Source organism: Salvia splendens, chromosome 12, assembly GCF_004379255.2.
Source record: "Salvia splendens isolate huo1 chromosome 12, SspV2, whole genome shotgun sequence".
Lineage (NCBI taxonomy): Eukaryota > Viridiplantae > Streptophyta > Magnoliopsida > Lamiales > Lamiaceae > Salvia > Salvia splendens.
The window spans coordinates 7552148-7613095 of record NC_056043.1 but is presented as its reverse complement, the minus strand read 5'-3'; the positions used below and the strand labels follow the sequence as shown (position 1 = coordinate 7613095).

Here is a 60948-nt window from a genome sequence, read left to right as displayed (position 1 = left end):
TCAAACTATCCAATATATCTAAACAAACATGTCCATTTAAGCAATCAAATATTCATATCATATTGGACCATTAAAATCAAACAATTCATAATCATATCAATTTCACACCATATAATCCAATAATTCACTCTCATTCAACATATAACAATCAATCACATAACACATGTAAAACTAAAAGTGTGATTTATACACACCTGATTATGACATCATAGTCTAACCGAGCCTCATATTCTGTCTCCTAATTCACAACCCTCGGTCCTAATAACTACATGAGCTCCCACTATGTATTTTTTTCTAGATCATATACTCTCCCGACTCCTTCTCCTTCCTTATTTTTTTTTCCTATTTCTTCAACTATACTCTCTAGTATAGGAGGTGTCCTCAAAAAGCTTAGTCACTAGGTTTAAATTAGTCCAGCTAATAAAAAAAATAATGCATGCATAGTTCTCCAACTCCCACGTATTATCCCATTTTATACACATATATTTATTAATATACTATGGCGGCCAATGTTTTATCACTAACAATTTTCTTAAATTGGCGTACCTCATATGCACGTAAAATATATATAGTAAAAAAAGAAATTATCTATATAATATTAAAGAAGATCACTAAGGTTGCACTAACACATACACACGCATACTTATATATGTGCATGCACACTTATATTACTTTTACATAATTTACTAAATGCAATATTATATAGCAACCTACTCAATCTCTATAATTATAATAAAAATATATGTCATGTAATTATAATAAAATATAAAATTATGCAATATGATGTATGATTTGGGTCACGGGTGTCACAATTCTTCCCCTCTTTAAGAATTTTGTCCGCAAAATTCATTTCTTTCTAACATTTGTATAATTCTCTCTGACTTACCATCTTTCTGTTGGTGAAAAATATTACTAAAATATAATCATGTCTCCATAGATAGTAAATTGCAGACCTCTGCTAGACATAAAAGATAGAATACCATATAATCGTGTTGCATCTTTCGCGTACTTTTCAGCTAAGTTATATAACAAAGAACGCCATCTTATAGGTAAGAAATGTGCTATCGGTGACTGTAGGCACACACTGTTCTGCTTTAACCTGTTGACATGTCAAACACCTTGAAACAAACTCTACGACTTTCTTCTTCATCTTCGACCACCAATAATACTTTAATAATGATGTTATTTGCATATGTGTAATCACTCTGCTTGACTTGTAACTCAAAGTATCTGTAACAACATTCACCTTCTTAAGATGGTATTCGATGGTGCAATCATATTCTGTAAGAAACTCCATCCAATGTCTTAGTCTGATATTCAACTCCTTCTTACTCTTCAAATATTTCAAACTCTCGTGATCAAGCAGTATGATGCCAAATCTTCGAAGAAAAACAACACTGCTAAATCCAGATCAGAAATAGAATAAGAAGCTTCATGTACTCGTGATTGTCCTTTATGCATAAGCAATAAACTTTCCATTTTTTTTAATAGAAGAAAACCAAATCCATGTTGCAGTGCATTACTGTAAATAACATAATATCATGTACCTGTGGAAATAACCAATATAGACGACATAGTCAATCAATGCTTCAACTCATCAAAATTGTTTTGACATGATTCACTCCATATAAGATGAGAACTCTTCCGTAATAACTTCTTCATCAATTCAACCATAATCGAGAATCATTTTCAGTTGACAAATACTTCAATATTCTGTATATCCATTTCTATTCTTCAACCTGATACCATGTGTCCCAATAATACCATATGATCTAGCTAGACTTACACTTACCCAACCTTGCAATAAGATGCTTATCTCGCAAAACTTGTAATGCTTACTGCAAGTGATTAACATGCCCATCTGTACTTCGTGAAATATAATAGTAAGTCAATAAAAATAATCACTAAGTGATATAGGAATGGTTGAGAGACTTCGTTCACCAATGCCATAAATAATTGTAGGTGCAATAGTTAATTTGAAAGACATAACCAAAACTCATAATAGTCGTACTGAGTTTAAAATTGTGTCTCTGCAAGATTCTCTTTAGCTGTCTTCAACTGATGGTATCATGATCGAAAACCAATACTCGAAAACAGTTGCATACCTTGAAATTGATCAAATAAGTCTTCTATTCTTGGTAATAGATATTTATTCTTCACAGTCACTTGATTCGACTTCCAATAGTGTATATAATGTCGCAGTGTGTCGTCTTTCTTCTTCAAAAATAATATTGGTGCTCTCCAAAGTAAAACATTGAGTCATACATATCTCTTGTCTGACAACTCTTGTAACTATTTATTTAACTCGTGAAACTCTAATCAAGACATTTGATAAGGATGAATAGAAATAGATGCAGTACCTGGTAGTAACTCAATAGTGAAGTTTGTCTCTTGATCAGGTGATACTCCAGAGAGATTTCCATTTCGAATAAATTGAAAAGTCGATGTAGCTAATATAAGACAAGTTGCAATTGGTCGATACCATTAAATATCACTCGATCTCGTCTCGATGATTATATTACCATTTATTTAATATGACAAGCTGCCTTAGTTCGATGAAGTGACAGCCAATCTATACCCATGATAATATCAAATGTGTGCATGAATAAGAGAATCAATATTCGCTGGCAGCTCAACTGAATTAACTCACACCACATAGTCTAGATAAACCGTGTATACTGAAACAATGTCAGCTCGTAATCAACAACAAATATAGTTCCTTGTAAAGACAAAAACTCTCTTTACTTCATCGTCACAATACATTTCTTGCATATATTTATCATTAAATTCTCTAGGAAAATCGTCTGAACTTAGTACCAAAGATTGTATAATAGCTTGTGGGACTGTTTCTGCCCAATAGTAAATATTGCTTCAAAGAAGAGACACAATACAATCAAAACGTTCTTCAGACATATAACCCATCTGATTGAACACATGATCTCTATCCTTTTCAACCATATCTCAGTCATGACTGGATCAGTAGTCTCATAAAGTCAACAATTTCATTTTTCGGTGCTATTTAATGTTTCTACCTCTTTGACTCATCATTGGTCCATGTATTTACTGGAAATCACCATATGATGCAATATGTATATGAGATGTTTCTATAATTAATTGATGATGCAGGGTGGCTGACCCTTCTCTCCTCAGTGACCCATGTTTGTGATAATTGAAATGCAAATGAAACTTCTAACCAAAAAATATCTTATGATATACATGAATACTATGTCCCAGCGGGATTCTATCCCCGCTCTGATACCACCTTAAACTGTGGCACCTCAACCCCTCTGACGTATAATCTTATAATAAATAAATCCCTTATCATAAAAGCAATCAATACACGTGTCTAATTCATAGAACATTCATATTATATAAGTTCAAACCAACACTTATCCGATACATATTTCAAAACATTCTACACAGTAGTGGAACCCTCTCATCACTCTATATACTATACATTTATCTACATGCAAAATGATGAGGAGGAGAAGGTTGCCAATATGCGTCAGCCGCCGAACCTGATAACACGTGGAGTTCCTATGACCCATGTCAGTCAAAACTTACTGCTATCTTATTCCTGAAAAATTTAGTGGTTTAAATGAGCCACAACTCAGTGTATATAAATTTCCACCTTTAATCTCACATGATACAAACATCAAACATATTCTTTTATCAATACATATAATCAGAAACAATATATATAACATAATTTAAAAACAAACCATTTCATATTCATATGCATATGCCACTCTATTCAGTTTATTATTCTGTAACAGTCAAGCCCGGTATCTGCCCGGGATTCCTCTATGACCCGAAGGTCCCTCTGTAATTGGACTCATAGGTCCCTCTATATTTGACCCGAAGGTCCCAATATGTTTGACCCGAAGGTCCCAATATATCCACTGTGATTTCAGATCCAGGGCAAAACCGTCACAGATCCTCTTTAATCCAATGATTCACATAATCGGTATCATAAACATATCCTTTGCACCAATAACATATCCATATCATATTCCATCAAACTATCCAATATATCTAAACAAACATGTCCATTTAAGCAATCAAATATTCATATCATATTGGACCATTAAAATCAAACAATTCATAATCATATCAATTTCACACCATATAATCCAATAATTCACTCTCATTCAACATATAACAATCAATCACATAACACATGTAAAACTAAAAGTGTGATTTATACACACCTGATTATGACATCATAGTCTAACCGAGCCTCATATTCTGTCTCCTAATTCACAACCCTCGGTCCTAATAACTACATGAGCTCCCACTATGTATTTTTTTCTAGATCATATACTCTCCCGACTCCTTCTCCTTCCTTATTTTTTTTTCCTATTTCTTCAACTATACTCTCTAGTATAGGAGGTGTCCTCAAAAAGCTTAGTCACTAGGTTTAAATTAGTCCAGCTAATAAAAAAAATAATGCATGCATAGTTCTCCAACTCCCACGTATTATCCCATTTTATACACATATATTTATTAATATACTATGGCGGCCAATGTTTTATCACTAACAATTTTCTTAAATTGGCGTACCTCATATGCACGTAAAATATATATAGTAAAAAAAGAAATTATCTATATAATATTAAAGAAGATCACTAAGGTTGCACTAACACATACACACGCATACTTATATATGTGCATGCACACTTATATTACTTTTACATAATTTACTAAATGCAATATTATATAGCAACCTACTCAATCTCTATAATTATAATAAAAATATATGTCATGTAATTATAATAAAATATAAAATTATGCAATATGATGTATGATTTGGGTCACGGGTGTCACAGATAATGTTTCTCATTTTGGAAATGATGGACTCATGTTTCAAATTAATACAAGAAGAAAATGAATTGGGCCGTGCATCGCACGGGTCTGACACTAGTTGTAATAAAAGGAAGGATGTGAATGAAAATAAAAAGGCTCGGTTGAAAAAATTGCTGAAAGAGATTTATGGATGAAGCAATTACTCCCTCCGTCTCTTAAATATTGTCACAGTTTGACCGGGCACGGATTTTAAGAAATGTAATGGAAAGTGAGTTGAAAAAATTGGTAGGACGTGAGTCCTACTTTTAAAGTATTACTTTTATAATAAAATGTGAGTGAGAATAAGTTAGTGAAATGTGGGATCCACTACTAAAAATGGTAAAAAGTGAAATGTGACAAATTTTGTGGAACAGAGGAAATGGAAAATGTGACAAAATTTCATAAACATGACGAGTATTAATTAATGTAAAGCCTTAGTCCACCATAAAGTACAATTATCACAATGATAACTGAAATAAAACACGAATAAACAAATACTCCCTCCGTTTCACCATAGTTGAGGCGAAACTTTTCGGCACAGAGTTTAAGAAAGAGATGTTGAGTGTGTTGAATAAATAGATAAAATAAGTAAGAGAGGGAAAAAGGTGGAGAGAATAAAGTAGAAAGTGAATAAAGTAGAGAGAAAAAAGTAAGAGAGACTAAAGTAAGAAAGAGAAAATAATTACTATATATGGAAATAACTCAACTATGAAGAAACTTTCCGAAATAAATAAAATTACTCAACTATGAAGAAACGGAGGGAGTACTCAACATAAAATAACAAATAACTCAATTACTTTCAAAACATAATATCAATCGAAATTAGTTCCGCATAGGCAAGGATACTAAAAAACAAAATTATATACAAGGATATATTGAATTGATAACTTATTGGTAATTGCTAAGATCACTCACAATGTAAGGGCCCTTCCATAAGCCATCCCATTCCACATTAGGGCCAATCTCCCTGTAACGGAAGGACCCTCCCATTCTATTTCATTTTCACATCATCACTATTTTGTTTTAATTTTTTAGCACTTCTATATTTAAGGGCATCAGCAGTGGGGCGCCCTATGGCGCGCCACGTCATCAGTTTTATCCTCCTTCCCCCCACCTGCAGTGGGGCGCCCTAAGGCGCGCCACATCATCATTTTATTGTTTTGTTTAATTAATTTAAATTTTTTCAAATAACAAGTAACAAGTAAATAAAAAACGTCTAAATAACAAATGGCGACGCATTAATAAAAAAAGTTACACCATTCAACTTACAAAAAAAAAACAACTAAGTCGGTGCAATTCCCAACTTCCGACGCAGCTCATCGATTAACGCCCGGAGATATTCGGCTTCGTCGGGGTCGGTACACTTCTTGAGGGCCTTGTGCGTCTGCAATAACGTCCTCGCCATCGACGCTGTTGCCAACGACTCAAACGCGGTGGCCGTCTGGGTCGGGAGCGTTTCCGGGAACGGAGATGGGTTTGCAGCGGTCGAGGATGAGGTCGCGACCGCCTTCCCCTTGGCCTTCGCAGCCTTGACGCCGGGAGGACGCCGGGAGGACACCGGTGTGCCGGAACTCCCTTCATCCACGTACGTCCGGTTGAGGTCAACCGGGTGATTGCCGCTGCCGCTGCTCGTGTAATCACCAGCTTCGGTGGTCTTCGTCCTCTTCGGCGCACCAGTGTGCAGAATTCCACCTTGGAACTTATGATTGTCCCTCAAGAGCGCCCAGATGGCCTCGTGCTTGTTGTCGCGTACATCGACCGGTGCGACAACAGCGCTTTAGCGCGCACGTCGCTCAAGCTTTCACCGCTCCCCTGTGCCCGCGTGAACTTCTCGAACTCCGCCGCGTACAAGTTCACTTGCTTCTTCACTTGATCCCAGTGCTTGCGGAGTTGCTCTCGTTTGCGCTTGTACGCGGTCGGCGGCTTAGCCTCATTGTAGAGGCCGGCGATGCGCTCCCAGTACGCGACCTGCCTCTGGTTGTTTGTGAAAATCGGGTCTTCCGATATATCTACCCAACACCGGGCCAAAATGAGGGTTTCGTCGTCGGTGTAGTTCGTACGGCCGGGGGCGTACTCATCGCAATTTCCGGGAGGCGGCAACTTCTGCGCCCGCTGCCGGTTCCGCTTCTTTTTTACTGGGGCGGAAGCGGTCGCGGCGGGTTCGGGATCGGCCGCTGAGGCGTCACGGCGGGAGGGAGCGCTTGGTCGGTTTGGAGACGACTCCATGTCAGACAACCCGTACGATTCCGTACTGAAATCGGGATCGTACTGGGTGTCGGCGTTGAACGAACGATATTCGTCGGGTTCTGTACCCGGCCAACGCGCCTCTCCGCTAAACATAGGACTATTGGGACTTGAATCCATTTCGTAGTAATTATGTAAGTGTAATAAGTTTCGAAAGTGAAATCGTGAAATGAAATTACAAATGAACTCTATTTATAAAAAAATGAAACCGCGTGCCATCATCCGCGTCGATCGTCCGCGTTGCCCACAGTGGGCCGGACGATGGCCGCGGACGATGACGATGGCCAATCGTCTGCGGCCATCGTCCGCGTAGGCCGCAATGGGACGGATGATGGCGCGGACGATGGGCATCGTCCGCGCTATACTCCGCGCCCTTAGTATAGGGCGCGACGATCGTCCGCGGCCTATGTCACGCATCCGCAATGGGGCGGACGATGGCGGGCGCGGACGATGCGCGCCATCGGGCGTGCCATCGTCCGCCCCATTGCGGATGGCCTAATATGTTATCAAATTAAATAAATTTAAATGCAAAAATATTATTACGCAGAAATATTCGTTGTATTACAATATTGAAAAGAAAATACAACGAGATGCAAATTTAAATAAAAGTAGAGAGAGAAAAATTATTAGAAAAATGAGAGAAGAAAAAGATGATGGTGTGGGAAATAGAATAAAGGGGATGAGGTATTTATATTAGAAAATATGGAATAAATAAATAAAAAAGAAAAGAAAATGGGATCTCATTTCATCGGCCATGGCCGATGTATCGGCCCATTGGAGGGGGCGGTTGATCGGCCCTCTTCCTGTTATGGTGGGGCAATGGAGGCCGGTGGGGAAGACCCTCCATTACTAATGCCCTAAGAGCATTCACAATGGAAGGGCCATCCCATAGGGCTCTCCCATTCCACATCAGCATTTGGCCAAAGGGCCTATCTCCATGCAATTGAAGGGCTCTACCATAGGGCCCTCTCATTCCATTTCATTTCCACGTCATCACTATTTTATTTTAATTTTTTAGCTCATCTATATTTAATATGTTATCAAATTAAATAGATTTAAATGCACAAAATATTAATACGCAAATCTTCGTTTTATTACAACATTGGAAAAAAGAATACAACGAGATGCAATTTTACATAAAACTAAAAATAAAGCATCAGTGCCTATGTATAGTGTGGGAAATGTAAAGAATGAGACGTGGTATTAATAGTGGAAAAAATGGACTAAAAAAAAAGGAGAAGGCCGATGATCGGCCCATCCTCCACAATGGATGACCGATCAGCGCCTCATTTCATCGGCCTTGGCCGATGACGATGTGTTGGTCCATTGGAGGGGGCGGTTGATCGGCCCTCTTCCTGCTATGGTGGGGCGATGGAGGCCGATGGGGAATGCCCTCCCATCGGCCCTCTATTGCTAATGCTCTAACTATAACCAAATATATGAATCACCTATTTTTAGGATAGGTTGTCCATATTTTGTCATGGAAATTTAAAAATATTTTTTCATGTAAAGGAAAGCGAACGACTCTTTAGAAGCCTGTGAAATCTGCTGTTGGAGACTAGTACATACCCACAAAATTAAATTCAACAACTAATTTACTTAAAAAATTAAATTTTGCAAATTATAAAATCATGGGTCATTTCAGAGTTTGGAGTCATTTAATTTTTAAAAAACATACTCGGGTCCAAAAAAAATTGAAAAGTTTTACTATTTTGGGCCGTCCATCCAAATTAGACCAATTTCTAATATAAAAAATTTTAAAAATTTAAATACTACTATTAATGTGGAACCCACATGTATGTTCAATCATTGGTGTCTTTAAAATTTTCAATTACTTGTTGTCCGGGTGATTAGGGGAAGTTCATATTCTGATAGGTAAAAAAAATAGTGCATATTCTTGTGGGATTAACGTAGTATGTTTTATTGCGTGAGATTTTATGAACAATTGATATATGACCCAATAGCTATAATAAAGAGAAAAAGGTCCATGAAATATAAGCCCAAATAAGACCACCAATTTATTTATAGCACAACAAAAATGCTCTATGACCCAATACTATATTATCTCATTTAACATTATTCTTCTACCATTTGTTTTAGTAATTTTTTTACAGCACAACCATTTTCTTTATTTACAACCTACATTCTATTTTCGTTATGGGTGAGACATTATAATTCCCACCCACGTAAAATTTCAAAACTACTCAAATTATCTGAACTACCCTAGTACTATAATTGCCATGACAATCATTTTACAGTAAAAAATCATGAATTTCGATCAAAATATGATTTTAAGGTGAATTGTACTCCATATTTGACAGGAGAGACAGCAACGGTCTGCTGCATAAAATTGTGACAGTCAATTTAACTTAAGTGACTAATTTCCCAGTGAAATTATTTGGTCACTGCAATTTGCAAATTGAAAACCCTCTTTGCAAAGGAAAATACTTGGTACTTATCTAAATTTTACCTTCAAATTAAATACGTGTGCATGTTTTTCAGTTGTAACTCAAATTGCATAATTTTGAGTTTCCATTCCACTTTTGTGGAAACATAATTTGTACTCCCCTCCAGTTTAATACTCCCATCGTTCCTTCGTAGTTGGGGCAAAATTTTTTGGCACGGAGTTTAAGCAATGAATATTGAGTGTGCTAAATAAATAGATAAAAAGTAAAAACAGAGAATAAAGTAAAAAGTAGAGCTGGATAAATATGCCGAAATATCTCACTTACCGTATCGAAAAAATACCGAAAAGACCGAATTTACGGTATACCGCAAGTTGCGGTACGGTATGATACCTTGCCGATAGATTTAGGTACAGTAAAGATATATATTTTCCTATACCGCGGTATTTGTAAAAAAATTGATATATATATTATATTTATAATTTATATAAAAATAGTTAAAATGCTAAAATCCCTAACCCTACTTTCACATTTTAGTTCCGCCGCCCCCAACCCAAAGCACACTCAAGCAGAGATGTAAATCAAGTCCACTGTATAGATTTGATCGTGGTGTAATTTTAATCTTTTGGACATTATTTAAATAGGTGAAATTTTATTTTAAATATTTCGCTATAAAATAGGATTTTTTTGTATGAAACACAGGTATAACGGTATACCATACCTTATTTTGGTATACCGAGTACGGTATACCATACCTTATTTCGGTCTACCGTAAAAGTTGTATACCGAAATACGATATGCGGTATGACATTTTCTCATACCGCAATTTGCGGTACGGTATGCGGTATGACATTCTCGGTGCGGTATATCGTAGTAAAAAGTGAATAAAGTAGAGAGAATAAAGTAAGACAATAACGTAAAAAAAAGTGAAAAAAATGACTCAACTATGAGGGTACGGATGAAGTAAATTTCATTAGTCTCTCTAACATTTTGATTTCGATTGTTTTTTTTTGGAAATCTGATTTCGAGTGTTAGAACTACAATTTCTACTTTCAGTTATGCAAAATGCATTATACTTATACTGTTATACATACACGATGCATCGATTTTATTCACAAAATTACAAAAAGAAATTAATCTATTCCCAGCCTACTTTTCAATTTGAAAATACTCAGATTCTCTCAAGTCATAACTCATTCCTTATTATATGCGCCTCAATTTTGCAATTTATGAGAAAATTTTGAAAACATAAAAATTATTTATTTACACACCAATTTTATGATTATAAAAAATTGAAACTGACTAATAAATCAACGATATATTAATAGCTGAGCGTATTTTGATACGAGTAAAATAATTAAATATTTACAGTGTCCAACTCCTTGATCGGGGCGGGGCCCACTTGTGCGTATTCAAATTTGCAATCGGCTTCTCGGAAAATCCTTCCCCAAAAAGAAAAATCAAAAGAAAAGAAATTGAGGGGAATACAAGTTTCACCGTAATTTGTAAATCCAAACATCAATTATTATCAGAAAGAAAGAAAATTGTTGAGTTGAGCTGAATTGGAAGAAATTGGGAGAGGGATATGGCGAATTTGTACGTTCGGGCGGCGCCGACGACGGATCTGAACCGGAACACGGAATGGTTTACCTACCCCGGCGTCTGGAGCACCTACATCCTTATACTCTTCTTCTCATGGCTGATGGTCCTCTCTGTCTTCGCTTGCTCTCCCGGCATGGCGTGGACCGTCGTTCATCTCTCTCATTTCCTCGTATGCCTCCTTCCTCCTCATGCATATCTCGTGATTCCGTTTTTTTACTAGATTTATTTGCTGGGATTTTCTGATCATCGATTCTGAGTGTTACCGCTTCCTCATGGAATTTGAATTTTGTTTCTGTTTAATATTTTCTAGGAAATTTCTGTTGAATAAGCTTAGATACTGATTCCGAATTTTGATTTATTACACGGATTAAGCTACGCAATTAGATTTTCTCTCTTTTATGATAAATTCGAGAATTCTGAGATCCTGAAAGCATTGCATTGATTTGATTTTTGCCGCGGATCCAATATTTATCTTCACACAGGATAATGTGGAGTTCTGTTTTTGATTGACTTCTTGATAATCTTTGTCATGTTAAAACAAGGAGGATTTGATAGTCTTTGGAAAGCCATTGGAAGAGTACATTATGAGGAATTCCTTATCTTGAGTATGGGGGAATTGATATTCTGATAGTTCATATGCCTATGTAATTATAATTACATGTCGTTTTAATAGAAAATACTATGTTGAAATAATCACCAACCCTTGGAAGCTCTCTCAGTATTAATGCCAAGTTTAGTTGTTCTCCTGATATGAAGCGAAAGGGTGACAACCAGGGAAAGCCCTTGATAGTGTATCAAAGGAGGAAGAAGCGTGAGGATCGGGATTGAGTCTACATTCGTGGGCTGTGTAATTAGTATAAATATTGTAAATAGTGTGTATTTTGTAAATAGGAGTGTGTATCTTGTAAATAGAATAAGGGGCGGTTATGATGCGCCTGTTGGGGGGGAAAGTCGGTTATTATGATTATTTCCCTATTAATAGTTTAGGAGATTATGATTGAAAAGGATATATATTGTATCAAGGAAAAGCCTGGGGCTTGGGCGGCACTGCCGATTGAATAAAGAATTTCTACAATTGTTTTCCTTTCAATTCTGTTCTTAACAATTGGTCCGACCTGCCGGATCCCGTCCTCACTTGAAAATGACGAGATCGCAAACGGAAAGGATGGAAGCGTTGGAAAAAGAGCAGCAAGGGATTCGAGAAGATCAGAGAGCGATGAAAGAAAGTCTGGAGATAATTACTGCTACCCTCACCGAATTATCGGTCGCCGTCAAAACTAAGTCGGAATCTCACTCCGGCGGAGGAGGGTCCAACAACGACGATGGTAACAAATCAGAGGAAGGTAGCGACACGGGCGAGAAACCCGACCAGGGGAAGAACAAAGGGGGTTTGCAATTGCCGTCGTTCGACGGAATGGACCCCATCGGTTGGCTAGCCCGTGCCAACCAACAGTTCGAGATAACCGGAACTGCGACGGAATTCCGAGTTGCAGCGGCGGTGGTGGCAATGGAGGGACCGGCTTTGTATTGGATGACTTGGCTGCGTTCTCGTAAGCCCTCCCTCACATGGAAGGAATTTTCGGAAGCATTGGTTTCTCGGTTCGATACTCGTTTCCAAGGGGACGCATTTGAGAGATTGGCTGATATTAAACAAATTAAGGGAGTCGAGGATTACGTCAATTTGTTTGTTCAACTCTCAAGTCAAGTACCGGGCTTAACCGACGCTCATTATCTCGGCTACTTCATGAAGGGTCTTAAGGATCCAATACGAGGATTCCTACGCCTATTCAGGCCGACTGAACTGGAATCGGCAATGGAATTAGCACGTGATGTAGAAGATAATTTGGCAATCCAGGGGGGAGGACGTACAAGTTTGAATTGGAATAATTCGACGCCAAGGAGAAGCGGCTGGAGTCGAAGCGGTTCAATGGCTTGGACTGACTCGATAGGAAGGCCAAGTCAGAATTTCACTAGTAGTAACTCACGTCCGGGTGAGAAATCTTCTATGTCAAGGGCCAGTGAAGCGATGCAGCATCCACAACGACCTCGTTTTACGAGGATCTCTTCGCAAGAATTGGCGGAATTAAAGGCTAAAGGGCTGTGCTTCCGGTGTCGAAAACCTTATTCTCCGGGGCATGAGTGTAGCCTCAAACAGTTGCGAGTAATGATCACCGAAGGAGAGAAGATAGACCTGCAGCAGTATGAATTTTATCAGCCAACGGGACTTGAGGAGATGAACGAGGAGCATGAAGAGTCTGGCGAAGGAGACGTTGAGTTGCCATTATATTCAATGGCGGGCATTGATACCGCTCGGACTATGCGCCTGCATGCAAAGTTGGGAGAACACACTATCATAGTTCTTATAGATAGCGGAGCAAGCCACAATTTTATATCAAGGGCACTCGTGGACCGGCTGCAACTACAGCCCGATCGAGAGGAGCGATTCGGCGTTCTCTTGGGAAACGGTTTACGCCAAGAAGCGGATGGGGCATGCCGGAAAATTGAGGTAACATTGGCGGGATGTCAGTTCCTATTAGATTGTTTTGTGTTTCCGCTAGGTGGTGTAGATATGATCTTGGGTATGACATGGCTTTCGACCTTGGGAGAGGTGAAGCACTACTACGACAAAATGATAATGAAGTTCGAAAAGGAAGGTCGCTGCATCAAGCTGCGGGGCGATCCTCAATTGTGCCGGGGACCTATCGGACTAAAATCATTAATCAACTCTCGCGATGCACAAGTATGGGCGATAGTACTAGAAGAAAAGGGGGACGCTGAAATACACGAGCAAGAAGGGGTACAAGAAGTGCTGCAACAATTTCACGAAGTATTTGGGGATCCGAAATCCTTACCACCTGAGCGAGTGACAGACCATCGCATTACCTTGGAAGATGGTACTCGGCCAGTTTCTGTGCGACCGTATCGTTATGGGCATCACCAGAAGGACGAGATTGAACGATTGGTGAAGGACATGTTATTGGCAGGGATTATAAGACCGAGTTCGAGCGCCTTCTCAAGCCCAGTATTGTTGGTTAAAAAGAAAGACGGGAGTTGGCGATTTTGTGTCGATTATCGAGAATTAAATAAGGTGACGGTACCGGATAAATACCCCATTCCGGTGATTCAAGAGATGCTTGACGAGCTGGCTGGGGCGGTCGTTTTCTCCAAAATTGATCTTCGATCCGGATATCACCAAATCCGAGTTGCATCCGAGGACGTACCCAAAACCGCATTCCGAACTCACAGTGGTCACTATGAATTCTTGGTCATGCCCTTCGGCCTCACGAATGCACCGGCGACTTTCCAATCCACTATGAATGACATGTTCAGGCCCTATTTGCGTAAGTTTGTGTTAGTTTTCTTCGACGACATACTCATCTACAGCCGTTCGTGGGAGCAGCATCGAGTGCACTTGGAAACTGTGCTTTGGATTTTACAAGAAAATCAGTTTTTGGCAAATCACAAGAAGTGTACATTTGGTTGTCGGCAAGTCGAATACTTGGGTCACATAATTTCGAAGGATGGAGTAGCAATGGATCCGGATAAAATTAAGGCTGTGCTAGAGTGGCCGAGACCTTCGAGTATACGCGAGGTACGAGGATTCTTGGGTTTGACTGGGTACTACCGCCGTTTTGTCAGGGAGTATGGCTTAATTGCGAGGCCATTAACGATGTTATTAAAGAAAGACGCTCCCAAAGGCTTTGAGTGGACTGTTAAAGCGGAAGAGGGCTTCTGTCGCTTAAAGAGGGCTCTTACGGAGGCACCGGTGTTGGCATTGCCCCAATTTGATCGCCCCTTTGTTATCGAATGCGATGCTTCCGGAACGGGCATAGGGGCGGTACTAATGCAGGAGCGTCGACCGATTGCCTATTTCAGCAAATCTTTGGCTGATCGTACCTTGACAAAATCGGCGTATGAACGGGAAATGATGGGCCTCGCTTTAGCCGTTCAGCATTGGCGACCTTATCTACTGGGAAGGAAGTTTGTGGTGCGAACCGATCACCGGAGCTTGAAGCATTTGCTATATCAGAAGATTGTTACTCCCGCGCAGCAAGTTTGGATTGCTAAGTTGATGGGATATGACTTTGATATTGAGTATAAAACTGGAATTTCTAATGCTGCGGCGGACGCTCTATCACGACGGGACGGTGATGCCGAGTTGTCAGCATTAAGTAAGGCGGAGTGGCTGGGCTTCGAGGGGATCGAGAGCGAGCAACGGAGTGACGAGTATCTCAAGGCCATCATCGAATCAATTCAGCGGCAGCCGGACAGTAGACCGGGTTTTCGGTTGGTGGGAACGAAATTATTCTTTCACGATCGCATCACGCTACCGGCAGCATCGCAATGGATTCCCGAACTTCTTCATGAGTTCCATGATACCCCGTCTGGGGGACACGCAGGAGTATTGCGAACATATCGACGGATCGCAACCAACGTTTATTGGAAAGGTATGTTCCGTACTGTTAAAGAATATGTTGCTAAATGTTTGATTTGTCAAAAGATGAAATACGAGGCAATGTCGCCAGCCGGGTTGCTACAGCCGTTGCCTATTCCGCAACAAATTTGGGAAGATATTTCTATGGATTTCATCACATGCTTGCCTAAGTCGAAAGGATTTTCTGTGATATTGGTGGTGGTTGATAGGTTATCTAAGTATGCTCATTTCTTACCATTAAAGCCTCCGATCACTGCTCGCTCGGTGGCGGAAATCTTCATGAAAGAAGTGGTCCGCTTGCATGGAATTCCCAACTCCATTGTTAGCGATCGTGATTCCATGTTCATAAGTGTTTTTTGGAAAGAATTATTCGCGCAGTCCGGTACTCGCCTCAAGTTCTCTACAGCCTACCATCCTGAAACGGATGGTCAAACGGAGGTGACGAATCGGGTGTTGGAGACATACCTCCGTTGTTTCACTAGCGAGCAGCCCAAGCAATGGGTGAGATGGTTGGCATGGGCAGAATTTTGGTACAATACTTCATACCAAACCGCGGCGCGAATGACTCCCTTCGAGGTGGTATATGGTCGGCCGGCTCCAACTCTTCGCCGTTTTCTGCCCGGGGAGTGTAAAATGCCGGCAGTGGTTGAAACTTTGGCCAGCCGAGATGAAGTTTTGCAGCGACTTCGGGGAAATCTAATGCAAGCACAGCAGGAGATGAGCATTCAGGCCAACAAGCACCGTCGAGACGTAGAGTTTATGATTGGTGATAAGGTGTTTCTGAAGGTCCGACCGTTTCGGCGAGCCTCGTTGCGGGATGGTAAGGATCATAAGCTGTCGGCTAAGTGTTATGGGCCTTTCGAAATTCTTGCTCGGGTTGGGAGCAGAGCATACAAGCTGCGCCTTCCGGAAGGCAGCAAGGTACATCCGGTGTTTCATATCTCTCAACTAAAGAAGGTGGTGGGAAATCATGAAGTTACAACTGAATTTCCGGAATCTATAGAACTGCCGGTCTTGCCAATGCTCGAGCCAGAACAAATCTTGGCATTGCGGGTGATTCCAATGGGGGAACGTGAAGTTGAGCAACTATTGGTGAAATGGAAAGGTGAGGGTGAAGATGGGGCTACTTGGATCGACTTGCAACATTTTATGGGGCAATTTCCAGATTTTGACCTTGAGGACAAGGTCGATTCTAAGGGGGATGGAATTGATATGAAGCGAAAGGGTGACAACCAGGGAAAGCCCTTGATAGTGTATCAAAGGAGGAAGAAGCGTGAGGATCGGGATTGAGTCTACATTCGTGGGCTGTGTAATTAGTATAAATATTGTAAATAGTGTGTATTTTGTAAATAGGAGTGTGTATCTTGTAAATAGAATAAGGGGCGGTTATGATGCGCCTGTTGGGGGGGAAAGTCGGTTATTATGATTATTTCCCTATTAATAGTTTAGGAGATTATGATTGAAAAGGATATATATTGTATCAAGGAAAAGCCTGGGGCTTGGGCGGCACTGCCGATTGAATAAAGAATTTCTACAATTGTTTTCCTTTCAATTCTGTTCTTAACATCTCCACTAAAGTTTTCCAACTTGAGTAATACTTCTTATATACATACTCAACTTCCCCGTTCATTTTTGTGTGGAAACCAAATCAAAACTTTAGATTTGGTACTGAAATCTCATTTGCATTAGTTTAAGAGTACAATAATCAACATATACCTATCTAAATTCTTCTAGGCGCCGAGGCGCTCACGTAGTTTCATCTTTAATTGTACTGTTATAACTTCCAGTGATATTTTTTATTGTTTGTATGCTAAAACTTAAATAAAGTCAATCCAATGTTGTTTCCGACTGTAAAAGAGCTTTGTAGTGATGTCCATTTTCTGTTAAAGGAAGATGTGCTTATTGTATGCATGAAGTATCTGGATCGCTTATTGGTAGAGTATTCCATCTTTCCACCATTGTGCCTTGCTGATGCCGTTTGTTTAGCTGCAACAGCGTTACCATGGAAAGGATATTTGCAATTATTTGATGTCACAAATTTTCATATTCTTATCTGATCTGATCTTTTTCAGGTCACATATCACTTTTTTCACTGGAAGAAGGGGACTCCATTTGCAGAAGATCAGGGTATCTACAATAGGTTGACTTGGTGGGAGCAAATAGACAGTGGCAAACAACTTACTCGTAATAGGAAGTTCTTGACAGTCGTTCCTGTAGTTATGTAAGCCTTCATATCATTTTTTCTTTTCTTCCCCTTACATTTTTGTCTTTTGTTACTTGCTATAGTTCATACGGCATTTTTTCTTATATAGGATTTATTTTAACTTTTTGCTTTGTATTGATTAATTTGAGTCCCTTATACCTAAATATTAATGATAATATGTGAATCCTCTCCCTTATACTTAAATAATAATGTGAATCCTCTAAGCACATCTTCTCTCGTTAAGCAACAATACTGTATGTTGGTGTCCTTTAAGCTAAACCCTTTCTGTCACCTGAGGGATAGAATTGATGTTTGAGAATACTAGGTGGTTAATAATTGGCAGGTGATCTGAATGCTGAACCCTGCTAAAGCACAATATCCTTTATCTTCTGATACAGTGCAAGAAGGGTTATGAGAGTAATTTACCTTGATAACTTTTATTTTTGAAATATGATTGCTATGTTTTCCTTTTTCTAAATAACATTTTGATAACACCTCATTCTTAGAAAGGTTGTTCGATTCTCCTTTTCTCTACATTAGCCATAAAAGAGATGTTCAGTTGTATGTCTCCCCTGGGAAGGATTAAATCCATCCACCTGCCTCTTTATTTGTGAAGCCAATATACACGTAAAGCATCTATTCCCTGAGAGTTTCCAAATGTATTGTATGTCATGCAGTCAAAGTGATTTCGTTAGCCATGTGATGTTAATTTTAAGATTTTCTTTGCAGTGGCCTTTAAGGCCCTTTGCTTAGTTGAGTCGCTGAGAATTGTGTTTTAAAGAAGGATGAGTCGCTGAGAGTTAAAGTATACATTATTAGATAGTATTTGTTTATGACAATTATTGTATGAATGGAGTGGCCAATCATTAATTAATCTCATTGTAAATCTATAATTCAAATATCATATTTTTCGTTGCTGTTTGCATAACAAATTTCTCCTTTTCAAGATGAATATATATAAGCAGACAGCCCATGATAATATTATAATGAATTTGAGTGAAAAGGGGGAAATGGGGTTGCCCAGATTTTTTTTCCCCATCCTAGCTGTGGAAAATTATCTAACCTACAGAACATGTGGAAAGAGTGTTTTCCATCCTTTTTGCTAAGATTAACATGGAACAATAATAAGTAGTATGCAGCTGCATTATTTTAGCTTTTTATTCATTTTCTTTGCATTATTTTTAAGCACGTTTAGTAATAAAAGTCCTCACAGCAGTTTAGTACTTTCAAACCAATATTCAGTGCACAATCAGATAACTAACCAGTGAACTTAATCCATATAGCCTCCAATGCCTGGAAGCTTTCTGAAGTTAAAACTGTAAAAGCGAGTTATACTTAAAGATGAGCTATATGCACTTTCCCATGATATGGTAAAATACAGTTTATCTGTGATTCTGTTGGAAGATTGGCTTGTGATTGTTGGAAAAGTATCACATTTAACTTGGCAACGTACCTGGTACACATTTCCAATTCCGTAATAGGAATATTGAAAGCATGCAAAATTTATGCTTTGAATTTCTGCTGAAGTCAGGAGATGCTACAAACATTCTTATGTATGTATATGATTTTCATTTTCTTTTTGGCATCTTGCATTAGGCATTTTAGGTCCTACATTGGATCCGACCCCTTTGCGTGAAATTTTCGTCTTATCTTCATGGCGGTACTTTATGTTTTAGGATTTGTTTGACTTGGAAGAGTGCATTTTCTTTTTTCTGTTATTGTGTCTTTACTTATCCTCGTCTTCAAGAATGCTCCGGTTCTCTATATATACTTTCTTCAGGGGATTCTATACTTGTGCGCATGATGAGACGTAAAATGGGAAAACTTATTACATGAATGATTCCCTTTTTAGCTAGACAAAGAACCATCATGTAGTATATTATGGTGCATTTTTCGGTTGACTCGAAGTCCAAACATATGTCTACATATATCGTGTATTTGATGGATGCATCCTTTCTTTTATCAGGTACTTGATAGCCTCCCATACAACTGACTATCAACATCCTATGCTCTTCTTCAACACTCTAGCTGTTTTTGTTCTGGTTGTTGCCAAGTTCCCACACATGCATAAAGTTCGCATCTTTGGAATAAACGCTGATCAATGAACTTGTGTCCGTTAAGCATCCATGTGAAGGTTCAGCTTCAAGTCCTACATCTTTATTATTCGGGTTTAGAGATTGCTGAAGTTGTGCAGCTTGGGAACTAAAAAGATGTCAGTTGATTAGCTATTGGTAAACCCCTCAGAAGCTGGTTACTCTCTATATGGAACTCTTTTATTAAGTACTGAAGTTTGCATTTTTGTCACACATTTTTTTTTTAACTTTTATATCATAGATGCAGATGCTTAAGTACTATGTTCTGTGGAGACAATAGGATGACTAGTGCGTTGTTGAGTTGATTGATGTTTCCATTAATTTATGGGTTGGTATTTAGTCGTAGGGGACAAATAGTATGTAGTAATTGTGGTTGTGGAGACTTTGGTTTCCACTTGAGTTTTATGGGGTCCTACTTGTCTCATACAACATTAGTCGTTTTGAAATTGGGCTCTGTATTGGAGGCATGATATACATATATATGTTTAGAATAATAATATGGATTATTGAGTAGGGAAAGACAATACTTAGCACATAATTATGTGTTTTTTTGTTGAACCAGGATTTGGTGGATGCTACTGGTTGATCGTGGACATGTGTAGGTACGTCCCTCAACCAGTAGCATCTCTTTGTTTTCCTTTCTTTCTACATGATTGTCCTGCCGTAGTGACTGGTCTTATGACTGAGATATGTTTCGTATGCGTTTTCCTTCAGTTCCGTATCTGCCATGTTGTACTGAAAATGGGGTTGAAGTTTTCCAATGCACGTTATTATGTGATGTGCTGGTTGAGTAGAATATTATGATTTCTTCAGTTGATAATGTGATTGGACCCAAAAGAATGATAGGTTTTTGGATGGAGTGTGGAGAAGAGAGAGTAAGTTGAAAGTGAAGACAAGAATTTGATTCGAAAAATGGTTTGATTAAAAATAGGATGTTATGTGTTGATTGAGGAAATTTATGGAAGGAGGCATATGTTGTGTTAGTGACAGCGATGATAGTGCACATGGAGGGTAGTTGCATTGTTGTGATATGTCTAGTAGTGGCCGTTATATAGCAGAAACAAGGAACGTGCATTCCAACTCGCTAAACGATAAAATAGTACGGACGCTGCTCTCTCTCTCTCTCTCTCTCTCTCTCTGATTACTAAATTTTACTCCTACAAAAGAGTTTTTATATCCATTTCTTGGCATTATAAATAAACTTTTTATTCACGGAAATTAAGCACGAAATAATGCTAAATTATTTCTATGGTTATGTATTTTTGTGTTTATACGAAAATAAAGGCAAAAGACAACTAGATATTTTTTCATTCATTAGATCCTTATACCAAATACATTTTGTTTCATTAGGTCCTTCTACATGCTTTTTTTTCATTAGATCCTTAGAGCATCCACAACGGTGGCAACATGCCGTCCGTCTGTCATTGCCGCCGGCAAGGATACGCTTGTCTGCTGCTACACTCTTGCCGCTGGCACGGACGTGCTCTTAGCTAAGAGCATGTCCGTGCCAGCGAGCAGGGCGGCGTGCCGTGTTTCTATTGGCCGTTGGCAATTTTTTTTCTTTTTTTTAAAAATCGAAAATAATATCAAAAATTTTAAAAAAAATTCGGATTCCCAAAAATATACAGATTATATTACCATTTTTTTGAAATTTTTATTTTGGGATTAAATTTTTTTTAAAAAATTTAATCCCAAAATCATCTATAAATACACACATTCATAATTTATTTAGGCGAAATTCGGCCACGAGTAGTGAGCTTTTTTAATTTTAGGAGTTTAATTATGTAATTTTTAATTTTTAGGATTTTAATTATGTAATTTTTATTTTTTAGGATTTTAATTATGTAATTTTTAATTTTTAATGTATTTTGTAATATTATTCCGAGTATTTTTAATGTATTTTAATTTTGTGGAAATGTTTTTATTTAAATTGAATAATGGAATGGTGAGACCCTTGTGCTCGTCCTTGCGGAAGAGCACGGATGTGGGTGTTGTGCTCTTGCCTAAGAGCAGGCAGAAAAAGTGGGGCCGGGCCCACAACCGTGCTCGTTGGCAAGAGCACGGTTGTGGATGCTCTTATACTAATGATTTTACACTTATATTATTAATTTGGTTAGTTCTTTATTTAACATACTTCAAAATTTTAATTAACTTTTCTTATGTTAGTTGATTTTTTTCCAAATTATTTATTTTGGATCAGCTGCAATATCAATTCAAGAAGCATTGGGAAAATAAACGTTTTTTGATATTTCATGTCATCAAGTTATAAATTTATCATTTAAAATAATAATAGTCAATATTGCAACTGAATTAACTTCAAAATAATAAAAGAAAAAAAAGAAAAATAAGTTAATGTAATTAACACAAGAAAGATTTAATTAAATTATGAAGTCCGTTAAGTAAAGATCAACCAAAAACCCTCGTAAATCAAAATGCATTAATATAAGGTCCGAATGAAACAAAAAAAAAATTGTAAAATGATGTAATGAAACAAAATGCATTGGTACTAGGATCTTTAAATGTGTTTTACCCGAAAATAAATGACAATAGTTTAGAAGTGAACTTGAGTTGAGTCTTCCATCTAATAGAATGGGGTTCAAATCATCATGGATGTTGATGTTAAAGGAGAATCATTATTGATCACCTTTTAAAAGAAAAGAAAAATGGAAACGATGCAAAAAAAAAAACTCCTTCATGAGTTGTGGTGCTACAGATTTTGGGGTCGTGATTATGCCCACACCACACATAGTGCATTACAACAAATAACAATATATGAATATATCCATACACAAAGTGGTATATAATAGTATATGGTAGTGATAAATGTAAACGACATTTCTTCTATAAGCTCTAAACTATGATTTAGACCATTAGATTTTAAGATTTAATGTCAACAGATGACAAATAACGTTAGCACGTGGTAATCGGTTGACAATGTCAATCGGGTATTGTAGAATAGATCTAAGTGGGAGAGAGGAGATTATTCCTCAGCAGCACAATTGTCTAGGGGAATGTTTGTGGGTCCCATTGAATAACAAAAGTGAGTAGGGTTTTTCAGATCTTTCAACAAGTGATAGGAAAGGTGAACATGGCATGGGGAACTCTTTAAAAGTAACTTGGGAAATTTATATCTATTTATATGTGTGAATGAATTGAATGAGTCTGTATCACTGTTGATGCCTGTTTGGATACCAATACCATTATTAGGTAAATCTGCTTTCCTCTTTTCTCTGAAGATGCAGCAGGTGTGTACAAACTATCTCCTCTAATTAGCTAGACCTAACCACAATAATCAAATCTTCATGAAAAAAGTGCCCACATATTTGTAAATATTTCTTAATTCCAAAACAATAGCATGCATGATATACCAAAAACAGAGAATTGAAGAAATTAACAAAAAGTATGTGTTTCCAAACAAAGATATAGCAAATCCATTACAAAGCTGAATAATTAAAAAGTTGAGTTATAATTAAGTTACTCCTATTACACAATTATATAGGCAAAGAAAATGAGACTTAATTCTAATTCCAAAGTAGCTCTCTCCTTGTGTTGATAGAAGAATAAACTAGTAGTGCAGCTGGTTAATTCCATTCAAAAATCAAGGCCAATTGCAATCTCTTCTTCTATCACTATAAACCATCTCCCTCACTTGCTACTGCAACCTGAAGCCATATCTAAAAACAAGCTTCTAACACCAACATCCTTAATAATAATAATAATTATTATTATTATTATATAACAACCAAAGATACTACTCCACATAGATATAATTACCTAAAACTGGAACACAATATTAATAGGTCAGTTTTTTTCCCAAGCTATCTCCCATCAGTAATTATAAAAAATAGATAATTAATGGATAAATTTACCATGATCCACCACCATTCCAATATCCATGATCTCCTCCATTTTGATGTGGAGCATTGTTGGGAAACAGAAGCTTCCCACTCGTTTCCGGAAGCCCCTGGAAGCTTCCATAGCCGCTCACAAGCCCTTCCAGCGAGAAGTTGAGCGAGGACGAGTACGGATCCGCCAGCAACGAGAGATGCTGCTGCGGCGGTGAAGATGAGATGATCTCGCTTAGGGCTTTGAAATCGTGGATTTTAGGGTTTTGTGGCGGAGGCACCAAATTAGTTGAAATAGAAGGCTTGTTCTTGCGGGAACCACCGCCGACAGGGATGTTGCGGAGGGAGCCGCCTTCTGTCCAGTAGCGGCGGCATGTTTTGCAGAAGTATCTGGGCTGAGAGAGGCTGTAGTTGTTGTAGTAGCAGAATTTGGTGTTGGTGGAGTTGCAGCGAGGGCTCTTTCTGTGGCCTCATTTTCCTCTCATTTGATCCTGACCACCTCACCTTCTCATTCACCTATCATATTAATCTTTTATCAAAACATGAATTTCAAAAAACTAAAGCTGACAAGTTTGTGTATATATATATGTATTTATTGTACCTGTGGAGGAGGCCATTGAGCAGCGGTTGAATCCATGGAGAGGGGAAGGCCAGAGGGAGGGAGAGAGAGAGAGGTGTTTGAAGAAGTAAAAAAGCAGTTGCTTTCTTGAAAGTGTGTTTAAAAGCAGGAAAAGGAAGGTTTTAAAATGGTTTGAGAAGGGCCTACAAGCTCCCAACTGTGTATCTATAATGTATGCATTCATTATGATATAAGCTTCCTACAATTTTGGTTTGGGGAACAAGTGAATTGTCATTTCTTACGTCACTGCTTTGTTTAGTGGTGTTGTGTGTAGCTTCATAATTAAGTAATTATACCAATTGAAACTCATAATTGATCATCTAGTAAAACAATTAACAGTTTCTTATGACGTATGTCCATTCATTAATGTTGCATATTGTCATACATTGGCTTCTTTTTTTATGAAAAAAATGTCGTGTGATGGAAAAGATTCGACTCGTTATAAGTATAAGGGTTCGCTTGATACCCATCATATCCCCAGAAAATGCGTTGTTTCTGGTCAAACTCATATGTTTGATACCCTTATTAATATTCTCGCTGACCCGTGTAAATAATCGTGGCCTGCTGAGGCCCATGAATGTAAACTGGCATACGCTTGTTAACTTATCGGGACTATTGCCCCCGATAGTTATCTCCTTCTCCAAAAATAAAATTTCCTTCCCATCACTGCCCTCATTCCTTTACACACTGACTTTAAAACTCCACCAAATGAGTTCATACCAATTTTTTTGAACTTCCGTCATCGGTGTTGTTCGCGAGAAGGTGGTGCAGCGTTTGAACGAGACAAAATCCGAGTTCAGTTCACTGTAATTTACAATTCGATAATAATTGATGTATCAATTTTTTATCTGCTACATAGATAGCAGATCTGGAAATTGAAGGACGCAAATCTGAGTTCAGTGACGAGCACTCAACCCCAATTTTTGAACAGTAAATCGAATTCTGAAAAGGTTTTGTTTCACATCTTGTCGTAATTTTCACATCTTGTTTGCTCTTAAATTTTGTGCAATTGATAATATAGGTTGAGGAATAATGTTATGTGACTTTAATTCTCGCTTGTTGTTACTTGAACCCAAGAAGATTAGAATTCAATTTAATTTGATGCAAGAATTTTATTCAATTTGAATTGCATCAAATTGATTTGTGCGCTTAGAGTGTTTCCAAACTTTTTTTTATAGAAACTGATTAGTGCAATTTGAATGCTTGCATTAAATTGATTATTGAATTGCATCAGTTTGAATTGCATTATTTCTTTGTCTAAAATCAATTGACAGACTAAATTTTGTGTGTTAGTTTTTCCAAATACAACAAAGATGCCTACTAGTGGTTTAAACATAGAGTCTTTGGTTGTGATTATTTTGGATATAATTCGTTTGCATCACCTACGGATTATATGTTGTTTGGATGAGAAAGGGCTTCTCGTAAATGGGGACGCAGCTGAAGACACAAGGAGGATACGTCGTAAATTTAGCCGACTGCAAAGGATCCCCACTCAAGTTCATCGATTCACAAGGTTGGCAAAAGTAAGTGACCGGGAATGTGTAGATAACCTTCGAATGGATCGAAATTGTTTTGGCAGATTATGTATCCTACTTCGCGAGATGGGAGGTTTGGAAGATGTCAAATATGTTTTTGTTGAAGAACAAGTAGCAATGTTATTATATGTTCTCTCACACCATAAAAAAATCGGATTGCTGGCTTTGAATTTTGGAGATCTGGTCAAACAGTGTCACAATATGTTCACGTTGTCCTCAAAGCCGTTATCATGCTTCATGAACTATTCCTTGCTAAACCTGTTCCTGTGGATACTCAATGTCAGGATTCCAGGTGGAAATGGTTCCCGGTACAATCTCATATTTCGACTCATGTGGATGCTCAAAGCCAGGCATGTAGGTCAAATTGAGGACTAAATGGGAAAATGTGATTTTTTATAAGGGTAGAAAGGTCAATATGCAGCTAAATCTGCATGTAAAATTAAGAGATACTACCTCTTTTTATTAATAGTACTACTTAGTATTACACTAAGAGATACTACCTCTTTTTATTAACTTAAGAGTTATTTCGTTTTAAATGACAGTGAGATACATGAAACACTCTTTAGGAACACATAGCTTAGTTCCCTCGTTGATGGCTTGATGCCTTGGGGGTTTGATGGTGCTTTTACATGCTAGGATGAAATCATTTTATTTTTAGAGACAATACGTTAACACTATATTATTAGTTGAAACTTTATTTAAATTGTAGAAGGAGTGTTTTTCGCTTCAATATGTAATTAGTTGTTTAATTATTTTTTGCTGTAATTTTTTTACGTTCCGTTCTGTTTAGTTCAATTCTTCAAATAATAGATACATCATCCGTTCACGAATATGAGTCTCGTTTTTCCATTTTAGTCCGTCCGCGAATAGGAGTCTCGTTCACTTTTACCATAAATGGTAATAGGGTTTCACCTTCCACTATCTCATCCCGCTCATCTTTCATTTAAAACTAATATATACAAGTGGGACTCCGATAAACTCGTAGTTTATCAAGTATTTTGGATGTTTAACGTGAATATTTCAGTGTTTTATAGCTTATTACTTGAGTTTGCATCCATTATCCACTATTTAGGTGTTTTGATGAGTTTGTTGAGTGTTTGTAGTTAAAACAGGTGAAAAGGAGTTCGGGGCTGGAGTACAGAGAATTCGCCCGACCGGGCGCATTCTCTAGGAAGAATCGCCCGACCGGGCGTTTTTTAAGGAGTCCGGAATCCAGAGAGTTCACCTGACCGGGCGTTATGGCAACTTAAAATTGCCCGACCGGGCGATGCGTGCGGGATGTATATTTCCACCCCGGGTATAAAAGAGACCTAGGTTTTCGACACCAAGAGAGGAGAGACGCCCAGAAGCAGTTTTGAGAGGGTTTGAGAGCGGATTTGAGAGACAAGGAGTCCCAATCCTCAACAAGGTTGAAGAAGAAGACGAATTGTCGTTCAATCCATCCTTGGGAGTATTTTCATTGGTTTTCTTGTTCAATTCAATGTTTATGGATTATTCTTGTGTTTTTGAGTTGAATATGAGTGGGTAAATCTTTTGTAGAGTTTTGGTGAAGACTACAATGAACACTTGTGAATAATTCAATAGCTTTTGATTACCTTTGCTCTTGTGATTATTTTGTTTCATTCTTATGCCTTTTCAATTCAATTGCTTAGCTACCAATTGGACATGTTGACCTAGATTTGTGTAATTGAGAGATACCGGTTTAGGATTGATAAAAGAATGAACAACGCCTAGATAATTTGCATTCAGGAAAAGGAATTTTCTAGAGTGAGGGCTTGGGTCTTTTGTTTAAAGGTGTTAATTGTGAAGTATTAGAAGGAGACTTCAATATTAATAGTTAATCAACGGGTTGAGTGCACTCGAGAGGGGGCTTAGCCTAGACTAGCGACTTTCCTACTAATCCTAGAGACTTCAATGGGTAATCGAAGTTGCTGAGTTGCTTACATTGTGGTTGTTGTAGTCGGATCCATGGCTCTACCTCGATATCCTATTTGAAACTTGCTCTTTTGTCTCTTGTTTTACTTTGTTTATGTTTAATAGTTACATACCAAAACCAAACCTTTGATTTGTCTAGATAGTACTCCCTCCGTCCCGGACTACTCGCACATTTCCTTTTCGGCATGGAGATTAAGGAATGAGTGTATAACAAAGTCAACAATTGCGGCTGTAGGTGATAATTTTTACTAAAAATGGAAAGAGTGCAAATAACTTGGGACGCCAAGAAAGGAAATAAGTGCAAGTAGTCCGGGACGGAGGGAGTAGTTAACATCAGTCCGTAGTACTTGAGTTTATACATTTTGTCTCTGTGGGATACGATACTCTTGCTTGCTTTGTGCTACACTAGCCCCGTACACTTGCGGGAATTTCTTGTGTTAAAATAAGTGGAGTCAGACTCATATCCCACTAACTTTTTTCCACCCTCTTTTCTTCACATTTCTTAAAACCCGCCCGCCAAGAAATGAGACTCCAAATGACGGACGGATGGAGTAGTTTATATACAATTTAAAGTTTTACCATATTAATTTAAGGGCAAATTGCCTGTAAAGTCTTAAACTTTCAACATTGTTTAATTTTTCTCGTAAACTTTAAATGTTGTATAAAAAGTCATGAACTTTACCAAACTGAGTAAATTTACCATCTGACCCGACCCGATAGATTTCTGACACAAACTTATCTTACTTTAGGGTTCAATTCGAATTGTGGAATTAATGCTACTTTTATGCTGAATTTGATTTGTGGAATTCGATATGTATGTTTGTGTCGATTTGTATGCTGAATTCGATTTGTATATTTTCATTTGTTCTATTTGTATGTCTATGATAGTCCAAGGTCAAAGATTGCAAAGATAGAAGAGAAATAATGTAAATTAGTAGAGTTTTTCCAAGTCACATCTTCGGTACTCCACAGATGATAAGTAATTGTGTAAGAAATCTATCGGGTCGGGTTGGATGGAAATTTACACAGTTTGGTAAAGTTCATGACTTTTCATGCAACATTTAAAGTTCACGGGAAAAATCAAACTATGTTGAAAGTTCATGACTTTATTGGCAATTTGCCCTTAATTTAAAAATGTCCCTGAATTCATTTTTTTATTGTAGGGATCAGATCATTGGGAATTCACTAATTAAGGAGACCTCTTTATGTATTTTAGTTCGAGAGATAGTCAATCTCTCAAACACAGACCAGTTACACAAGCTAATCACGAGTATAATGCAAGATATCTAAAGAATCCTAGCACTACTTGAATCTCCACCGATTCAAGCCTTAGCCTTCACTGAATATCACAAGCACACTCAATAGCACCGTTAGTAACACCAGACATTAGATCCTTACGGATCTAAGAATAAGTAGTAAAAAAATATAGTAACTAATAAGAAATCAGAGGATTACAGCAACTATACCGATCAAGGATCTCATCTTTCTCAATCAACAATCACAATATGAGCACTATAGGACAACCTGAACTAAAAATCCTAGGGTTTCACCGATTACCACGCACCATAGCTTACTCTACACGAAGAACACACCAGACTCATATGCTTCACTCTAACAATACCAGAACGCTTATAAACTCTCCAGAAACCATCAAATCTCCTTAGACTTAGGAGACCAAACAGAAACCGGTTTAGTGTTGGACTTCGCAAGGAAATCCAAGAGGATAACTCTGCTAGAAGTGTCATCGATCTAACTCACTAAAAGAAGAGAGTAGATGACTAGAGAAGACGATCGGAGAAGAGAAAAGGTGAAAACATAGAGAGAAAATCCTAGTCTCCCGAAGAAAGAGACAGAGAGAGAGTCAAAGAAGAGTTTCGGACCTAATGGATAGAGCCCAAGAGTCAATGAGACTAAATGTCTCACAAAACAAACAAACCTCAAAACGAACTGCTTACAGCCATGATCCTCGTGGAGTACTACGTGGAGGCCATCGGTGTGCCTAGGGTAAGTAACGGGCTGACAAGCAGTTGGGCCGCCATCACACACATTAATTAGGGCCAGGTGCTTAATACAATTAAGCTGAGCCCATATCAAAATAGAGATAGGTCCACCAACATATCCCATATTTATTACGGAAGGAAAGATTAGCACAAAAATAATGAGAAATGAGTTAGCATTAAAACAACACCACTGTAATGTACAAGGGAAAAATAATGATAATTCCGAAGAACCATTGAGTGTATTTTAGAGTATATAATCCGGTTCACACAATATATCAAGTTTAATTAATTAACTCTAATAATACTATGATACTACAAGAATACAGTGTCGTAAGTAGTACTTCAAGTGTCAATCCACAGGGAGGTAGAAGATTGTTTAAAACTTAAAAACTTAAAAAGATGTAGCATAAAGATTTGATTTTGAAAGATTGGGACAAACGAAAATTAAATATTAGCAATTGAAAGACTTTTGAAATGGGAAAATATGTCACTCCAAGTTCCATACTAGACTTGTATTATTCTACACCTTCAACAATGAAACATATGAAGGGATTAAAACATCAACCTAATCACATGCACTGAACATGTACAAGATGAATAGTTCACCATTAGCTGAAAACATAACCTACAACTCATACCATTGTCATTGATTCGTCAAGCAATACTTATCATATAGACCCGCGGATTTCAAATCAAACTTCTTTAACTCTACCAATCCATTTACAAAACACCCATAATGCATCAACTATAAAGTCCAAGGTCTTTATTCAAAGGTTGTAATGGGGTTAGGGATAAGGTTGGATAAATATGGATATGAAACGTGGTCTGTCGTGTGAGTGTACGTATAATAAATTCCTAGATTGAGCTACCAAGTCCACTGAATCCACTAAACACTAGGTCTAGAAACTCAAGGCGACACGGAAGACTCTGGCTATGGACACACAAACTCTCGCGTTTCAAAGATCCCTCAACCCGTTATACTATAGACTAGTATAGAGAAGCAAGGGGTCGATCCCACGAAGATGGACGCGCAAGAAAGCATCTAGAGATTTTTGGTTAGAAAACGGCTGCTGCCACGCAAACTTTGGTTGAGGTATTCTACTTCTAGACCTAGGCACAAAATTAGACACTAGACCTAGTAAACTGTAAACAACATGCAGTGCTTTAACATCCTTAGAACTACGGACTTTTAAACTTACATCCAAGATAGAGCAAACGATTACCAACTATAGCTAAACAGAACACAACTAAAAATTGGGGACCAACTCCTAGAAATATCAAATACGGAATTAAAGCTGCAACTAACTAACAAAGCATCTAACTAACAACGACATGCATCACATCAACTAAATCAAACACGAAGATGGAGAAAATAGAGCACATACCGAGATTCAAACAAAATGTAAATATTCGGGCGTCGGAAACTTGCAAACAACCGGAAATAAAACAGATCTACGTATACTAGGCGGAATGAAATGAAAACACGAAAGCTAGGCATAAATCTCAATCACTCTTCAAATCCAACGTCGGAAGCTCAATCCACTCCGGATCCAAGCAGTCTGAACCCAACAGCAACCAAAATCAACTCCATAGTTCCCGATTCACCCAGATCTACTTCGATCAACACCAGATTCCAGCAATTTCACCAAATTCATCAACGAACACAAAACTCAAACATCCAACTCAGCAACTACAACAAACGCAAAATAATGAACACCCATAATCGAAATCAACAGAAACTCGTTAATGGCGAAAAACAGAAATTTCATAAACTAAAGCAATTCGACAGAAAACAGGGCAGAGCTCCGAACGGCGAAGCTCGGTGAAATTCACGACAGAAAACTAAAATGAAAGCGATTTAAATTGTTTCTTCGCCCTCCACGAGGACGGTGTTACACCGACGACTAACTAGCAACCAGTAACCCAGAACTACCCTACAATTTCCCCATGAAAACCTAAAAGTGTGTAGAAGTGAAGTGAGCTGCAAACCCAAATAGTAGTAAGGTTTATTGATGAGGCTAAAATGAGGCTTATTTTAGTAGCTAAGTGATTGGCTAAGTATTTGTACACAACAAAAGGGATTAAGCTCGAAGTGGCTTCTAGGGGATCATTTGTTGGACTAGGCATGTCAATATTTGGCGATGGAGTTCATCCTAGTGCCTTATCATCCCTTATCATTAACACAAATGAATGCAAGCACTCAACTCAATAAAGCAAATAGATCCAAGATAATTTCCACAAGACATATGACTTTCACACTACTTAACTCAAGAAATCGGTTGTAGTCACAAAATGTTCTTTCAAACAAATCAATGCACAAATTCCATTAGTCCTAAGCTTCAAATATCAAGTAAAATCAAGCAAGATTTCCCAACAGAAGTCAGAAGATAAAGCATGCATCCGTCAATTACATTGATTCAAAACACCTTTAGCATACAATACACCCATGAAAACGTGCATCATGCATAAAATTCATCCAAACTCAAACAACCCCCCCCTCCAAAAAAAAACTTGAATGCTTCATTGTCATCAATGCAAGCAAAGAAGAACATAAAAAGTAAAATGATAGAAGACTCCCCCAAACTTGGCATGAAATCCATAGCATATGAGTGGGACAGTGGGTGTATCTTCAATTGTAGGTGTGCTCCCTCATAAGCTCCAATGTGCTCCTACAACAAACAAACAAAACAAAACAAAATAAAACAAAACAAAACATAAAGAAACATTCAATTCAAAATAAATGCTTGAGGAAAGAATTGAGCTAACAAAACCTCCAACATATGGAAATAAAAAATAAAGAAAAACAAATAAAAACTTGGGTTGCCCCCCAATCATCGCCTTTGTTTATAGTCGTTGGCTCGACCTTCTTCACTCTCGACTTCTATCCATGCTTCTCCGCCTTCTCTTACTCGATAACCACTTTCTCGCCATCAACGAAACATGACCATATTAGTCTTGGTTTCAATCACAACATCACCGGTTTCTAAAAATGGCCTTCCAAAGAAGATAGGCATGTCCTTGTCCTCTTCTATCTCAAGGACAATGAAGTCAACCGGCAACACTAACTTATCCACCTTGACTAAAACATCCTCGATAATACCTCTTGACTTGATGATTGAGTGGTCAGCAAGCTGGAGATCAATATTAATTGGTTCAACTCTTTCCTCAAGACCAATTGATCTCGCAGTCTTCAAAGCCATCAATGATATTCCCGAACCTTGTCAAGTAGGCATCTCGGGAACTTCTTCTCTCCTATCTCGCAAGGGATCACACAACAACCGGGTTCTCTTCTTTTAGCCGGGATTTTTCCCGTCACCAACTGTGAGCAAAATGCGCTCAACACTACTACACCATCTTCTTGAATGTTCTCCACCAAGGATACATCTACATTAACTTTCCTAATGATATTCATCTACATTAACTTTCCTAATGATATTCATCTACATTAACTTTCCTAATGATATTCATCATCCAATCGAGTCCCTTCTCTTGAATTATTTTCTTTCTCTTCTTCTTCTTCTTCTCGATTGGGAAATGAGGCGGCTGGATAAAATCTGAAAAATTATATGGACTCTTCGGATCCATTGCCGGATTTAATTGATTCTTCTTGCAGATATCACTCATAGTTGACTCTTGTTTTCCTTGTAGACTTTCTCTAGCTTCTGTAGTGGCCCACTCACTCCCCTCATCCGCCCCTGCGTGCGAGGTTTGTGAGCCAAACAACTCGTCCGCCCCTGCGTGCAAGATGTTTGGGCCACTTTGTGCATCTAGCACGATTGGAAACTTAAGCTCATGTCCACTTCTTAACTTAATTACCTTGCAATGCTCCTTTCCTCTAGGGTTAGGAACAGTGTCGCTAGGAACGGTACCAGAAATTCTTGTGTGAGATGTTGTAGCAAGCTGCCCAATTTGAGTCTCAAGGGTTCTCAATGTTGCCTCGACTTGTCCAAACTTCTCCACAATCTTATCTTTGAAATTCTCATTCTCCTTTTAGCTCTTAGTCATGAAAGAGATTATATGCCCCATTTGATCTTCATAAGGCAGTTTTTTCATAAAACCTGGAGGTTGAGTGTTGTTCCTCCATCGGTTTCCAGAAGTGTTACTAGGACTAGCCTGATTCTAATTCCCTTGTTGCGGCCTCCAATTTTGTTGATTGCTATATTGAGGTCCTTGGTTGAAGCTTTGATGATTGTTACAAATGTAGTTCACATCCTTCATTGGCGGTCCTTGAAGACTTGGACATTGATCTGTATAATATCCTCCTTGGCATACCCCACACTTCAACGCAACTACAGCTTAGGGCTGATGAGTCAATTGCAAGGCTTTGACAGATTTTGTTATTGAAGATATTTGAGTATTAAAATAAGCCATTTGAGCCTCTATAGCTGATACTCACTCTGGCTCCTTAGTAGCACCAAATGTATCTCCTGCACCCACCTTTCTTGGATTATGCAAGTTCCTTTGATTGTTCGTCAATCTCTGAAATAGTGCCCTCACTTCATCATGGGTCAAATCATCCAAGTTCCCACTTGACCATGCAGTCACCAACCTCGTGCCTTCATGATTAAGTCCCTTGTAGAATTTCAAGAGATCATGCCCTGGAGCTAGTCAATGACTTGGGCATTTCTTTAACAAGTCTGTAAATCTCTTCCAAGCTTCGGCAAATGACTCATCAACTTCTCAATCTTCATTGAGGAATTGTACTCCAAAAGAAACTTCGACTTCAACTCTTCAAATGTTTCAATATTGTAGCACGGTAATGAGTCATACCATTCCCTTGCTTTCTCTCTCAATGAGAAAGTGAATAAAGCTCTCTTGATCCGATGATGCTCCACATTTGGCGGTCTGTGAGAATTTGTCAACTCATAGAAGACATTTATATGGCTCATTGGGTCTTCACCATCACGTCCATGGAAAAGATTTCCTTCATTCACCAAATTGATATAATGAAGTGGAATGTTGACATTGTCATTTGGGTAGGTAAACTCCCTCGGGTGTTCAACTCCCGATCTAAGGATATCTCCAAACCTTCCCACAGGTGGTGGGGCTTCATTGTACTCATTCCCAGCCATCGATTTTGCTTCTGATTCTGTCCAACTATTACTTTCTGAACTTGAGCTGAATACGAGATTCTCTCCAACTGGACTTTGATAACCCGGATAGTTCTCTACTTCTAGACCTCTCGGTAGTCTTCTATGATATGTGAGCTGATAAATGGCGGAGTACCCCTTGATCTAGTGTGCATTCACTATTCTTTTTTTTATGACACCTACACAACAGAAAAGAAACCAAGCACAAACACAAAATATATTACAATACTACCGAAAGCGAGACCTCTCGACAACTCCGGGATAAGTCCTATAAAACGTGTGTGCTTGAGTGTAAAAATCAAGAAAAATATCACCTAAAATATACACTCCTTCGTCTTGAAGTCCGGACGTGGTAGAGGGCTATCACCCCCAACAACACAAGTTATGTAGCTAAACAAAATAAAAAAGAAAGATCACACAAAATAAAACAAAAATAAAACTACTAAGTATTAAACAACCTATTGCCTCCCCGGCAACGGCGCCAAAACTTGATGCATATTTTAGAGTATATAATCCGGCTCACACAATATATCAAGTTTAATTAATTAACTCTAATAATACTACGATACTGCAAGAATACAATATCGTAAGTAGTACTTCAAGTGTCGATCCACAGGGAGGTAGAAGATTGTTTAAAACTTAAAAATTTAAAAAGATGTAGCATAAAGATTTGATTTTGATTTTGAAAGATTGGGACAAACGAAAATAAAATATTAACAATTGAGAGACTTTTGAAACGGGAAAATATGTCACTCCAAGTATTTTTTTCCCTCTTATATATATAGTCAGTTTTTTCCACTTGATAGTACGGAGGATCTCGACTTGTGGAACCTCTACTTGGCTTCTTCATGTTCTTGTTTAGATCCTAGTCACTTTTGGGCTAAGATCATGTTGTTAGAACATTTTATCTTGATATTATTTACGGGTTGGAGGTCTGCCTAAACCTCAAGCCCACAAATAGCGTTCTTGAAAAAAAAAAAGTAGAAGGTTTGATGGAAGTTTTAGAAATTTTCATGAATAAACATGTAAACTGTAAACCATTCCTGGGGGAAGAAAAAGTTGGTTGTGAAAAAGATAACTGGCTTTGAGGTTGCTACATTTGATACTATTCTGTTTTCTTTATTTGTTAGAAGCTAATTTATGTATTTTGAAAGCAAATGCGTTGCACACACATATATGTTGGGCTTTGTATAATTGAAAGTGGAGTGAGGGGCCGGTGGGGATTTTTATTTTATTGTGGGTGGGCTTGGTCAGTTGGGTTACGGATTTATTTTATTATAAAGGGTGGGCTTTGTGATTTAGTTAGGGATGTGCGTGTGTTATAATGTTAACTTTTTCTTAAATTGCTAATATGTTATATTGCTAACTTTTTTTAATTTGCTAACCTACTAATTCAACTCATCAATGCAGTGTATTAAAAATTTCAATGCGGTCACATTAAAATGTCAACACAATGTATTAAAATATCAATAGTTTATTTTGACATTTCAATGTATCGTGTTGACATTTTTAATACACTGCATTGATGAGTTAGCAAATTAATAATTTAAGAAAGTTAGTAACGGATCACACATCTGTCATACATTTATATATATATGCATCTGATGTAATTCAAACATCTAACATATAATCTCATATACTATACTACAACAAAAAAATGGCTAGGGGTGCTAATTTGTGCGTCTAACTATACCACCAACGCTTTATAAAGTATCCTTTTTGTTAGTGTTCCAACTAAATTTAGAGGACACAAATAGAAGCGTCCTTAAAAAGTAAAAGATTATAATAGTTTGTCATCAATTTAGGGACGCCTTCTTTTGCATCTTTAAATATGGTTATTTTTAAAAAATTTCAAACACTTGTAATAGCGCGCGTCTCAATTTTTATGTACTGAAAAGATAAGTTTTATGTAGTGCTATAACACTGGTTGTAATTCGAACCTCTAACTTATTAATTAGAGTGGAATATACCAATATAATGGTAGGTTCTTCTAGCTAGACCCCTCAAAAGCAAAGCCTATTTAGGACTTTCACCAACTAATTAGTTGAATCGTAGTCTAACAAGAATTCATTCAAACTTAGTGAAGCCCTTCTAGAGCAAAATTCATTAGTTAACATGGTCGTCAATTTACTTCAAACTTTTCTATGAAAATAATGGATTCCAAACGAAATGTCGTATTTTCATTGAATTCTACACACACAGAGCTTATTTAGGCTCAAAGAAACTCATTACATTAAATTGTTGGTAAATAGAATTTAAGCTCGAGTTTGAATATATTTGGTTCAACTCGTTACAGTGACTGAGTAACACAAACATAAAATCTTTTTAAAAGCAAATTAAGTTTAAGTAATTCGTGCAACTGGGATTTTTGTTTACCAATTTATAAATTTGATGATGTAAAAGGTTCCAATTTGGACCAAAACTTGCGAATTAGGTTAATTTTAGTTATTACTATGTATTTAATTTTATTTTCCAACACTCTCTATGATCTGTGTTAATAGAGTCGTTTTTTCATTTCGAAAAGTTTTAAGTTAATAGAGTCAAATAACTTTATCTACTCCATTAACAAACTCACTTAACTCACAAAACATCTCTTTCTTAATCTCTATGTCGAAGAGAAGCGTATTAATTAACGCAAAATAGATGGAGTACTATAATATAACGATTTGAAATTCATTGAAGCAACAACATGATCTAGAAACAAGATAATAGTGTTCCATATTTCCATATGACCAATATCAAAGTTGGGAATAATGTCATACACATTAATTTAAGTATTCCATATGTTTAAGGCTAATGGAGCATTTTATTTTATTTTTATTTTTATTTTTATTTTTTTGTAAATCGCATGAAATATTCATTTCTATGAATATAAGATATTTAGAAATATAGATTATTTTATGTGTCATGCATCTTTCAACTTTTCAGTGGTCCATTTGGGGCCCATTGACACTGGAGTGATAAGCGATATTGTTCCATCTTTCAATTTTCTGATCTATTGTATTTTATTAGCTATAAATATCATTATTAAAAATCACGTTTTTCTTTTCTTTTTTGTATCTTTGTTTTTATTTCTATTTGCTTTTCGATAGCCTTCCCTTTTTTAGGTTTTATTAAAAAAATTGACTAAAGCACTAACTAGAGATATAGTATATGGAGAAACTTTGAAGCTGCAGCATTTGTCGGATGTCTATCAACCAAATTAGGAGTTAGGATTAAGTCGTTAAAGATTATCTAAACAAGGATCTAGGATTCTTTCCTAGTTCCGAAATTATTGTGTTCTTTTTTAAAATTTTGTAATTTAATTTTCCACCTCGATGATCATATTGAAAAATATCATCAAATCATCTATTTGGACCCCGACTGAACTCAATTTTTTTGGTTTCTTGAATGTGAGCCAAAATTGAGTGCGAGTCTTAAAATTATGCCATCTCAATGATTTCAAAAATTTTATTATCAATCAAGAAAGAAGATATTATATTATTATTGATCAAATTCAAACAAAAATAGAATGCGTGTCATATTATTTTTTATCGGTAAATACTAAATAGGCATAAATTTAAAAACTGCATTATAATGAACTCGAACCCAAGGTAAATTGAATTGAATTGATATGTTCTGGTTAATGTCATCCACATTTCTACTGATTAAGGCAATTTGAGCATTTACTTTATTTTCTGAAAATAGCATGAAATTAATGTATAAAATTTAATTGAACTGTATCTTTCTAATTTTCAGTGGGTGGGGCATTGTACTTCCATTAAGGCCGGATTTTCAGTTTTGTGATGCTATTTTATTTTGGGGCCCAAATATTATTTTCTCATACCACAAATTTCTTTCTGTTTTTTTCTTATATACATATGGCTCTCCTTTTTTTATGTTTTATTAATGAATTTGGACTAAAGCTCTAATTAGAGATGTGTTTGGAGATACTTTGACGATGTCTATCACCTTAAAACAAGGATATAGGATTCTTTTCTAATTCCGAAATTATTGTGTTCTTAAAAATACTGTAAATTGATTTTCCACGTAGAAAGGTAATATTGAAAAATATTATATCATATATTTGTTCGCTTGTTCCTCTAATTTGGAGCCTAGACTGAACTCATCCTTTTTTTTTGCTTCTTGAATGTGAACCAAAATCGAGTGCGAATTCCTAAAATTATGCTATCTATGAATGATTTCAAAAAAACAAAAAAAAAACTATCATATGCGTTTTTATAAAATAAAATTGGAGCCTTGAACTTTTAAATTTTAGCCAAGATTAAGTTAAACTTAAAATAACCAAGGTTTGAGTAAATTTCAAAATTCAACAAATATTGCAATAAGTGCTATTCGTATGTTTATAATTGTTTGTAACTTTTTGAAGAATTCTGATATTTATAAATGTTCGTAAATTAGTATCTGACGAAAATAAAGATGTGTCATTTAGTGATATTTCAGGATGTATCTAATATTGTGATGTGTGAAAATCCTTTTATATTTTTGACATGACAAAATATAATCATATTTATATCTATAATTAGTTATTGGTAAAATTAATTTATTAATAAAAAAATAATAGTATAATAAATTTCTGTGTATGGAGAGAGATATTGCGCTACCTATATAGTATATCACAAAAATATTATGACATGAAGATATTGTCACGAGATTTGGCGAACCACTCGCTACACTCAGAAATGGTGCAGGTGGCATGCTAAGGCATGAGTCGACAATTGATCAAGAATTTTTTTTGTCTTTTATTACTGCTACCCTTGTTCCTTCACTGTTTCTTTACACTCTGTTTTGAAAAAAGGATAAAATAATAATAATAATAATATAAAAATATTTATCTACATTTTTTTCTCATTTTCTTTACTTTTCTCTACATTAACTATTTAGTGTGATTTTCCTAAAATGAGTGTAAAAAGATGTAAGTTAGCTATAAGGGAATATAAGTAGTGCTACTAATAAAAGGAAGAAAAAAGCTTGATCAATGGTTGGTTTCAAATGAGGTTGATTTAGATGATCCTTATTCATGTATCGTGAATCAAAGCGCTTTAAATTTTTGTAATTTGTTAATAATTATTTCAAGTTTAATACTCTCCCCGTTCTATCGAAGATGACTCACTTTCCTTTTAGTTTGTCTCATCTAAGATGACCCATTACTTAAAATGGAAATCCCTTTATCTCTATTTTATTCTCTCTCTTACTTTATTCTCTCCACTAAACATACAAAATAAAACTACATAAAATCTCGTGCCGCTCAAGGAAGAAGTCATCTTTCTTGGAACAGAAGTAGTATGTTTTAATTGTATAATTTATAGTTCGTATATACATTTTTTTGTTTAAAATTTTTGTATAGTTATATTATACATAATATCTACGAACTATTCATATTCTTGTGGGACGGACTAAAAATAAAATAGTGCATATTCTTGTGGGACAGAAGGAGTATATGGTAATGATATGATCTTTATCTGTTTTTATATAAAATATTAATTTTTATCTACACTAATTATATATTTATTAAATAAAATTAATTATATTTTATCATTCACTATATTTCATATTTTTATAGTATTTAATAATTTCACATATATAACTAATTATAGTTAAGATTTAATTTTATTTAATGTATTTGTAATTATATTTTATCATTGCAAAATTTAATATAGTTTATATAGTATATGATGATTCCGCGAATTGTTGATGTTAGTAAATGCAGGAAAATACAGATCACGACACAGAGAATTTTACGTGGTTCGATTTACTGAGGTAAATCTACGTCCACGGGGAGAAATGGGGGCAGGTTTGTATTGCTTGATCTGGAATTACAGCTTACAACACAGACTTGCTATATGGTATTTTTCTCTAGAGAGCTTCCAACCCCTTTCTATCAGATCTAAGTTCTATTTATACATTGAACTAAGATCGTGGCTTACATCATCACTCTAGGTCGTGGAGGTCGTGTAGGTCATGGCCTAAGATCGTGGCCTGAGTTGACGCCACGTGGTAGTGGGTATGTTGGAAGTCGTGGAAATCCTGCATGGGTCCACTAACTCCTTGTTCGGTCGAAAACTGAGACCGAACTGCTTTGGTTGCCGATCTGAGAGTAGAGCTTGATGCCGACCTAAGAGCAGAGCTTGATTGGTTGGCTTTTGCCGAGCTGTAGGCTGAGGCCGAACTCTTACTGAGACCGAACTGCTTTGGTTGCCGATCTGAGAGCTTGGTGCCGACTTGAGAGCAGAGCTTGATTGGTTGGCTTTTACCGAGCTGTAGGCTGAGGCCGAACTCTTTGGTAATGCCGAACTCATACTCTTCCTTGGGCTTTGGGCTGATGGGCCGTCACTGCTGTTGGGCTTGTTTAGTCCGTACCCCATCACTACCCCCCCCGAAAGACGAAGTGAATCACTTCGGCGAAGCGAGTCACTTCGGCATTCTGGATAAAGGTACGGGGGAGGCTGACGTCAGGGGACGTGCCGTGCACGTGACTGCATTAAATGCGACAGTAAAATCCGGCCGTTGAATCCTGAAAAGGTGGGATTCGAAACGGTGTGACGATTTTGAAATCTTCGCCGAATCTGATAAATACCTCCCTTCTTCATCGTTTGAACACCTTTGCTATTGGCTTCTTCTGCACTCTCTATCTTTTGCGTGAAAGATTTTCTTCCGCTTTCAAAAATTTCCTCAGATTTTGCAAAGAGTAAGGACCATGTCTGCTTCTTCTTCGTCTGAGTCTGGTAGCGGTGGTGAAGGGGGTAAGGGGTCTTCTAGCCGGAAAGAATCCGGGGAGAAGACCGTAGAGTATTTTCACAGTATCTTGAGTAAGGATACTGTGATATCCCTTCACGAAAAATACTCTTTTCCTGGGGGGAAGGTTGCGATTCCTGACGACCTTTATAGGGCGGACTCGCCGCCGGAAGGTTACGCCACCGTCTACGAAGCCAGCTTAGAATGCGGGCTTCGTTTCCCCCTTCCCCTTGCCTTTGTAGAGTTGCTAGATTTTTTTCAACTCCCTTTAGGTCAGGTGACTCCGAACTCTTGGAGGCACTTATCGGCTTTTGCTGCCGAACTGCGTAGGCTAGATAAGGATCTGTCTCTGAGGGCAATCCTTAATTTTTTCCAGTTTAAAAGGAAGGGATCTTGGTTTTACTTGGTCCCTTTACAGCCTTTTAGGGCCTTTTGTAAAACCAAATGGCCGAAATGGCAAAATCGCTTCTTTTTTTATAATAGGACTGCGGCTCCTAGTTTTCCCTGGAGAGGGCCGAAGTCCGTTATCCGTCATCCTCGGCCTGAACCGTTGGACGAGCTCGATGGCGAGCTCAACAAGATTCCCATAGTTAGGAAACAATACACGGAGTCTGAGCTCGTCAAGGGCGACGTCGTGTTCGACATCTCGTCTTCGGACGAAGAGGCCGAGGGTGAGGATTTCTCTTTATCTTTATGCTCTACTGCTTTAACGAAGAAAACTAACCTTGCTTTCTTGCTTTTTGGCAGTGTACATGCTGAACAAGGCTACCCGAAAATCTTCGGAGTCCAAGGAGCCGGAGAGAGAGAAGGCTACCAGCTCGGCGCCTGATGCCGAGAACAATCCGAAGAGGCAAAAGACTTCTTCGGGTCCAAAGAAGCCGGAGTCGACTTCGGCAAGTAGGAAGGGGAAGACCCAGAAGCCCCCGAGAGCGCCAGAGAAAGACGTGGTCTTGGCGCCTCCTTCGGAGCATATCTGTGAGCCATTTTTATGGCCCACGGACTTCGCCGAGGTGAATTGTCTTCTTGATTCTTTGGCTTGGCTTCTGTCCTGTATTTTTGGTGCCCTCTGTTGACTTTTTTCCTTATCCATTTTCAGAGGAACGATATGCTCTCCAAGCTCGTCGCCGTCGAGCTCTCCAAAGCGTCCAACGACTATGCTGAGATGCAGAGGAAGTTGGCGGCTGCTTGTCACCGGGCCGAGCAGGCTGAGGCAAACTTTGAGAAAGCCAGAGCTGCTAGGATTTCGGCCCAGGATGAAGCTCAGTTTGCCAAAAACCAGCTCGTCATCCAGCGAGAGCAGACGAAACGGAGTGATGCTGCCGCCGTGGTTGCCCAAGGAGAGGGTCTCCGTGTTTACACGGAGAAACTCTTTTTGAGCAGCCAGTTCTCGGCCTTTGTCGGTAGTCTGGTAAGGCTAATTGCCGATAAGGGCGAGCAGGGGGCCGACGTCGTGCTGCCTCTGTACAGCCGAGAGATAGCAGCTCGGCTTCAGAATCTGCCGCTCCTTGAGGAGCTCGCTTCATCCTCGGTCCTGCTTTCTGCAGACCGAGTCCGGAGTTGTCGAGCTGATCGGGACGAGAACCTGGAGGCTATCTTTGCCTCTGTGGGATCCGTTTCACCCGCTTCGACTTACAACGGAGAGGGTGAGGCCGAGCCGCTGGAGCTGGAGGCCGAAGTCGAGCGGGCCGGGCATCCGGAGAAGGAGGCCGATCAGGAGGCGGAGGCGAGGCCGGCAGGAGGCGAGGCCGAGGCTGAGGTAGCCCAGGAGAAAGAAGCTGTACCAGACCGAGGAGCCGGAGACGAAGCTGGCGGAGTATGATTTCGTCTCCCTTCTCTTAGTCTAGTTTCTTCCTTGTAAAATGGCCTTGAAGCCCTAGTGTAAAAAATTTTCCTTGTGAATGAAAAATTCTCTACACTTGTCTTCGTATAGCTTTTCGTACTCGCCTTTATTCCTGTTGTATTTTACTATCTGCTCGGTACAGCTGCCGAACTAATATAGCTGCTTTGTACCCAAGGAGATGGAGATACTTCACTGGAAACGGCTGTACTCTTCGGCTTTGGACGAAACTGAGAGAAGAGCTATAGCCGATCAGACGAAGAATGACGAGCTTCTGGCTCGTTTAGTGAAGCTGGATGCCGATAATAAGGACTTAGAGTCCGATAAGAATGATCTGGAGGCCGAGCTGAATACGACCATTGCTGAGAGGACTGCGTACGAGGATTACATCCGTGTGCGCGGGGGAATGACCATATCAGATGTTCAGAGTCGAGTTGACGAACTGTGGGAGGAATATAATGTACTCCGGAGGAACAATGCGCTGGAGAGCTCGGCTTGCCAACAAGTCGTGACATCATTGCGGCGCTGGGCCTCTCGGTACGACATAGTTCTTGCCCGGCGTCCCTCAATTGAGAGATTCCTCCGGCATTTCCCGCCAACAGATGCTAGTACTCCAGCTCAAACCTCTGATTCACTTGCTCAAAACCCTACTCCAAGTCAGCAACGAACTCAGGGACAACCGGAGACGTCAAGTCAAGGACGGGCTGAAGTTCGCAGAAGAGCTGTGGTTATGAGTGAGCAAGATCGGCAAATGCTTCGTGAAGAGACTCTTCGCCGCCGAGGTGCTAGGGCTTCCCGGGCTCAGAGAAGAGGTGGCAGGTCGATTAGAGCATCTCGTCGACCTGCTTATTCTGCGGCTGCCTGGAACGCCCGAACTCAGCTTCACGAGGATTTTGTGAATAGATGGCTCAACTTTAGCAACCCTGGACAGTAGAATAGTCCTTTGTAATAGCGTAACGCCATCTCGTAGGGTAGCGGAGTTGTGTGCCGAACAAGATTTGAAAAATGAAATTTTGTTTTCGCTTCTAACACTGTATTTACAGCTTAGCGAAAAATTTCATCGTACTTGTCCTCGGTCTTATGAAGTAAACTTCTTTGACCGGACTTGGTCCTTGGTCTGATGAAATAAACATCTTTGACCGGACTCGTCTTTGGTCTGATGAAATAAACATCTTTGACCGGACTCGTCTTGGGTCTGATGAAATAAACATCTTTGACCGGACTCGTCTTTGGTCTGATGAAATAAACATCTTTGACCGGACTCGTCTTTGGTCTGATGAAATAAACATCTTTGACCGGACTCGTCTTTGGTCTGATGAAATAAACATCTTTGACCGGACTCGTCTTTGGTCTGATGACATAGACATCTTTGACCGGACTCGTCTTTGATCTGATGAAATAAACATCTTTGACCGGACTCGTCTTTGGTCTGATGAAATAAACATCTTTGACCGGACTCGTCTTTGGTCTGATGAAATAAACATCTTTGACCGGACTCGTCTTTGGTCTGATGACATAGACATCTTTGACCGGACTCGTCTTTGATCTGATGAAATAAACATCTTTGACCGGACTCGTCTTTGGTCTGATGAAATAAACATCTTTGACCGGACTCGTCTTTGGTCTGATGAAATAAACATCTTTGACCGGACTCGTCTTTGGTCTGATGAAATAAACATCTTTGACTGGACTCGTCTTTGGTCTGATGACATAAACATCTTTGACCGGACTTGGTTTGTGTTCTAATTTGGCGATTTTTGTCGCCGGGATCGAACTTTCCCTTGTCCTAATTCGGCGAGTTTTATCGCGTGGATCGGACTTTCCCAGTTAACCGAAGTGGTCTTATGCAGTAAACCTCTTTGACTAGACATGGTCGTCCTCGGTCTTATGAGGTAAACTTCTTTGACCGAACTTGGTCGTCCTAATTCGGCGAGGTTTATCGCGTGGATCGGACTTTCCCTTGTCCTAATTCAGGCAAGTTTTATCGCGAGAATCGGACTTTCGTTGCAGTTCGTTTCAGACGAAGTGCTTGATTTTTAAGCCGAATTGTGGTCTTGTATCCTCTTTAGAAGCTTGGACTTCACAATCGTTGGCTTATTGCAGCTCGTTTCAGACGAACTGCTTGTTTAAGCTGAATTGTGGTCTTGTATCCTCTTTAGAAGCTTGGACTTCACAATCGTTGGCTTATTGCAGCTCGTTTCAGACGAACTGCTTGTTTAAGCTGAATTGTGGTCTTGTATCTTCTGTAGAAGCTTTGACTCACAATCGTTGGCTTGTTGCAGCTCGTTTCAGACGAAGTGCTTGTTTAAGCTGAATTGTGGTCTTGTATCTTCTGTAGAAGCTTTGACTCACAATCGTTGGCTTATATATATGTTCTAAGAAGGGGATCAGCCTTCGAAGAACAAGATACCTCAGTAACATTTGTAAGAGACGACACGCACCGAAACAGACAAAACACACAGACAAAACGCACAGAGACAAAACGCACAGAGACAAATAAAGACCAAGCAAACCAAAGAAAGCACATTGACCGGACTGTCTCTTACAAATGGAACTTTTTGAGGTTGGAAACGTACCATGTTCGGGGTACTTGTGCTCTTGACACGTGAGTCAATTTGTAAGACCCTTTGCCGAGGACTTCTGACACCCGATATGGACCTTCCCATGTGGGTTCGAGTTCGCCCAGCTTTTCTGCTCGGCTTACTTCGTTGTTTCTCAAGACGAGATCTCCCACTTGAAATTGCAGCTTCTTCACCCTTTGGTTGTAATACCGGGCTACTTGCTCCTTGTACTTGGCTGCTTTTATGCAGGCCAATTCTCTTCTTTCTTCGGCAAGATCTAGTTCGGCTCTCAGTCCGTCACCATTCATTTCTGAGGAGAAATTGAGTTCGGGGACTGGGTATGCCAATCTAAACCGGAATCACAGCTTCAGTGCCGTACACCATTGAGTTCGGCTCCGGTGTGACCTCGGTCATTTCGCCTGCCTCTGACTCCGGCTGCTGTGATTGCTATGCTTGATGGTGCCGAACTGATTGCTCGGCACTTTTAAGCGCAATCTGCGAACACACTTGCTCTTTTTCGATCACCTCGGATGACCGCTATCCCTCCTTTGGTGGGGAAGGTGTTCGGCGAGGAAGCCTCTGATCGCTATGATCGGGCGTCTTTTCGTCTCCTCTAGATGAGCTGTCTAAAGACCGTTTTCGACGGTCTGCCTCATCGGCTCGGGAGAACTGGTCCGCAATGTCCCACATCTCTTGAGCTGTTTGCGGACTGCATTCCACGAGCTTTCTGTAGAGAGCTCCGGGCAGGATTCCATTTTGGAATGCCGAAATGACAAGTAGATCATTGAGATTATCTACCTGTAGGCATTCCTTGTGGAATCTCGTCAGGAAGTCGCTGATCTTTTCGTCGCGACCTTGACGTATAGAAAGCAGCTGAGCCGAAGTATTTCGGGCTTCCGCTTTCTGAAAGAACCTCCTGTGGAAAGCATCCATCAGATCTCGGTAGGATCTAATGCTGCCTTGAGGAAGGCTGTCGAACCACCTTCTGGCGTTCCCGATGAGCAGCTCGGGGAACAGCTTGCACATATGGACCTCATTGAGACCTTGGTTCGCCATATTATACTGATAGCGTCCCAGGAAGTCATGAGGATCCACGAGTCCGTCATAGGTTATCGACGGAGTTCGGTAGTTCTGTGGAAGGGGAGTTCGGGTGATATCATCCGAGAACGGAGTCTTCAATGCTCCGTACATGGCGAACCCGACATCTCTTCGGTATGGAGGAGATGGAGATCTCCTGTGATTCCGGTACCGAGGAGGAACAGGAATGTGTCGGGGTTGAGGATTCTTCTTCCTGGAAGACACGGCACTACTGCGGTAGTGACTTTCATGTCTGGATGAGGAATGAGAATCCACCGTTTTCGTCTTCGGCTCTTGGCTCTTTTGCAGGAAGGCTAAGAACTCATCCTGCTTCTCAGCCAAGAACAGCTTGACAGCCTCATTCAAATCAGGCTGCTGGGAAGACTCAGTGGGACGATTTTTGGAGCGGCTTGTTCCTTCGCCATGAGAACTGGTGGTGGATTTATCCCTAGGCTGTTTTCCAGACCTATGGGATGGATTGGCTTCCTCCTGGTTCTCACGGGCAGGAATACGGGTACTCTGCGATCTGGTATGCATTTTTTGGGTGGAAAAAATGGATCAAAAATTCGCTTTATCACAAATTTTGTTCTCTGGTTCCCACAGACGGCGCCAGTGATGATTCCGCGAATTGTTGATGTTAGTAAATGCAGGAAAATACAGATCACGACACAGAGAATTTTACGTGGTTCGATTTACTGAGGTAAATCTACGTCCACGGGGAGAAATGGGGGCAGGTTTGTATTGCTTGATCTGGAATTACAGCTTACAACACAGACTTGCTATATGGTATTTTTCTCTAGAGAGCTTCCAACCCCTTTCTATCAGATCTAAGTTCTATTTATACATTGAACTAAGATCGTGGCTTACATCATCACTCTAGGTCGTGGAGGTCGTGTAGGTCATGGCCTAAGATCGTGGCCTGAGTTGACGCCACGTGGTAGTGGGTATGTTGGAAGTCGTGGAAATCCTGCATGGGTCCACTAACTCCTTGTTCGGTCGAAAACTGAGACCGAACTGCTTTGGTTGCCGATCTGAGAGTAGAGCTTGATGCCGACCTAAGAGCAGAGCTTGATTGGTTGGCTTTTGCCGAGCTGTAGGCTGAGGCCGAACTCTTACTGAGACCGAACTGCTTTGGTTGCCGATCTGAGAGCTTGGTGCCGACTTGAGAGCAGAGCTTGATTGGTTGGCTTTTACCGAGCTGTAGGCTGAGGCCGAACTCTTTGGTAATGCCGAACTCATACTCTTCCTTGGGCTTTGGGCTGATGGGCCGTCACTGCTGTTGGGCTTGTTTAGTCCGTACCCCATCAGTATATATTTAATTTTATAAATTTATATTAGTAAAAACAGTTCGACGAGTAATTAGACTGGTCCGACCGATTGAACCATAAACCAGTAACTTTACCTGTTCACTCACCGATCCCGTTTGTAAAATATTGTGCGAAACTATACCGTTAAATTGTGACATTTGGGGGCATTGTACTTTAATCGAGGCCGGAGTGATGTTTCATTCTTTCAATTACTGCCACATCGATTCCCATGTGAAAATGTAGTTAGTATTTATCTTTTCTCCATTTCATTTTATCTTGGGCCACAAATATGATTTTTCTCAAACTACATCCGACATATTCCCTACTCTTTCTTATTGATTTTGTTTCTTATTGTTTGTTTGTTTTTGATATAGATATGCCTTTCTATTTTTGGTCTTGACCAATACAATTCGGACTAAAACTCTAATTAGAGATTGATTCGGACAAACTTTGACGATGCATCAAGGATTAGTCGTTTTAGATTTTCAAAACATGAATCTAGGATTCATTTCTAATTTCCGAATTTTTTTGGTCTTTTAAAAAAAATATAAATTGATTTTCTACATGAGGATATATGGCCGAACTAAGAAAATGTGGGTTCTTCAATGTATGAAATTATGCGTTTTAATAATGGTTTAATTAAGCACTATATGGCCTCTGTACAAATTAATAAAATGTGGGCTCTGTACAAATTTAGTGTTCATCTATTAATTATTTCAAAAAAGTATCATGGTAAATTCAATTTTGTTAGGCTTTTTGAATGTGATAAAATCAAGTGCTAATTCTTAATACTTATGCAATCTATTAATTATTTCAAAAAAGTATATCATGTGTGTTTTACTAAATGGAGTCTTGAGTTTATAAGTGTTGTTATATTTGTGGCATGAGAAATATATAACTATTTTTGTGACAATCAATTTGTAAATAGTTATTGGAGATTTTTAATTAATATAAAATAAATTTAACAAAATTGTATGCGAGAGATATGTAGATGTGATACTAGATCTTCTGAAATATGTGCACCAGGGCGCATTTTGACTTATTAGACTCATACGAGTCATCACTAACGCAGCGGGTCAGACCGCACCTGGGTCCCGGCCCGCGGCATCACGCGTTGGAGGGAGCATATTCGCGGCCTGGGCCGCGCCTGGTGACGCAGTCGCGTCTCAGGGCCGCACCCAGGTCCGTCCCGGCTGTGTGTTGGAGGTTTACGGGCCGTGCCCCAACGAGTCCCGGCCCGGCGTTGGAGGTGCTTCGGGCCAGACCGCAAGCCCCAATTTTTGATTTTTTTTAGTTTGGAAGAGGAAGAAGAGGGAGCTGTTTTTTTGGATGTTTTTAATTTTTTTTAATTTATTGTATAATTTATAATTATATGTTGGAAATTTATTATTTTCGAATTAAAAATAAATTTCCATGTTATAATTGCACAGCGTTTTCAATTTTTACAAGTAACATAGGTTGGAGTTGTGAATAGTGCAATTTAATAGTAAGGGTCTGGATGGGACCTGCAGGGTTAGATGAGTTGTGCTCTACAACTGAAATTTAGGATAATGATGATGTGGAGGGGACTTGGGGCCTGAATCCAAGCCGAGGTTGTGGATGCCCTTAATAATTCTACTCCCTCCGTCCCACAAAGTTTATCTCAGTTTAACCCGACGCAGATTTTAAGAAATTATTTCACTTTGTATTAAATAGAGGTGTGTAGTGGAATAAGGGTCCTATGTCTATTTTTGGAAAGATTCCAATTGGGACAAATTTGTGGGACGGGTGAAAACGGCAAAATGTGACAAACTTTGTAGAACGGATGGAGTAACATTTTTTTATGTTTTCAACTGCATTTTCTGTCTCGGCTAAGATGATACATTTCTTAGTCGACACGAGATTTTAAGAGTCGTCGATTGTTGATTAATATGTTTAATAGGAAAGAGAAAATGTTGGTGGCATGGGGTATTAAATGGAGAGAGAAAGACAGATGAATATTTTAATTGGAGAGAAAAGAAGTACTCCCTCCGTCCCAAGATAAGTGATCACAAACTTTTCGGCACGTGATTTAAGAAAATGAAGTTTTGTTAGTAAAGTGGAAAGTGAATAAAGTAAGAGAGTTAATAAAGTAGAGAAAAAAAAGTAAGAGAGAGAATACCAAAAAAGGAAATGACTCACTTATCTTGGGACGTCGCAAAAAGGAATGTGAGTCGCTTATCTTGGGACAGAGCGAGTAGTTGAGTATATTAATTAGAGAAAGAAAATTTTCAAAAAGCATCACTCAAATTCAGCTCAATCAATCAACAACAATGGCGGCTGGGCACGGATTGAGATCGCGTACCAGAGATTCATTCTCGCGGGCCTTCAGAAAGAAGGGTCCGACCCATCTCTCCACCTCACCTACAAAATCGGAGACTATGTGGATGTCAAAGTTAACGGTTCGATCCACAAAGGCATGCCCCACAAATTCTACCATGGCCGAACCGGCCGGGTCTGGAACGTTACCAAGCGTGCTGTCGGCGTTGAAGTCAACAAGCAGGTTGGCAACAGAATCATAAGGAAGAGAATCCATGTTCAGCAATCAGGTTGACAAGAAGAACGAGGAGTTGAAGGGTGATGCAAAGGCGCAGGGTAAAATCATCAGCACAAAGAGGCAGGCAGAAGGGCCGAAGCCCGGATTCATGGTGGGAGGTGCAACATTAGAGACTGTAACTCCAATCCCCTATGATGTGGTCAATGATCTCAAGGGTGGTTACCAAGTTATTTCCTTGTTGGATGTCATTGCTTCACTGTTTGATTATTTTTGTGATGAGGACAAATAGTTGGAAATTGACACCTCAACTCAGACCCTTCTTTTTGGGCCACATTTTCTCAACTCTTCAATGTTAGCATATAAAGCTTTAGTTATTGTGACCTTGGAGTATCATACTAGTGATTATTATTACTACTATTAATGAAAATATCCAACATGGAGACGGGATTAAGATAAAAAAAACTAAAAACTAAAAAGGAAAGTGCATCGTTTTAATCAAATTTTAGTACTACAAATTATTTTCGGAAATTGGAACTATTCGAACTATTCAAATTTTAGTATTACAAATTTTAGTACTATAAAAAATATACACATGAAACGTTATGTTCTGAAACGAACGTGTTTAAAACATGACGACGTTATAATGAATTTGATTGAGAGGGGGATATGATAATTTTGCTTTCGATATTTTCCAATGATAATAAGCATAGAAAAAGAATAATGAACATATTACATACAGGTGCTGATTAGATTCTGACTTTGATATTTTAACTTCAAGAATATACTCCTCCACTACTAAATTTGGATCCTCCACGTCCAAATTTCCAGCTCATGTTGATTTTATTAGCTTGGTCCCAAAAAACAAGCTATTTACAAAATACTCCCTCCATCCCACATAATTTGGGACACTTTGACCGGGCACGAGTTTTAAGAAATGTAATGAAAAGTGAGTTGAAAAAGTTAGTGGAACATGGATCCCACTTTTATATATTAGTTTTATAATTAAATGTGAGTAGGAATGAGTTAGTAGAATGTGGGGTCCACTACCAAAAATGATAAAAGTGAAATGGGTCAAATTATGTGGGACGGCCTAAAATGGAAAACTGAGTCAAATTATATGGGGCGGAGGGAGTAACTTTATTATGTAACATAATTGAAATTTGATTTTATAAAACACACCCATAAAAAGTTTTGTTGTCGTTTATGGGAATTCAAGACTGCAAATGGGTACTAAATGGACATAACTATTAACAACCCGCAGAAAAAGGTTCACGTGACATAAATCCCAAAAAAACGGACGATAAGCAAAATAACCAAGAAGAAGCAAAACTATTTATAGAAATAAGGAGCAGAAGCAGTCAGATTTATTATTTCAATACTAAATATGTATCTGAAAAAATAAATGAAATGATTATTTAAGGAATGGTTGGTGTTATATGCCATTTTCAGAGCTACACTGAAATATGCACCGTAAGCTCATATTGTTAACGTATGAATTATAGTTTATGGGAGAAAAATAACGTACTCCATCCATAAAATAATGTTTCGTTTTGCTATTTCAGAATTTCAATAATTTTAAGTATCTTTGTCCTATTAAAAGAGAGACTTTTGAAGCTGCTCAAATTTTATTGTGATATTGGTAAAATATGAAAGAGAAAGAAAAATTAGTTGAAGTAACGTTATTGGATAGTAAGACCCACTTTATTTGTAATGAAAGATGTAGACAAAAAGTATCAAAAATATAAAATGGCCTAATTTTGTGAGAAGGAATAAAATGATAAAAGAAGACTATATTTTTGGGAATGAAAGAGTATTATTTCTTTTTTCCTATTTTGGGTAGGCAACCTCACACTCCATTGTAAAATTGAGAGTGAACTTCATAATTAGTTTCTGAAAAATGAGGTTTCACCTTTTAGGTCTCAGAAATAGGAAGTAAGGGTGTCGAAACGGGTAGCGGGTATCGGGAAACCCTCAACTCGACCCGCTACCCGTCGGGCACACTACCCAACGACAATGGGAAATGGGGCGGGATCAGGTAGTTTGTTTTAAATTTTTGCGGGCATGGGTATACCCGCTACCCGGGCGGGTATACCCGTTAAACCCGATAATACCTGTTATTTTTAGGGTTAGGGTTTTAAAATATTTTATTTTAGTTAATTAGTTTCTAATTTATATATAATCAGTTTATATTAAACTTTTGAATGGTGATTTAATTTTAGACATGCTTGATGTTTCTATCATATTTGCTTATTTGAAATTTGGATTTGCTTTATATTTCATACGTAGTCATATTATATTTAAGAGATGAGAAATCACCATATTTGTGCATAGTTAATTGTTGGAAATTATGCAAATACAACAAAGTAAAAAAAAATATACAGATCTAAAATCATAGTGTAGCAACTAGCAACAATCCCAAAATTCATTCTTGAATTACAAACATGTACATAAAATTATTGTATTAGATGACTAGCATTGATGATAAGCGAAAACTAAAAGCATAATACCATAGAATAATATAATACACAATTCAAATTATGCCTGCGAGTTTGGGTACAAGCAACTGCGGATTTGGGATACCCGATGTGGGTATCAGGTTACCCGTGTAGCTATACGGGTCGGGATTGGGTAGTACTATAATATTAAAGTTTTCGGGTACGGGTACCCGCAAAATTAGGTTTGGGTACCCGCCGATATCCGTTTCGACACCCCTAGTAGGAAGAATCACGATTCAGAGATCTTGACAAGTAAAAATCTTATATAAAGTGGCTCGATGAATTTTAATTTGAAATTGGTAAAATATGAGAGATAAAGAGATAAAAAGGTTTAGTAAGAAAGATGGAGAAAATATAAATAAAATAGAAGAGAGAAAAATAAATATGGGTACTATTAGCATAAATTATTTGATCAGAAAAGTTTGTGTTAATTTTAAAAAATAATGTGACTACCTTGTTATATAATATAGATACAATTATTATAGTACCATCACAAAAGATAAAAAGAAAAAATATTTGGAACTCTTATATATATATAGAGGAATAAAATAATTGAAATTAATTATTATATGTGAAAAGTAGTAGGAAAAATAAGAAAAGTAACTGAAAAGAATGAGATAAAAGATAATAATGTGTGGTCTAGGTTTGAGCTTGGGTCGACACTAGTTGAACGAAGCATTCTGCCACTCCGTCACTCAAGATTTATTCTTAAATCATATCCCAATATATTACTAAACTCTAAACACATCATGTATTGAATCTGCCATTGTTCCAGAGCTACATTAAAACATGCATGCAGATGCGAAATAGCAATTTGTTTTAGTAAGAGCTAAAAATTCTAAATTTGCAAAAAAGAAAAATACTATTAATGCATTTTTAATAGAGACTTTGTAAAATGATTCACACAAAATATCAAAATATTGACAATAATATATTAATAAAAATAACAAAAAACTAGTAACTTGGTAGGGGGGCCACCCTAAGGTGTGTAAGTGGGTTCATATTGTAAACGTACGAATTAAAAATCATGGAAAATAAAACAAAAAAACAAGTGCAAAATTTGTACTTTTTTTATGTCCATTAAATAATGTTCACATTATCATTTTGTTGGGACGTCCACAATTGAAAACCTTATTTATCTTTTCTTATTTTGGATAAGTGGACTTCTCATATTTCAATAAATCATTACCGGTTACATTTATGCGATCTAAAAGTAGAACATCTCATTTTGCTGCAAATTCAAGCGGAAAGTAAGCACAACAGAAACTCAATAAAAACAATACTTTCAAAACAATTGAAACAAAGAAAACGTGAATTACTTGAATTGAAGAAGGTGGTAGCTAGCAGTGGAATAGCATGCGGTAAAAGAAGCCGCGACTCTACATTGAACTTTATTACCTAAAGAGATGGTTAAACAACATCTTTATTTTTAAAATTTTAATTATGTAGCTTGAAAATATTGTATATACACCTTACTCACCGTTTACAATTTAATTATCTTTTTCGGATAAGTTATTTAATTTCTTTAATTATTTTCCAGTGTGTGTACTCATACTTTTATCAGTGCAAAAGGCTAAAACGGTCTCAACTTCTAATATTTATGAATATATCAATAAAAGGCTGCCCCGATCTTGTTGAAAAATCATTTTTCCTTTTTTTATTAGTAGCTAATTATTGAAGAAGAAAAAAAAGAGCAGTTGAGTATGAAAATATAAAAAATATAAAAAAGTGGGAAAAGTAGTTTGAGATTGGAGAAACGTCATTACTAGTTTGAAACTAGAATTTGTTCTAAGAGATGGAAACAAAAACAGTCATTTCATACGTACAGCCCAAGAATACCACAATTTAATTAAATAGCAGAAAATCAATAATAGGGATGGTGTTTGCAAACACTCGGTTTCACGTTGAAATATATAATATCATGAAATGATGAAATGGAGAAAGCAGGGTGTATATTTATATAATTGACATGATGTAAACGCCATAGGTAAAAAGTATTAATATAATAATATATGGAAAAATAATGAGGTTGACCAATGAGCGATGAATTGCGTAGATCGGATCCAGCAAATGGGAGAGAGCCAGCGTGGCGAAATTATATGGGCCGTTGGGAAATTACCCTACCCGTATTTATATATTATCTTCCATTATAATAATATAATATTCTCACACTACAGACTTTTCCCCATATTTTTTTCGTTCCAAAACAGCGTGTCTGAAAACGACAACGTGCCTCATTTCTTGCAGCCTATAAAGGCAATCCCACCACAGCATCATGCTGCTGTGCCAAAAGCTTATTTGGTCCCTTCCCCTCTCTCTCTCTCTCTCTGGGCTGCTACTCATTGAGAGAGATAGTAATACTCCATTACTAATTCTCACAATTAAATTATAGCAATGGGAAGATCTCCTTGCTGCTCCAAGGTTGGCCTCCGAAGAGGCCCTTGGTCCACTAAAGAAGACTCTCTTCTCGCCAATTTTATTCAGCAAAACGGCGAAGGCCAATGGAGATCTCTCCCCAAGAAAGCTGGTAATAATTACTTTACCTCATCATCATCTGCCGCCACTAGTCACAAATTTATATTAATATGGTTATGGTTATATGCAGGATTATTGAGATGCGGAAAGAGTTGTAGGCTAAGGTGGATGAACTACCTGCGGCCGGGGATAAAGCGGGGCAACATAAGCGAGGACGAGGAGGATTTGATCGTACGCCTGCACGGTCTCCTCGGCAACCGATGGTCCTTAATAGCCGGTAGATTGCCGGGTCGAACCGACAATGAGATCAAAAACTACTGGAACACGCACCTTCTGAAGAAGCTCAACGCCGCCGCCGCCCCCCACAAGGACCTCCCCAACCTCGCTCCCAACCCCAAGAGAAGTAAGAAGACCAAGCAGAGCAATGCCACCCCTCCTCCGCCGCCGCCCGCCAAGGAAGCTGAGGCTGCTTCTGCGCCTATGATAAAAGTGTGTGTGCCGAAGGCGATAAGGGTGTCGCCGTCGTTCTCGCGGAGCAGCAGCTACGACAGCTTGGCCAGCGGCGCCTCCAACAGCGACAGCGGCAGCGGCAGCGGCAGCGCGCCGGAGAAGGCGGCTGAGAAGTTAGCATTCATGCCGGTGGCGTGGCCGTCGATATTCGAGCTGGATGAGGGGGACTACGGGGTGTGCGGCGCCGACGACTATTTCCTCAACGGAGGCTATATTCTGCCGGTGCTTAACCACTCCGATTCAATATCTAGCGATGTGAACATGTTGGAAAAAGTCTACGATGAATATCTCCAGCTTCTGTAGAACTTCTATTTTAAAAACCAAACAAAAAATGATAAATAAATAAAAAACAATATTGTTGTTCGAAATTATGGAGTAGTAGAGTACTTTTTTCTTCCTTTTTCATTTTCTAACTAATTAATGTTAGTAAAACGCATTAAAACCCTTAAGTATTAATTGTCCCGTTCTATTTGGGATTTTTGTCACGTAATTTAATTATTAAGAAGACTTTCAAAATCTATTACAGGTATTTAGTACTATAATATGCTACTGTTAATTAAGTTACTTATAGTTAAGGAATAATTGCAATTGCATTTAGTTCACATGTATGAAAATCATGTCATCGAACAAATCTATTCCAATTGTCTATTACTACTATTAATGGAAATTATGTAATCGAACAAATCTATTCCAATTGTCTATTATTTGTTCGCACTAGGTCCTTTCACAAGTCAGCAAAAGACAAGTCTGTCTAATTATTTTTGGCAGGAAGGTTTGATAAATTGACTACTCATTTTCTTAATCATGTCATTGTAATAGTATTATTGGAGTGTGCCAAATAATATTATTCCATTAAGAGAATTACAATAATATTTAACAGTTTAAATTTGATACTACTCTGTATTATACTACTTGGATTTGAGACATAAGCCTGCATCAAACTAAGAGCATCCACAACCGTGCTCTTGCCAGCGGCACGGTTGTGGGACCCGCCCCACTTTTTCTGCCTGCTCTCTAGCAAGAGCACAACACCCATAACTGTGCTCTTCCGCAAGGACGAGCACAATTAATTTAAAATTCAATTAAATAATAACATTTCCATAATAATAAAATTCATTAAAAAAACCTAAATAAAATTACAAATGACAAATAAAATAAAAACGACATAATTAAAAGCCTAAAAATTAAAAATTACATAATTAAAATACTAAAAATTAAAAAAACCACTACTCGTTGCCGAATTTCATCCACATGTGGTTGATTAGGTCTTCTTGTAACTGAATGTGGGTTCGGGTATCGCGCATTGTGTGCCTTGTCTCGATCCTCTGGCCAACCGTCGTATGTTCACCTCGGCGTGGGGGAGACCCCGAAAGCTGAACGAACGCCCTCGCAAAAATTCTTTAGACAAAGGATTCCAGTGGACTCACCGATATGCAAATACTCGTCGAAGATGTCGGCCGTTTGCCCAGTAGCGAGTTGTCGGATGGCACACGTACACTTCTGCAACGGCGTGATACTTTGCCGGCCGGCTGCATCTGGACCTGTTTGGAAGAATTCAACACGTGCGGACAATGTGTTGACAATTCGCATGAACAAGCGCTTTGACATTTGAAAACGGCGCCTGAAGTAATCTGCCGGAAACCGCGGCTGGTCGGCAAAGTAGTCGGCAACTAGCCTTTCGTGGGCTCCCTCCCGGTCACGATGGATGTAGCGGCGATTTGATCTAGTTCGTTGAGGAGGAAGAGCGGGGGTATTCGCCGCGACATATGCTTCGTAAGCGGCACGATGTTGTTCGTAGTATTCTTGTTCTTCGCGCTCCGCTTCCGCCATAATATGGGTGAAATCCATTTGAGGTTTTGAGTGAGGGATGAATGTGTTGATAGTTTGTATGAGAATTATGAATGAGAGATGAATGGGAGATGATTTGATGTGATAAATGGATGATGAATGTGTGTATTTATAGATGATTTTGGGGGGAAAAAAAATCAAAAAAATTCAGAAAAATGGGTAAAAAACGGCCATATTTTGGGATTTGGAAAATAATTTTTTTTTATTTTTTATCACTATTTAAAATTAATTAACAAATTTTTTTAAAAAAATTATTCAAAGGCAACGGCATATCAGAAAAACGGGTAAAAAAACGGCCATATTTTTGGGATTTGGAAAATAATTTTTTTTATTTTTTATCACTATTTAAAATTAATTAACGAATTTTTTTAAAAAAATTATTCAAAGGCAACGGCTATGCCGTTGCCCAATCGTGTGCCGCCACGTCAACTGCTCGCTGGCACGACGCTGCTCGATGCATCGAGCAGCGCCGTGCCAGCGGCGGCGAGCCTCGTACTCGCAGCTGGCATGGACGGTGGCCTTCTTCCCCACCACCGTTGCGGATGCTCTAAACAATAAAAGAATATTCGTGACATGGAACGTTGAATTAACAAAAGATAAGATAAAAATAATAACTACCTGATATGCTACTATGAGATTTGGCCACATTTTAGGGGTATTTTAGCGATTTTCTCTAATTTGGATTATAATGGCTTAAAATAATGGGATGATATTTCATACGGAGTAATTGAATGATAAATTGTAGGGATGTCAATCGGGCCAGCCCATCGGGTTTCGGGCCAACCCTACTCGGGTTGTGGGTCAATCGGGTGCGGGCTAATCGGGTTGAGATTTTTTCGGGTTATAAAAGTTTCGGGTTGGCCCAGGGATTAATCAGGTTGCTACCGATAAAATTAACATATGATCAATCCAATAAATAATGACGAAAATTAGTTATATTTATAAAATATAAATATTTAATTATGATAAATTAGAGATATATACTTAAACTCAAACACAAACATGATCAAATACTAATATTTGAGATTTGTGTAAAATAAAACATAAATTTAAATATTTTAAAGCATGTTTTAAAACATGTTTTACAATTTTAAATATTTGTTAATGAATTAGAAGTTTCTAATTTATTTATGTATTATTATATTAATAAAAATTTAATATATAATTTATATATTTAATATAAAATTGAATGTTATTTTTTTAGTTATATATATTATAAAAATAATCAATGAAATTGTCCAATTAGGAGTCAAACAAATAGGACAATAAAAATTTTATCGGGTTTTTGTGTCTTACCCTAACGGGTTGCGGGTTGATCAGGTGCGGGCTAATCGAGTTGTAATTTTATAGGGCTAGAAATTTTCAACGCTAACCCTATAAATTTGACGGGTTATTCGGGTCAGCCCACGAGTTGCGGAATGCATTGACATCCCTAATAAATTGTTTGCTTCGATATGCCAAGGAATCGATCCATGATACGTCATAAGGTTTTCTTTGCAAATCGTCTTATTTAATTTTATTATAGTTAAGTGTCACTCTGAGTTTAAAAATTGCAAATTATAGTCTTTACTAATGTATATAATAATATACTCCCTTCATCTCAGATAATTTGTCTTATTTTTCCATTTCGGTCCATCCCACATAATTTATCCTATTTCACTTCTTACCATTTTTGGTAGTGAACCTCATATTCCACTAACTCATCCATACTCACATTTTTTTATAAAACTAATATACAAAAGTAGGATCCACATTCTACTAACTTTTTCAACTAACATTTCATTACATTTCTTAAAACTCGTGCCCGGTCAAAGTGAAACGAATTATCTTAGACGAAGGGAGTAATATATACTCCCTTCATCCTCTATTAAAAGATTCAATTTGTCATTTTGATTCGTCTGTCATTAGAAGTCTCAGTTTATTTTTAATAAAAATACTAAAAGCATCCACATCCGTGATGTTGCCATCATTAGAAGTCTCAGTTTATTTTTAATAAAAATACTAAAAGCATCCACATCCGTGCTCTTTGGCAAGAGCACGGATGTGGGCCCGGACCCACTTTTATTACTTTTTTACTCCCTGCTCTTCCCCAAGAGCACAACACCCACATCCATGCTATTCCGCAAGGACATGCTCAAGGGTCCCACCATTCTATTATTCAATTTAAATAAAAATATTTCCATAATATTAAAATGTATTAAAAATACCTGGAATACTATTACAAATTACAAAAAAAATTAAAAATTACATAATTAAAATCCTAAAAATTAAAAATTACATAATTAAAATCCTAAAAAATAAAAATACATAATTGAAATCCTAAAAAATACATAATTAAAGGCTAAAAAATATCCCCGTGGAAGACTATTCCTCTGGCCCTATCCCCAATGTTCTTCGGAGACCCCCCGTGGAACACTATTCCCTGGCCCTATCCCCAATATTCTTCGGAGACCCCGTATCATTGTCAAATGTGAATCAAGTTGCTCGGGGGTCATATTTGACCTATCGGCCAAATTGAGTTGGGCCAAAAGGGTCCACAACGAGTTGGTAGGGGGTTGAGGTGGCACAAAGGGAGCGGGGGCGAATGGAGTCGCTGCGCGACGGCGGTTGGCCGTCGCCTTCTTCTTTCCTTGCTGCCGACGTTGGGAACTGCTCGGGCCGGCGTCGGCGCTATCCAAGTTAGCTCCGGCAAGCTGGCTAGCCACCTCATCCTCGCCGGCGTTGGATAGGGATACCG

At 38.3% G+C, this 60948-nt stretch overlaps 3 protein-coding genes and 1 pseudogene across 3 annotated transcripts; 3 read left to right on the top strand and 1 right to left on the bottom strand.

The window, feature by feature from the left end:
- Positions 1-10933: 10933 nt before the first annotated feature.
- Positions 10934-20346, top strand: LOC121758615 (ORM1-like protein 3). The gene is made up of 3 exons (XM_042153990.1): positions 10934-11265; positions 17604-17752; positions 19701-20346. Exons 1-3 carry the CDS (start codon positions 11080-11082, stop codon positions 19837-19839), a joined length of 474 nt encoding a protein of 157 aa, XP_042009924.1. The 5' UTR covers positions 10934-11079; the 3' UTR covers positions 19840-20346.
- A 2649-nt stretch (positions 20347-22995) lies between these two features.
- On the bottom strand, positions 22996-24289 carry LOC121757472 (dof zinc finger protein DOF3.7-like). The gene is made up of 3 exons (XM_042153013.1): positions 24274-24289; positions 23697-24141; positions 22996-23607 (listed from the first exon to the last, which is right to left on the bottom strand). Exons 1-3 carry the CDS (start codon positions 24287-24289, stop codon positions 23598-23600), a joined length of 471 nt encoding a protein of 156 aa, XP_042008947.1. The 3' UTR covers positions 22996-23597.
- Positions 24290-50644: 26355 nt separating this feature from the next.
- LOC121758262 lies at positions 50645-51197 on the top strand (annotated as a pseudogene).
- Positions 51198-55670: 4473 nt separating this feature from the next.
- Positions 55671-56731, top strand: LOC121759715 (transcription factor MYB1-like). Its single transcript, XM_042155391.1, has 2 exons — positions 55671-55905; positions 55984-56731. The coding sequence occupies exons 1-2, from the start codon at positions 55773-55775 to the stop codon at positions 56664-56666; spliced, it is 816 nt and encodes a 271-aa protein (XP_042011325.1). The 5' UTR covers positions 55671-55772; the 3' UTR covers positions 56667-56731.
- Positions 56732-60948: the final 4217 nt, after the last annotated feature.

Coding starts and splice junctions, on each gene's coding strand:
- LOC121758615 (XM_042153990.1), top strand. CDS start 11,080: ATGGCGAATTTGTACGTTCGGGCGGCGCCGACGACGGATCTGAACCGG. Junction 11,266..17,603: donor TTCATCTCTCTCATTTCCTC/GTATGCCTCCTT, acceptor GATCTTTTTCAG/GTCACATATCACTTTTTTCA. Junction 17,753..19,700: donor ACAGTCGTTCCTGTAGTTAT/GTAAGCCTTCAT, acceptor TTCTTTTATCAG/GTACTTGATAGCCTCCCATA.
- LOC121759715 (XM_042155391.1), top strand. CDS start 55,773: ATGGGAAGATCTCCTTGCTGCTCCAAGGTTGGCCTCCGAAGAGGCCCT. Junction 55,906..55,983: donor ATCTCTCCCCAAGAAAGCTG/GTAATAATTACT, acceptor GGTTATATGCAG/GATTATTGAGATGCGGAAAG.